The 72,089-nt window shown below is 44.6% G+C and overlaps 3 protein-coding genes, 1 non-coding gene and 2 pseudogenes across 6 annotated transcripts in view; 2 read left to right on the top strand and 4 right to left on the bottom strand.

Moving 5' to 3' along the window:
• LOC133901969 (NEDD8-conjugating enzyme Ubc12-like) overlaps positions 1–7,215 on the bottom strand; it is a 7,489-nt gene extending 274 nt beyond the window's left edge. The window contains exons 1-6 of one of the 3 annotated variants that reach the window (XM_062343526.1): positions 7,033–7,215; positions 5,505–5,617; positions 3,481–3,589; positions 3,091–3,169; positions 1,066–1,182; positions 1–237 (exon numbers count right to left, since the gene is read on the bottom strand). The exon at positions 1–237 is cut by the window's left edge and continues 274 nt beyond it. In XM_062343526.1, the coding sequence (XP_062199510.1) occupies positions 100–237; positions 1,066–1,182; positions 3,091–3,169; positions 3,481–3,589; positions 5,505–5,613 (552 nt within the window). In that variant the 5' untranslated portion in view covers positions 5,614–5,617; positions 7,033–7,215 and the 3' untranslated portion in view covers positions 1–99. Of the gene's footprint in view, positions 238–1,065; positions 1,183–3,090; positions 3,170–3,480; positions 3,590–5,504; positions 5,618–6,045; positions 6,126–7,032 lie in introns of those variants that run through there. The other 2 variants (XM_062343527.1, XM_062343528.1) reach the window with 2 other exon arrangements.
• Positions 7,216–23,284: 16,069 nt separating this feature from the next.
• On the bottom strand, positions 23,285–24,720 carry LOC133901548 (WAT1-related protein At1g44800-like; annotated as a pseudogene).
• A 4,491-nt stretch (positions 24,721–29,211) lies between these two features.
• Positions 29,212–31,368, top strand: LOC133902436 (uncharacterized; annotated as a pseudogene).
• LOC133901547 (uncharacterized) lies at positions 31,261–32,120 on the top strand. Its single transcript, XM_062342890.1, has one exon. It carries the CDS (start codon positions 31,261–31,263, stop codon positions 31,855–31,857), a length of 597 nt encoding a protein of 198 aa, XP_062198874.1. The 3' UTR covers positions 31,858–32,120.
• Positions 32,121–47,270: 15,150 nt separating this feature from the next.
• On the bottom strand, positions 47,271–47,409 carry LOC133902593 (small nucleolar RNA Z247). The gene has a single exon (XR_009906921.1). It is a non-coding gene; the product is annotated as a small nucleolar RNA Z247 (small nucleolar RNA).
• A 3,526-nt stretch (positions 47,410–50,935) lies between these two features.
• LOC133901546 (SH3 domain-containing protein C23A1.17-like) lies at positions 50,936–54,095 on the bottom strand. Its single transcript, XM_062342889.1, has 5 exons — positions 53,790–54,095; positions 53,571–53,601; positions 51,624–52,074; positions 51,363–51,462; positions 50,936–51,283 (listed from the first exon to the last, which is right to left on the bottom strand). The coding sequence occupies exons 1-5, from the start codon at positions 54,093–54,095 to the stop codon at positions 51,101–51,103; spliced, it is 1,071 nt and encodes a 356-aa protein (XP_062198873.1). The 3' UTR covers positions 50,936–51,100.
• Between the last annotated feature and the right edge of the window lie 17,994 nt (positions 54,096–72,089).

Genomic DNA, 72,089 nt, shown 5'->3' with positions numbered 1-72,089 from the left:
ACACAAATCTATAAAGCTGGGCATGCTGGTGTTAAGATCCCGGGGCCCGGATTGCTCAAGGCAGCAGCATAAGAAATCAACGTTTGGCTGCCAGCACCATCAAGCACATCTTGGGAAATAGTGTTGACCTACATAGCCTCCAGCCATTGCTCTTTTAACATTAGCCTCAAACATCTTTGGATTGTCACGAAGGACAACCGCTGCTTCATGGTTCAAGGGATCCTCGTCATTTGGTTGCTACATATAAAGTAAACATTAAACAAAGCCCATTAACAAAAATTTCTAGCAAACAGAAACTCAGGAACAGAAGGCAGCAATCTACAAATAATACACTAAGAATCTTAAAAATTGAAAGACATTCAAACTGCATCAACTTTCTTGAAATGCTTTTCAAACAAAATCATGGTTTCTGTAAGATGTCGTTCTCAAAAACAGTGTTCAGAACAGAAACATTTCTTAGCAGGTCCATCAACTAGTGACAATTTATATTACATGGTCAAGTTAGATAAAATTCACCAACCACATTTAATGGGCAAGTCAGTAAATAGAAGTGAGGAAACGAATTACAATGACTATCGTGCCCAACATGTCATCCAGAATGCTCACTAAACACAAAAGTTTTAACTGTACGAGAATCCAAGTTGTCTCGTTTTGCTTAAATGTTCAGGAAAAATCAATGAACTGCTCATGTCAATAACTAGAAATCATGGAATGCACTCTAACGACTAAATGGCATAATATCCTTTAGATAGTTATAAACAAGTGTTCCTTTTAACTTCTCTTTCATGAGAATAAGTTAGGATTAAATTCAGTTTTACTAGTGCATATTTAAGGGAACCTATGAATTACTTAGGTCTTGCTCAGATTGGTATGTCCATTTTGAAGATAACATCCTTGCAACCATACCAGTGCTTACTTTTTGAAAACGAAAACTCACGGACCACAAAGTCCATGAAATATGTAACATGACAACAGTGCATGCACGTTTGTGTTTGCAAACGTTACTATTTCATTGCCCTCAAATATATCGTTTAAATCAATGGGATACCGAGATAGCTGAAATACCGTAAAAAGAAGATTCAGGCCATAAATAACAGTATTGATGTTGAGAACAGGCTTCCAATCTTCACGCAGAATGTTCAGACATACATTTCCTTCCAGATCAATATTTGGATGGTACACCTGAATGCATATTATAACAGCAAAGTGATTCATCGCTTAAGAGGAAAAGGAATTTCAGTGGATAAAGAGAAGAGAAAATTGATTGTATGCCATCAGAAAACACCTCAATTGACGATTTGCCATTGACAAAGTTCAATTTCACTGTGTACCACTGCCAATCCAAAAATCTTTCACTACATGTCATTACCGTGATGTTACTGTGAATTAACTTGTCAGACATTATGAAAATGGAAATCTTGCCCTCGGTCGAACAATACTCTGGTTCCCAAATCCACTCGAGAACACTCTTGGTCGAGTCGACTCGCTCCACCAGACAAGGCAGAACGCTCGTGAACCCTAGCCCCCAAATCTCACCATGGGTGCTAGCAGTAGGGGGCTCGCAGCGACGGCACCCGCAGCGAGGAGACAAAGACGGCGCCCACGGTGAGGGGGCCCGCGGCAATGGCACCAGCAGCAAGAGGGCCATGGGGACGACACTCGTGGAGACGGAGACGGCGCCTGCGGAGACGGAGACGGCGCCCACATTGACGGCAACGGTGCCCGCGGCCAAGTAATGCAGATCTGTATGTGGATACGTGTATATTTTGATTGTCTGTTCTTGCGTGTCAGCAACTGCATACAGTTAATTGACCCATATGTTAATTTTTTCCACTATAATCTTAGTTCCCCGAGCTACCATGGTTGGTATTGTGATCCTGGTGAAGTAGTCCATGAGTCTCTCGTGTTTATCTCCTTTCTTGTTCCAGTAATAGAAGTACATTCCTTTTTGTAACTTGGTCTACCATTCTAAACATTGAAATGTTTTGGTTAACTAGAGAACAGGTAACCCTCCAATAGATTAAGAGAATTGAACACACTAGACACTGAACATAGGCATCCAATCAATGGAAGCTGTTTTCACAAAAACAGAGGACACGGAACTTTATGTTCTACATTTGCAGTCACACAGTAGTCAACTGGGAAATTTAATAGAAGTATTTGCTTAGCATAACCAGGTAAAGTCCTATCTAAAGGATAATATATTATCTCAGCAGCAGTATAATGAAATTTCTTAGAATACCTTAATCAGCTGCTCTGCAGTTAGAACATCTGTTGCAGCACTTCCAGTAATCTCAATAGACATCGTGCCCTCCTCAGAATCATTTATCAAAATGCTCGACCGTATGGCACGACGAATGTATTCAATCCTTTCACCAGTTGGGCTTGTTCTCTCAGTTTTCAGCTTAAAAACATGGGCTTGTTCTCAAGCTTTATCATTTGCAATATCATGGAAAACCCAATATTTTACCCATTAAATGCTTGACATTGTGAAGAATTTATTTACGCCTTTTGCACCTTAAGCTTTCCTTTCATTTGCATTAGAAATGGCGCCAGGATTTTTGTGTATCAGAATTATCAGAAGAGTCAGTGAAAGGGTTGTACCAAACTGGCAAGGGATATGTACATGATTCTTTGGACATCCATGGCAGACCTGTGCTAGTTGTAGTGGCAGCCAAACATTTTCCTTCCGTAAGTGTTTTTTGCTATTAATCTTGATTTAGAAAACAAGGAATGATGCTTAATGTAGATAGTGGACGAATATAGAACATGCATGCTTGCTGTGCTGTTGGACGAATGTGAAACATTCACAATTTGATATGTAATGATATAAGTTCAATAGTGGTATAGAGTGAAATTCAATAACCCACAAAACAGGGGTACAACGGACTTTTCTTATGGCCAAACGGAGTATAAACAGACGTCAGGCAACAGCGCTGGTACGAAGTGAAGAATCTGGTATTTCAGTGGCATGGAGTGAAATCAAACTTTGTCGATGGCTAATAATGAAACTGGAACAATCTCGATGGCATACAGTTAATTGACCCTAAAGAGAAAGAACTCATAGATGTCAAGGATATTGTCTTATACCTGGGTCTTGCACTTGACCTTTGGAGGCTCATGAGGATAAGATGGGGACACTTGAAAGGTGAAAACGAAAGTGCCTCCCCTAGAAAAGATAGTGAAAATACAATCAAACGGGGAAAATCAGACATTTGACAAAAAAGTTGGTGGCAAAGATACTACTCAACAAACATACTGAGAAATTAATAAACATGAACTCGTTAATTTAGGTTGCGGTCAGCATAGCAATGACTTCTATGCTAAATCTTTGTCTTACTATTTTTAGATATACTAAATTGATAACCTCTTCTATAGAGCCATAACATAAATATTATTACATTTGGTAAAGATTCTCTCTTAACTTGATTATGCAGCACAATGCAACAATGTCAAACTTGCCTGAAGAGTGGTACTTACATGTAATATCCTTCATCAGGTCGGATGATGATCTCAAAATTCATCAGATCATCTTTGCCATTCGGAAAAGAAATTGATGTGGTCTTTGGTAGGTTGAGCTCACTAATATCTGCAAGGTTTCAGATAGAATTAGCCACATAAATAATTCATTACACACTCTGAATTATCTGATTAGCAGTATGGGATCATAAAGAAAACCACAAAAAAAATTAGCTACGTCAATAATAATTATAAGTTGGAATTTGGCACCACGAGCTTGTGGATGCATGCATCATATGCCTACATAGCTTAAATTAGGATCACAGCTTCTTCAATTAGAATTCAGAAATAATTAGATACTGAGTTGGTTTGGCACACACACAAAAAAAACTAAGTCGTCATGTTTCTACAGTTACAAAATAGATGAGTGCTGCTATATGTACAGCTCCTTTACAACCAGAATATCAAAGGGCTGAAATTACTTGGGTGGTGGCTCACTTATAAATCAAAGGGCATAAACATCTGGTTGAAAAGAAGTTGTACAAATAGCTTGTATGTGAAGCATTTCCCAAATAGATAGTGTCATATTCCCTAAGCTGAGCAGAATTTATCGCCTACCATACAGCAGAATTGATTGCTAACAGCTGGTAAAAATTCAATTTCAGGCATACTCAGATTTGGCAGCATCCACTTCATCAAACAAAGGTACAATGCCCATAACATATTAACATGAGTGAACCCCATTTCACAAAACGGTTATGAGAACTTTTTAGTACGGAGCTTGTTCACTAAATGACATTATCAGGAGGACGGGAGACCACAGTACAGTCGTCTGTACTGTAAGCAGTTTACAGACGATGCCCAGAATGCAACTCATCAGGGGGGAAAACAGCACCCTCATATGGAAAAATGCAACACCACCCATAACAGTGCAACCATATTTGCATAGATACAACTAGTTGAAATGCAAGAGTTCTCACATTTGGATGGGAATCAAATGTGACCCAAGTGACAATGCAGCCACTGGGAACCAAAAAAATAAATGCTACTTAGATACAGAATGCGAAAAACAGTGCAACCACTTGAAAATATGCAACACCTTCAAACATAGAAACACATCATTTTACAACATAAAGATGCGAAAAACCGAAGACTGCAACTGAAAACCAATGCATGACACTTGCACAAGAAAGCAGCATCTGAAAAATGAAAAAAGAAATGAAACAAACTAAGTCTCTGTCATCGCGAATGACTCCCTACGCACTACCACTGCTGTGGGCTCACTCACGCACAACCATCTTGTGGTGCAGCTGCTCCTTCTGCCTGGATTGCATCCAGACAGATCCGAAGGCGAGAGGAGCCATTGATCACCAATAGTTGCTCCGAAGTATGCGTGCTCTGTCGCACAGGAATCACCAGAACCGGGGGTGAGCTTGCAGCGGCTAAATGCAGTTAGATTTGTAGTGGCAAGTATAAGATGTGGAATTTTTGGTGGTAGCACGGTGTGATGGGGATGGAGGTGAGTTGGTGCTGGGAGGTGGACAGTCAGCGGTGTGGGTCTTGCCAGTTCGTCGACGCTCTCACTGGCAGACAGTCGAGAAATGAGTGGGAAAATGGGAGTCGAGAAAGCGTGAGATTGAGACTAGAGTAAGTAAGAGAGAAAAGAGCGTGGGAGGTGGGACAAACCAAAGAAGTTAATAGTAGGGGAAAGTATAGGGTATTTTTTAGCATCTAAGAGGCATGCTTACTATAGTCAGAAGTCAGCCCATTTTACACACAGATTAGAAAACATTTAAGTCAGGACAAGAGGAAAGGAAGTTATACATGTCTACCCCTACTAGTAACTCACTAAATGCTACTTCAATTTCTGTGGGGCCTTAAAAATTGGAAACAAGCAAGCAGCAAACAGGTCACTATATTATGAAACAGATAGAGAACTTTTTCGGTTGTTTGGAACACATAATCAAATGCTTTGTTCGGTAAATAAAAAAATAAATAAAAAAAAAGGTCAACAGAAGAAAGAAGTCGCCTATAATTCGACATACCTTTATGAAGACGGAGCTCACCAGCAGATTGCTTCTTGACATGGGCTTTTCCAGCAGCACTTGCTGCCTCTTCTTTCTTTTGGCCCTTTATTTTGAAAAGATTAATCATTTTTCTGTACAGACAAAACGAAAGAACTACAATCAGACATCAGAGATTGATACACAGATCCTCCAGATTTTTCAGTAAATGAGGTTGAAATAGGGTACAATATTTTTCAGTAAATGAGGTTAAAATAGGGTACAATATATACTTTACGCAGAAAAATACCCTGAGGACCTATTAATTCCACATCTACATCTATGTGATGTAGCTTATTTTGTGATGTATTGATTAAATGTTAGCTCCACACCCACCCTTGTAGATTAAACATGCATCTCGGAGCATGTAAACAATAATCTAAACAAGAAAAACCCAAAGATGACTTTTTAAACCACAGAAAGCATTGAGTAGCAAAACAAAGTTTATTGCAAAGGTTAACTTGATGAGCTTTTCATTAAGCAAGTTCAAAACATGAACATAATAATTTGCATAAGCGGTAACCTGTAATTATTCACAGGTTGGTGAATTTCAGTTAGCACCTAAAATTTAGCCAAAGTTATCAGGGTGGCCCGCAGGGAACCTGGATAACTAGTCGTGTATGAGCAATTATATTTGGTTTGGCAGTGAATGCACTAGGCAAATATCACAGGAGATCCAATGCACAACAAAGAAAAGGAGGCATGATATGAGCTGGAACAAAAGCCTCTATTAAGCAAAGATAGCAGTATAAGTGTTATGCAGCACACATACACAAGGGAACAAACAGTTGCATACCAAACAGACAAGCTGGCATGCTAACTAAATGCAAGGATGACAAAGTGTTAGCAAGACAAGTAGATGACTGATGGCTTCGTGCACTTTCCACACTCATCTAAGATTTCGCTGCCCAATTCATGTTCTGATTTGCAATCACATCTAAATGGCTGAAATGTAGATCTGCAGCATTTTATTTTCATATGGGGGATAGGTTAACCGTGCAATTTCTGAGACTAAGTACTGACTGTTTAGGGATCTCTTCAATGTGTACTAAATTAATTGCAGCGAAGCCATAACTTAGATCTAGCTTAACACAGTACTCAAAGAAAAATACATCTATATATATCTAGAACCTCAAATGCAAAATGATCTCAAAAAAAAAGAACCTCAAATGCAAAACTTATAGGTGATTGGAGCATAGAAATGCACTAAGCATCTACGGATCCATGGCAGGCATAATTTGGAGCATAGAATAGCAGCCGCGCCTAACAGCTAATGAATGAATCAATTCATTCACTCAACGATCGAAGAAGGCACACACCTCCTCCTAATATGCATTCAGCGGGAGCATGGGCCAGCCAGCCAAAAGAATTGGGAGACGAAACTAGGTAGATGCTACCAGATAAGATAAATTTGACCCGCAACAAAACGGATGCACGGATTGGTAAAAAATATCCGATCCGGTCCAATAGATCGGTCCAGGAAGAAGGATGGGTTAGGGTTCCTCCTCACCTAACCTGGCAGACAGGCACGCAGCAAAGGAAGGAAGTATCCGATCCCGGAGCCGGAGGGGTCGATCTCCGCTGGTGCGGAACACAGCCTCAGGTGGACGGACGAGGAGGACGAAAAGCCCCCTCCCCTCGATCTCTGAAGTGAAATTCTCAAGTGGAAGAGCCTGCTCAGCTGTGCCATGCCTACCTGGCCGAGTTCAATTTATCTACGGTAATCTATCGAAATTTACTGTTACCGAGGTTACCATTTAGATCTGGTTTTAGAAATCGGATCATTACCGAATTTAAATTAAAAAATTTAAATAAAAAAAACTCAGATAATTATAAGACCTTACGTGGAAAACATTTTTAAAAATAATATCGTTTGCATTATATTTTATAAGGAGAAAGTTTGAAAAAATAAAAAAAGTTGAAGCGTGCGGCTCAGTTATTAACTCATGTTAAGGAAAAACTTAACATGCAAACATATTTTTTTGACGTATCTTAAGAGAATCTTTAAAATTGATTTTACTTTATTTAGGGTTTTATTAATTTCTCTATGATTGTTACAAAGTTCACATGCATAAAATAAATACGTTAACAAACAGCATTTTAATTAACTTTTTTATATCTATCATTATTGTTTCTACATAAAATATAGTATAAATAAACTAATAAAAGCGGTTTCACTAATTTTGGAGGTGTGATGGTCAGTTATGAATTAATCTAGTCGCAACACATTTACATAATCATGCATGTTACAATAACTAATTCATGAGTTCATGTATTTTTAAAAGACATAGAATCATGTAAGAAGACTAACAAAATTAGTTTCATGATTTTTGAATTAGCAAAGAGTAAACTATGCATTTAACTTGGTTTAACAAATATATTTTCTCACAGAAAATTTTCAACTTTTTCGTGAGTATAAATATTTTTATCATGTAGATCTTGTTACAAGGAAACCAACAAAATTTGTTTCACTTGATTTGAAGCTCAGATGAATTAGTTATTGATTTTACAAAATTGAGCCAATTTTTAGGTTTTTTTAACTTCACTAAAAATAGATAAAACCTCGATAAATCGAGAAAACCGAGCGGTTACCGACGAAACTGAACGGTTACTGATAATGCGGAAAATTCGAGAAAACCGCTCGATAAATTGAGAAAATCGCTCAGTAACCAATCCGATTCGATCGGTTAACGAACGGGGAATCTAATATTTTTTATCCAAATTTCAAATTTTAGTAAATAAATTTTGTACGAGTTTCAGCTAAATTTCGAACAGTTATCATAATAACCGTGTATTTTCGGTTACCGCTGGAGACCGATTACCGTTTCTCCAACGGTAACTAAAACCTTGGTGACGGGTCGGTTTAGGAGGGCTGGTTTTAACCAATTGTTAGGGATTTGTTGCTCGTAATTGCTTTTTTCATTTCTATTTTTATTGTCTCTTTGCATGACTTATGCAGTGTCATCTGTTAGACGGAGAAGAATGTTGGGCCGGCCCTTGAAAGCTCTTTGGTGGGCTGATCCATTTTGCTTACTCCAATAAATATTAAGTTCATTGTTTTCTAAGGAAATTATCATTTTCCTAAAAAAGGAAAATATCACTTGTTGTATATATTGTATATAAGCTGTTGAAGATGGTATATATGAGCTTGGACGGTAATCTCACCACTTTATGAATTGGGGTGATTTTATTCAAGTTTGGCTACAACCAAACAATTGCCACATGTTTTTACTGAACCTGTGGCAAGTGTTACGCTAGGAATCCAAACAGTTACCATAATCAATTTGTCACAACTCATCTAAGATTAGGTAATCAATCAAACAACTCTATTTTGCCACAAAGTTAGTCATGTCATTACTTCCATAGACGTCTAACCTTAGGTGTGGCAATATACGGCGTCCAACCAAACATGCCCTAAGTATCTGTTATATAAATATATATTAGGAAATAAGCTATCAGCGGAAGCAACAGATGGATCTACCGAGATGATGCACATGATCACAGACAACACCAGAGGCACGATGTTTGATAACGAGATTCAGCCGAAGCTTACAACCCCGGGGCATGACTACGGGCGCTCCTCCCCAACTAGCAACACCGACCGCTTCTCGGGGTTCCCGCAGACTTGCTGCCTCCTACGAACTTGTCGTTATGCTGTCATTATGGTTGCAAACAGCGGCTCTGCTCTCATATTTATGAGAAGGCCTAAAGACAGCAATTCTACTAGGATTTTACTAGAGTTCTACTAGGATTCCACCATATACCGCTAATACAACTCTAAGTCCTATACGTAATCAACTCTGTACAATTATTCGACACATATCTAACAAACTCCACATTTGCGAATAATCTGCCACCTTGAAGTTGTCATGCACGAACCTCCATGTACATCAGACTTGAGTTGTCACCTTTGCCACTCAACGAGAGCTGCCTGATGAGTTTTACTTAGACTCACCACCTTCCAGAGACTCTGTTACCCCTACAACTTCAGTCTCCATGACTCCACCTGCAACTGAGCATCTTTCTCTTCTATCAACACAACCTCTTTAAACGAAATCAGATTCCTCTTTAGCTTTGACACATATCTGACCCCCGAAGCACACAACTCCATTATAGATTTTGATAGTACCTTACTTCAACAGCATGGTAGCCCGTGTTGTCATATAAGTAGATATAACTAAAATCACCAGACTTCATGAAGAAAACCGTTCCACGTAGGGTGTAACACCCTGAATTTTAGCATATAAAGATATAGCAAAATTCGCTCCAAATTAAAACTTTTTCTAATTATTAAACTAGTATAAAATCAAGGAAGTATATATTTGATGTATATATACTTGTAGTATATATTCAAATATATTATTTTGAGTTAAGTATTCCAGAAAGCATCAAGTTAATTTCTAAATTAATCATTGCATTGAATTGATCATATGCATTTTGGTTTATTGGTTCTTATGGTTCTTTGCGTAGCAATTCGAATTGAATGCTTCTCAGTTCGAATCTATTCTAGTTCTTCTCGGTAATTTCCTAATCCAAATCAATTCGTAAAGATCGATCTTCCAATCCAGCTAAAATCTATAATTCAATTATTCCATTGAATTATCCCTAAGTAGCTTTGGTCAACTCGAATTTGAATGTCTCTAAAGTTCGAATCCCAATCTTGATTCAATTCTTTCGAAATCCATTGAATTCAATTCTCCTGAATTCAAACATTTCTCAAATCCCGAAGCTTCAAGTATGAATCTTTCTCCTAATTCAAATACCCTTATTTGAATTAATGCCAAACTCATATTCAAATACTCCTAATTGAGTTTAATCCTATATATCTCAAATCCATTTTCAATTCGAACTCATTTTTGCAAATACAAATACAATTCAAATACATCTATTTGAATTATCACACATTTCATTTACAAATTCAAATACATCTTTTGCAATTCAAATACACAAATATCTCTCTTTCTCTCTCTATCCTCTCTAATCTCTCTGCATCTCTCTCCTCAGATCTTTTCACTTCACCCTCTCTCTGTGTGATCACCGACCAAATCAGCAGCCCATGCTCTGCACCGGCCATCTCTCCCTGATCTCCACCGAGCAAGCCAAAACCGAATTCCCCTCCTCCTCTCCTTGCTTCACCTGCAAGCCTCCTCTTCCTCACACACAAGCATACATACATACCTGCAGGAGCTCAAACACACACATGCATACAAGCACAGCAGCAGCACTGCGTCGCCGCATCCACACGTCCTCCCGCTGTCGCACCGAGCTGCCCTGCGCCGCCTTCGTGTCGCCGTACCGCGCCCATCGTCGCTCGCACCGTCGCCGTGGCGCCGTCCCGCGTCGCCGCTCGGTCGCACCCCTCTGCATCGTCCCGCGCCGTTTCCCATCGCCGACAGCCCACGGTGAGCCTCCCCCTCTGCTCCTTCTTCCGCGCTGCCGCCCGACCCGCACCACGTCGAGCCATCGTGCGCGTGTCCCCATGCTATCGCCGGCCGAGCCGCGCGTGCCGCGCCATCTCTCTGCTGCGCCGCACCGCTGGTCGCCGCGTCACGCCGTCCACGCGCCGCGCCCAGCCGCGCCGCGCTGCGCACAGCCGCCGCCCGTGTGCGCCGTGCCGCCTCCTGCCTCGCCAACCCGCGCCTCCCGCCGCGCCGCGCATCCCGCGCCGCCCTGCGCCGCAGCTGGTCCTCGCGCCGCTCCAGCCTCACATCTCCGGCCTTCTCCCTCTGTTGCGCCCGGCCGAGAAGCCCGACAGCCCTGTTCACTGCTCCGCCCCTCCTCCGACGGCCAGCTCCGCCGCCGCTCCCTCCGGCTCCCTCTCTCCCCGGCGCCTCTCCTCCCCGAGCTCCGGCCTCCTCCTCTCTCGCCGTCGCCGGCCCCTTTCTTCCGCCACCGCGCTCTCTCTCCTTTCTCCGGTCTCTCTCTCTTCTCTGAGTCTCACACCCGCACAGGAGAAGCCCGGCCGGCCTTATCCATTGCTCAGGCCGGCGTATCCACCGGCCACGGTCCACGGTGGACCATACACCGAGCTCCCCTTCGGTCTACCGGCCTACACACCGAGCCCACCGACAGCCCACAGCGCCCGGTCCACGGTGCACCCACCTCACAACCTCCCTCCGTTCCACAGTCCCGCGGACCGAGTTCGCGGAATAGTCTCCCTTTTTAATTTTCTGAAATTATCCTTTTCAGTAAATCTTCCGGTAGCCATATCTCCTCCGTTTTAACTCCGATTTCGGCGATTCTTTCGCCGATATTCCTCTAAAATCATAATCTTGATCCCTGCCAAATCTTGTAAATTTTGGAGTTCGTTTATTTTCTCATCCGGTATTTAATTCGTGTCGTCGTGTTTAATCTAGATTTAGATCTCGTCTTTTAATAAATAAAGTCGAGTTAGATAATCTCATAATTATGTTTAGGTTGTAATCATAATATTGTCGCATGTGATAACCTAGCTTAAGTAGGTTAATTCCTTTTCTTAATAAGAATAACTAAATGTTGTTTCAATTAAGTGTTTAAGAACAAAATGATATTTCATGTGATAATTCATGTGATAGTTTATAGATTTAATCTTAGTTCAATTAAGGTAATAAATTAATTCGTGTAGCTGTTAAATAAATAAATATCAATCATTAGAATATGATAGAATATTTTATCATTAATAGTTAATTAATTGAATAACCTTTTGATAATTAATTAATTAGATTCAAAGGATAGATTACCCTAATTAATTAATTGCTTGTATGCTTCTATGATAGCATTAGAGTATAACTTAATTAGTGTGGCAATTAAACAATACTAGGTAATTAAGGTTAGTTGCTAAACGATCATGTTTTAGTGCTATAAATTAGAGTGTTTAATCTTCACACTTAAGCACTTATAATTGTCTAGAGTTATACTTATGTATATATGCATACATATTCACATACATATAAACGTAAGTATTACACATACGTTATGTCAATACACGTGCACTCACCTACTTATAGAATCTCTAGCTGTCGTCCTTCGACAGTTAATCTAATAAGAGTTCACCTAGTTAATCGTGATTTGTTCAGGTTTTCTCTTGAGTTGATAAAACAACCAGGTTAATAGCTTAGCCTAGCTTCGCTAGATTATCCTGTTATTCTCTGTGTATTAGTTTCGTATTGATTAGAGTTGTCGTTTGTCTTTTCGCTAGGTTTAGCTTTCTCGTTTTCCCTCAGTTGTTCTTCTTCCGCTTTGATATTTCTTGGTTTTGTTCTGGTGTTCAATTGCTTAGTCGTTGTGCGCTTTTTGTCGTTAATCTGCGTAGACTCGAAGTCAAGGTTCTAAGCAAGAACGCGAGGAAGGAACTGAAGGCAAGATCCAACGATGAAGAAGAACCCTGGGAAACTCAAGAGACAAGACCAATCGTGAATTGACCCTTCAAGAAGGCAAGTCCTATTTTCTTGATCATATTGAACCTATGTTTTCGAATAATATACATGATCAACTAAAATCGGACTTATTATCGCATGCGCTATATATTGCATTTTCTTTCAAACTATTTGTAGTAGTTAACCCTATCAACACTGCCATGCCATACATGTCATCATCCAGAATACATATCACCCTAGGAATACCTGTTGTTAAATATATTAACGATGGACGATGTCTTGATATCTAGCATGCTTAGGATTGAATACATCTCCTCGGAGATGTCGCTTTTAAAATACGTCTCCTCGGAGATATTCCTTTTAAAACACTTCTCTTCGGAGACAAGATTTACTATTATCAACAATAACTCATATACCATGATTCCTTAATGGTTGTGAATTCCGTGATGGTCGAGAAATCCTTGATGTCACGTGGGACATGGAAGGTGATGTGTAAAAATGGGTGAAAACTGTTTTGGCGGGGGCAGGTAGAGTAGTCCTCCGGGGAGGATGCTCTTGGGGGCTTGAGTTACATGGTGGTATTCATTGCCCAGGAAGATGCCTAGCCCGGCCGCTTAAGGACCAAGTCTTGCGCCGTCATGCTTAGCCACCCCGTGCAACCATGCGTCCTGTATGGGCAGGACTTGATTTTCCTTCACTGGACTGAGTTGGGCATCATACCAAGAGGCTGAGAGCAACGAGCAGTCAAGTGACTATCCTGTCGGCTGTTTGGAGGTTTTAGGTACCGGCTTAGGCTTAAAAAGGGATGATGGCCTTTACAGCTTTGGTCCTTGACGTGCGTCATGGAAAAGCCCGGCAGGGAAGGTGTTGGAAAGGTCTCGGTATGAATCGCTCCTCCCCTTGCAACGGATGGAGGCTGAGCATATCGCATGGGTAAAGCTGTACAACCTCTGCAGAGTGTAAACCTATTCGAATAGCCGTGTCCGCGGTCATGGACATGTGAAGGCATGGTCACGCTTGACTAGACTCAGGGTGCGTGTCTTGATGCGTGAGTGTGTGGACTAGATGTCCGTGTGATGTGGTTCCTGGCGCACTCCGTCAGAAGCTGTGGTACTAGAGGTACACCAGATGTGATAAAAGGGACTGCGGAGTGAGGTATAGCCCCTCCCAGGACTGAAAACCCCCAGATACAACTTGTTACCCTGGTTTTGGTTTTAAAACTATTTCGACAGCTTTGCTATCAGGTCACCTTCTAATATGTTGGGGACTTGAGGTGATACTCAGTACCAACAGAAGATGCCTGAACCGTTTTACTTCTAAACCGTTTTGAAAGCTTTGTTATCAAGTTACCTTCTAATGCGTTGGGCACTTGAGGTGATACTCAGTACCAACAGAAGATGCCTGCCTTTGTTTTCAAAAGCTTTGTTACATTTATTTCAAAAAGGTTAACGGTGGAGAATATAACTGGATATCTGCATAAAACCTGTTTTACGCTTAAAACTATGCCGTAAAGCCTTATCCTTGAAATATTCATTATGCATCTATCAACCCTTTGAAGTAGTATAGGACTTGTTGAGTACCTTCCGTACTCAGTCTTGTTGCTTTCAGATTGTTGAGTTGGAGATCAACCTCAACCCAGATGAATTCGAAGAGAAGAAGTCTAAGGTCGCGTCCGCACCCGAGTTGCCTGTGGCATTGGGTTGCATCGTCGTTTCGCTCCGCTGCGCTGTAGGCTCTTCTGCCTGGCTGGTCTGCTGTGGATTCTTGTCCACCGGACCATCTTTTCGCTTTTCAGGTATTTATTTTACTTATTTGTATTCGAAGTATGTATTTGATATCATTCTGTTGAATTCTGTGCGTATCAGCTACTTGATCCAGGGACTGATACAGGAGGCACAGGGGAACCCGAGTTCGGGGTCCTGACATAGGGCATCACATGAAAAAACCAACTGAATCCGACATCTACGCTCCCAATTTACTGTTTCTTGATACTGAGAACTTCACTGTTGCTTTCTGAGTCACACATAGAAATTGCCACACTACTCTTTCACCTAACTGTTTAGGTTACGATTCTCTGATGTCTTACACCGTAGCCTCCTACAGGCCCAGACCAACCAGATTACTCCAGTTGCAAGTAAAGATCTCCACAATCTCTACTTCCTTCCAATTCAGCCATTGAAGCTTCTCATGCCCATCGATCCACACTTCAGAAACCCGTACGCGTACAACTCGAATCGATCCACGCCCTTGATGATTTGGAAACATGCAAGCCCTCTCCAATGCCATCATGCATCCTAAGCTCGCACCACGTGTTGCCACGCCACAAAGAACAACCACCACTAGCCCTCACACTCCTATGTCGTTGTCACCAGTCTCATCATCTCTGCCATCGCGGTATGACTGGCCTATCGCTGCCAGCTTGTCCACTCTGCACCACTATATGTTCACCCTCCAAGTGAACTGTCCACCAGCCTTCACTGGACCCTCTGCCATGTGCCCGCAAACTATCCGGCTACCACTGTCAAACTCTCATCAGTCGCCATGCGCATCACGACCGAACACCATTGACAACCCATGCTCATCACTGAGCACCGCAACACCGGCATGAGGTCTGACCAACCGGTTGAATGCCTCTCCTCCTTCACCTATTGCAATATTTATCAGCATCTGTGACATCCTGACGTACTCTGGCACCTGCGCACCTCGTGTCTGCGACCTCCTGTCTCACTCCAACACCCGCACATCCCGTGTACATCAACATGACACACCCTGCCACCTGTACGTCAATCCATCCGATACCTGATAGAAACTTCGGTCTCACATCACCAAATACCAGACTATTCATCTTCACCACGAATTATCTGCCCGGATCCGTCACTGAACATGTCTGTCATCATCAAATTTCCCTGCGCAGACACACTGGTCTCTACCCGTCGTCTGATTCACGCTTGTGCACGTGCTTGGCTCTTCCAGTCCCAGCGCGCCACGTGTCTCCTGGCCGACATGCTCCCGCACCAATCATGCACCCACGCACAACTTCTTTTTCTTCAGTCTTGCCACGCGTCCTCGGCCCAGCCGCGCTGCACACCCTCAGAGCCGCTCCACACGTGCCCCTCGGTCGGCAGCCAACAGGCCAGCCGTGCCCTTGGGCCGAATCGGCTCCACAGCGCCAAGCCACCCGGCCAACCAGCCACTCGTCCATGAGCAAGACCTTGTCAGCGGCCATAGCCCGTGTCCTTTCCGTCAGCACCGTATGCATGCAACTTGCATCCTGCTTCCATGAGCCATCACATGCAACCTAGGCCCCACAACATGGTGAAAGTCATGCGTATCATGTCTTCATGCAGGAAACTAGCACCTAGACTCCACATCAATGCTCTTGCATGCTAGCGTGCCGAACCGACCTGTGGTTGCACCGAGCCAGCGCCGTGTCCCGCTCGAATTCCTATTCGCTCACGACTCCGTCTCCTATCTTTCTTGGTCTCCACACGCACGGACAACCACCAGTACCGCTTGCGTACCCGTCTACCTCTGTCTTGCCTGGCCTCCACGCGTCCCTGATCCGCACGGCCTGCTAACATGCGAGCCACCGACCTGAAGCCTCTAGCCATCCATCGCTCCCCACGCGGCGCAAATCCGCGTGCCTGGAGCTCGGCTTCCTCAGCCGATCGGGTCTGCTGTTGCATCGCATGCAAGTCGACAAAGGCCTGCGTCACTGCACGCCAAAACCTGCACCCATGTGCATCCGAGCCAACCGATCTTCGCGCCGTCCTTGACGGCGTTATCCAGCTAGTAACCATAGCTGTTGCCGATGCTCCCGTACACGTTTGTGCATACCGCATGTCCGCGATGCCTCCGAGCCGCCTACGCATGCATCGACCCGTCGTAGCCGTTACGCGCACCGCCTATACGCAACGGCCGTCGTCGTGCTCCACCTTGCGACGTATCCGCCCGCACCGCCCGTGCGTTACACGATGCCTTGTAGAGCATAATCCTCACGCCTCTGTGTGATCTTCCATGCAACGTCTCTAGATCCAATCCAACCATAGCTTTGGTACCACTTGTTAGGAAATAAGCCATCAACAGAAGCAACAGATGAATCTACCGAGATGATGCACATGATCACAGACGACACCAGAGGCACGATGTTTGTTAACGAGGTTCAGCCGAAGCCTACATCCCCGAGGCATGACTACGGGCGCTCCTCCACAACTAGCAACACCGGCCACTTCCCAGGGTTCCGCAGACTTGCTGCCCCCTGCGAACCTGTCGCTATGCCGTCATCATGGTTACAAACATCGGCCCTCCTCTCATATTTATGAGGAGACCTGAAGACAGCAATCCTACTAGAATTCGACTAGAGTTCTACTAGGATTTCGTCATATACCGCTAATACAACTCTAAATCCTATATGTAACCAACTTCGTACAATTATTTGATACATATCCAACAATATACATACTCAGATTCCTCGGTGTCCATTGGATCAATTGTTGTTTCATCCTGAGGTAAGCTAGAGCCTATATCCTGAAACATATGGAGATATGGTGTTAGTAATATTTGGATGCAAATTATATTACAATATATTAGTGATATGTGGCTGCTTAAAATTACCTCTTTTGGTACGTAGTTTTTTAGAGTTGATTGTAATAAGCGGCTTACGATTCTTTTGAACTGGTGAGTGAGACTTATACGTGGCTCAATCATTTGTAGTGAAGGAACGCTGGATTGTTTGCCAAGAGCTACACAGATCAATACCAAACCAAGAAAGATGCTAGCTGAACTACACAGGGGTCGACATGGAAGTACATGAATTATATACCGGAGTTGCAACATAACCATATGTTCTCTGAACAAACCATAGACTACATCATTGTATTTCTGGCCTAGTCATTTACATAAACAGCATGGTACTGTTGAACATGCAAGTCCATACAGAGGTCACATATAGATGATGCATGCTCAGCATGTTGATGCTACAATCTGCAAGTTAAATATCCACATAGAAGCTAAAGTCTCTGCAAGTTAAAGCAGATCAGGTAGGATGAAGTGATGAGTTTGTATACATATTTATTTTTTAAATTACCCGATCATCAAGCATCTTCGAGAAATCCTTGAGAACTCGGCGACGATATTTCTCATCTTTTGATTGTCTGAAAACATTGGCATAAAGACAACGGCCGAGCTTTGTAACTAAGGATGTTACTCTGAAATTTTTTACACCAAGGAGGAGACCAAAGCACGATGGGTCAAAACCACTAGAAAGCCTGGGCATGAATGTGATTATAAGACGATCAATGGTTCAATTATGTCAATTTTCCCTCAACTGTTAACACAACATCGAGTTATTGAGTAGGAAGTGATTAACAATGCAATTGAGACTACTTGAGCTGTGTAGAATTTTTTTTCAATTGATGGTTTTATTTCTGGTGTGTCTAAAAAAAGATGCTTTATCTATAAGCTCGTAAAATAGTGATTAAAGCTCTTGTGCACAAAATAATGAAATAATGAATTTTTGGTTGTAATCAGTGTAAATGCTGCTGGTACTGCAATGAGGGTACTAACTCAAAATTTTCAAAGAAAGTGAAAAGCCCATTTAATTTGTAAGGGCTCCATAGCATTGCGTATGCACCCAAATTATGTTTTCCAAATATGAACCTTACCAGTTGGAATAATTTTGAGCTCCAATTCCAGTTCTCCAAGCATTTATTTACCTGCAACTGCAAGGATTAACTTTCAGCTCGCGAAGGAGTCAGTTGTTCTCGTCCTCCACCTTGTGCAGCACCTTGATTATCTTCATGGACTTGGTTACCAATACCATGTCGCCAAAATTCGGTGTGATCCTATTGCATCGGCAAGAAGTAGCGAATATGAATTACAGGCACAACAAACAAAACGATCTAATCAGTGGAAAATAAATTGTCTACCTCTGTGAAGCCATGTAACAAACACATGGTCAGCAGGTAAAAAACTGGACATATGTGCAAGCTAATTTAACAAATATATGATGCGCTGTACTCAGATTGTTGTACAAACCAATAAGAGTGGAGGAAGAAATCTGACCTGGGAGAGGAGTAGGCCTGCTCGTGATGTGGGAAGAACATGTGATCAATCGCAATGGAGAGCCCGGTGCTGCCTGTTTAAGCAAGACTATGGCCTCGCTGGGCAACCACACGGCATCATCCATCATGTTATGATGGTGGGTCGTTAAGTTCCAGGGATGCAAGCAAAGGAGGCGTCGACTTGCCAGGGGAGACAGAGGGTGCGCCATGCGTGGCGAGTCGGGAGGAGACGGAGGCATGCTAGGTACAGTGGAGCCACGGAGCACAGGAGACAAGACGCATGGGTCAGCACCGACTGGCACAGCCGAGGAATCCTTCAAGTGTGAGCTGTCGGTGGGATCACATGGGAGGCGGCTGCCAGGCCCACACAATACTGGTGGCAATAGCCGGCGGAACCATGAAGCACAGGAGCCGTGGCTCGGTGGCTACGGGAGAGGCGTCGACGACAGAGTGGAAGGTGGGGCAGCAGTAAGGGGGAATCCGCAGGTGACATGCTGGACACCGCGGTGCGAGCGGCCTCGACTTGCCGCTGCGCTCTCCCCTCCATCCCATCGCACCCTCCCACTCACCACCGCACCATCTAGAGACTCATCCTCCCCACCCGATGCCTTCCACTAGTGAGCTGATGCCTGATCTCCACTAAAGTGGAGTGCCAAAGGGCGATTCTAGCCTGTGCCTGCAACACTCTAGCAGTGGGCCATAGGCCGTCATCACCACCGATGGGGGTAGGTGGAGGCGGTCGCTGCCAATGGGTGATGCGGAGAGCGGCAACGCTAGTGGGGAAGGCAGACAAGGAGAAGGGCGACCGACGTCAGTGCAAACAGATGAAACAGAGGGGTGCAACGCCCACCATCGGATGAGCTTCTCAGAGAGCTGGGAGCGGGTGTAGGGTTGGGGCACAGACTCAGAGAAGCGATCGTAGAAGACATTGAGGTCACGCAGGAAGACAAGGCCCTATGCACTGCAGTCGAGGAGGTCCTACAAGAAGCGGAGCTCATCTGACTCGGACCAGATGTGCTGGAACTTGAAGGGCGGTTGATGCTGCTAGTCAAATCCGCTGGCGATAACGTAGAGGGGGTCAGAGGAGGTAGGGGAGGAGGATGGGGCGAGGAGGACAGACGCAGGGAGCGCTGCTTGATGGGGAGCTTGCATGTGGCAGAGGAGGGTGTGGTCGGGTCGGCTAGTGCGATCGGGGTCACAGTCGGGTTAGAGGAGAAAGCGAAGACCGTCCAATTGCAAACTGACAGTAGCAAACTGCTATAATGACGTGGACCAATGAAATGTGAGAGAACGGGACGCCATTTAGATATATAGAGATTTTTGATGCACATAATGTGTATACAGTGCTAGTTAGTGCCAGTGACAGTTTTAGCTTAGCTGGGTATAGCTACAACGACCCGACCCTCGCCCCGGCCATCATCCACGACTGCTTGGTCCGCACCTCCGTCACGATTGTGCCCACGCCGAAACACTCCCATCCCCATCCACACGCTGCACGGCTTCAACGCCCGTCAATGGCGAGCTCGAGTCGCCTACAACGATTTTTTTTTGCTGGGCGGGCCATCACGTGATAACTACTGCCGATAGACAGATTGCCTCTAAACATTCCCAACAGATAATCTGCGCCTGATGTAACCTAGCTAGCTTTCAATGGCAGAGTTCCAGCCACCACATTTCCCAACAGCCATTTTTTTTCATGCCTTGTTAATTTCCACTCTCGTTTAAATCGGGCAATCACAGTACATATATAAGCTGCCTACAAATGTTATGTTCTGTTCAACAACAGCTGACAACCTGTTTCTTACGTACTCGTCTGCTCATCCAGCGAGCCTGCATGCCCTGCAACTACAGTAGATGTAGCCTAAAATCCATCGATCACGCCAGCTAGCTAGGCGATCTCGACTCTGGCTTCGCCGCCGCCGCAGCGATCGAGCTTCAGCTCCTTGCCTTTGCCCCAAAGGAACGCGTACAGCCCCACAACGATTAATATTATTGTCCCCAGCACGCTGCACATGCAGATATATATACATTGCAAAATTCATCATAAACATTTACATCTACTCAGTTGTCGTATTTGCTGAAGGAGATGAGCAGGGATGATCCGATCCGTGGTGCTCAAAGCCTGCATCAGACCGTTTCTCAAGTTCTGGCTCAGCAACAATCATCTCCACCCACTACTATAAAAACTATTTCTCGAAACACTTAGGGTAATTTTCTACAGACAGTTTATTTGAAAAACCACCTGAACAATTGACGAGGACCTTCTGCGATTATAGACCGCCTGTGGAAATATATTTTTACAAGCGGCTTCTTATGTGAACCGCCTGTGATAATAGATTATTATCATAGACGGTTCACATAAGGGACCGTCTGTAAAAATGGTCATTTCTACCGGTAGTTCCTTACGTGAACCGCCTCTGAAAATGATCATCCATTAAAAACTTCATAACTTTCATATATGAAGTCGGATGAGGAAACAATATATATGAAAATTGTAGATCTCGATGGATCTACAACTTTGTAGTTGACATTTTTTTTATTTGAAGTCATTTAGATATCCAAATAATTATTTTAAGTTTCAAACGATTATTTAGGTATCTAAATGACTTCAAATAAAAAACTTTTCAACTATAAAGTTGTAGATCTCGTCGAGAGCTACAATTTTCATATAAACTTTATCCTCATCTGACTTCGTATGAAAAAATTATGAATTTTTAAGATAAGCTGTCACTCATTTCCACATGCGGTTCCTTATGTGAACCGTTTGTAGAAATGATCTATTATCGCAGGCGGTCCGTTTAAGGAATCGTCTGTAGAAATGAGTGATAGTTTACTTTAAAAAATTCATAATTTTTTCATACGAAGTCGGATGAGGATAAAGTTTATATAAAAATTGTAGTCCTCGACGAGATCTACAACTTTGTAGTTGAAAAGTTTTCATTTGAAGTCATTTACATGCCTAAATAATCATTTAAAGTTTCGGATTGCATATATCAAAAGAATTACATATGCTCATATGTTCAGTAGTCGTTCTCTGGTGTGATGGTGGGGAAGGTTCGTGCGACCCGACAGGTTTCGAGTTTGAGTGCCAAAAACCGCGTAGCGCATGTATTTCGCGCGAAAAAACGCGTGACTTGTGACTTCGCGACCACGTGGGGTTCCTGGTCGGTTCAAAAATATTTTTTTTTTTGCTTTTTTTCGGTTCAAAAAATATCGATTGTGGGACCAATTTTCGCAGGCGGTCCGTTTAAGGAACCGCCTGTGGAAACCTATTTTCACAGGCGGTTCCTTAAGTGAACCGTCTGTGATAATAGATTTCTACAGACGGTCACTTTTGCGCCTATGAAAATCATTCATTTCTGCAGGCCTTCGATCGCAGGTGGGTGTACTAAACGCCTGTGAAAATGAGTTACCACTCACCTCTAAAAATAATTTTTGTAGTAGTGACCTCCTCCTGGCAATCGCCTGATGCTCCTGAGTGGTGATGATCCTGAAGATCTCTTGGAAGTAGATGATCCTGACACCTCCGGCTGAAGTTGCTCTACACTGCTTGACATGTTTAACCCTGAACTTTTGTGACTAGGTGCTTGTAGTACTTGCTTATGCTGTTCTAGTCTGTTTGGTTATATCTAGTTGGATATTCTTCCTATCTGTTGATGGGTGGCTTCTCTCGATCCCTCTTAGAAACTTAAACTCTATGACTGTGCTATATTCTGTTAACTGGTTTAATGGAAATGAGGTTTCCCTGTGTTTGAAAAAAAAGTTGTCGTATTTATTGCAATACATATGTATAGAGTTCGACTACTACAACTACTCTAATAAACTGATCAAATGCTGATCCCTCGCTCACATCCCCAGATTTATAGACGTTGATGCCGAGCAGTGCAGAGTCTATGACCATGGTGATGATCAGCGACAGCGAGTTGAACATCGGAGGGTACGTCGGTCCGCTCCGGCTAATCACCCATGAGAGGAGCACGAAAGCGAGACCCGTGTTGAACACACCCTGATCATCATATGGAACGCACACCAAGGATTAGGGTGAATTCATCAAGTTCACAGCATGCATGCATTTGGCAATTGACATGAGCCTTGTGAGAATAGCTAATTACCGAGTAGACGACCGTGAGGAGCTGAAGGTCCCACTTGAGCCTCCATATTCTGCCATGTCATGGCTGAAGCAGACGCCCGCCACAATGGATTGCACGCATCCCACCAGGCTGGTCAGCATCGTCATCCAATACCTTGATGGGAACACCTTCACAACCCTTGCCTGATTTTTTCCCCATCAATTCGCAGTAGCAAGTGAGAATCCAAGACTGAACGTTGAGCTAGTCACAATATTTCAAACTTCCAAGCAAGACTGGATTGGCAGTACCTGCACGATGAAATACAGGGCGTAGCTCAGGCAGCTACCGTACAACAGCAGTGTGCCCGCGACCATGCCGTGGTGAGCGCCGGTGGGGCTCGCCGATGCCTGCGTGTGGGAGTATCTGAGCAGGTTGGTAGGCCACAGGTGCAGCAGCCAGCCTTTCAACAGGCTCACCACCATCATCCCGCCCATGCACAGCAGAACGCCAAGGAGCTTCATCTTGCCAGTCCACTTTCCCAGCGCCAGCTTCTCGGTCCTGAAGCACATCACGCAGATGCAGATATGTCAACGGTTGCATGTGCCAATCACATCATGTACTTGTGGTTTCATGCTGAGATCATACCGGAGCACTATGGCAAGGATGAAGGTGGCAATGGGAATCAGGTTCGTGAAGATGGCAGAGCGCGGCGCTTGTAGCCCGCAGCCCGTAGAAGTACAACCCCACTGCCAGGGCGTCTCTACACCGCGTGAGGCAATTTTACTATCAAAACAGATACAAGGTATGCATTAATGAAGTACCGCCAAATTTTAGTTCAGACTATGACAGATAAGCTACTGTCGCCTCAAATTTGGGTGCCTTTCTGCTTTGCGGTGCAAAAATGCCTAGCTACTCCTGGTTATTCTTATTTTTATCTCCAAGTCACGTTCACTAAAAAAAAGTATGACCACTAAAATCCAAGGCTGACAGGCTGGGTACCGCATCCCTAAGGTCACTTGCACTACTGTATTTGCTATAGTAGATAATATCTTTTGAGCAGGGTAAAAGTATTCTACCTAGGTCAGGGCTGTGCGATTCGGCCAGCCCTAGGTCCCTGCGGTGTAGTGATAGCTTGTATCACTATCTCTGTAAAGGTATACCTATATATTTACACCCTAAATGGACTATAAATACAAACCCTTGGCCACCAAACCAGGGGACCCAATCTTTTTTACTATCAACACATTTTTGGTTCTCCCTCCTCTCCACTTCTTATCCAAGCTTGAGTCTCCTCTCTAGAAGAAACTCGCACCACACTTTATTCGTAGAAGACATCTTCTCTTCCGCCAACAGCGCGCTGTCCGTGGGGACCTGAACATAGAAGTAAGTGTGGAGGTAGGACACCACCAAAGACCACCAAGGCGCTAGCCCAAGCAACTGTTTCCATCGCCGCACCCATGCAAACGTATGCATGGAAGCCGTGACCGGGCACACTGTGTGCACCCACCAGCTCCGTAGCTGGGCGGAACGGCGACCATCCGGCCATTGCCAACCCAACAGCTTGGGTGGCACGGAGGCCCAAGTTGGCGCGGAGGCGTTCCAACAGTGGCACAGCGAGGACCCCGTCGCACCCCAGGAGTTTACGGCCGAGGCCGCAGCCAGACAGGCTGCCTTCCAATGATTCTGGGCGCTTGAACCCAGGGGCACTCATGCATGGGCCCGACCCCTAGACGCCTCCTGTGATGACACCCAGGGCACCTTCATTGAGCTAGTGTCCTCTGAGAGCCTGGTCGCCCGGCAGCCCCAACGGGCTCCCCGCGTGGAAGCAGGCTCCGGGGAGACCACTGGCCCCATGGGGCACAGATCCCACCGACATCCTTGGCATCGACCACAAGCTCCGGAACCACCGGAAGGGTACTGGGTGCATCCTACATGGACCCAGACGTGGCCACAATACAGACAGCTGTCGAACCCTCATAGCTTTCCGGGAAGATTACCTCAAGAGGCAGACGGGACGCCCGACAAGGGAAAAAAGCCGGCGACAGGCGACTCAAGGGTCGCAAGCCAGCAGCGGGCTGCCAGGTGGGTGGTCGGGCCTTACCGAGCGCCCCTTGGCTCGCTATGCCGCCCACGGCTCCACCGCCAACGGTGCAATACCCAGCGATGAAGACTGGATCGCAAAAAGGCTCTAGCCATAAACAGAGTCCAGCAAGCCTCTAACGTAGGGGACACGCCTGAGCCTCCGGAGCGGTTGGAGCCCTCGACATGCCTCCCCCGTCGGGTTCGACACTAGTGAGCATTAATGAAGTACCACCAAATTTTAGTTCAGACTATGACAGATAAGCTACTGTCGCCTCAAATTTGGGTGCCTTTCTGCTTTGTAGTGCAAAAATGCCTAGCTACTTCTGGGTATTCTTATTTTTATCTCCATGTCACATTCACTAAAAAAAAAAGTATGACTACTAAAATCCAAGGCTGGGTGTGAGTGCTCACCCGAATGCAGCATTTGCAAAGATCCATCCCACATTCAGTTCCTAGTTTTCTTGACTCAACCTCATCTACTCCAAAAAAGAATTTGGCGTCTTAGTTAATTAATACTGGTCCATCAACGGGCTCTTTCTTTAACCACATTTCGAAAGGACGCAAAAGCATTGCCGATGTTTTCATAGAAGAGTAGAATTGGTCCGGTTTATAAGGAAAATTAGGTCCGAAAATCTCACAACTGCGCGGTTTTAAAGAAAACCGACAGACAACCCTGAGATGATAGTACGATATCAACTCCACAGGAGACGCTCACACCGAAAGCACAAACCCGACAATAGACAGGGCCAACCCAACTCAACTCGGACGCTAACCAAACCAAACAACTGTCGCCCTTACAACTCGGTTAATGGAGCCCTGCTCCCACACTGCACCTCTCTGTCACATAAGTCGACAGCACATCATTCCGAAGAGGCACGCATTGGATCAAAAGTCTGTCGTGAAGTGCCAAACTGAATGAAGAGTTGCCGAGAAGCGAGGATGTAGGGGTGAACCCATAAAAGAAGCCGCCGAAAATGACCCCAAATAACTCAAAGACACCCACAACACACAACGCAATCAACATACAGCCGTGCCCAACCTAACTCAACTCGCGCACCAAACCAGCATCCTGAGCAACAAGCCGACGGAGCTCTGCTTCCACGCCAGCAGCAACTTGATTGGCGGAGCCCTGCTCCCACACCGAACCAAACCCCATATAGTTAGCGGGCGCATCGCTTCGGAGGAGTGCGCATCAGGAAACAACTGGTATTGGAAACGCCAAATGAACTGGAGACGCTGTCGCGCCGAGCGGAGGTGTAGGGGCCAACCTACAAAAGAAACCGAAGGCACCGATGACGCAGTACACCCTGAACAGAAGAACCAACATCGCCAAAGAGTGCATGAGGACTTCTGGAGACGACGCCTTTAGGAAGGTAGTGACATCAACGCCGCCATCGTCCGATCGGAAACCAGGGCAAGATTTTCACCCAGAGATGCCTCCAGGACGAGAGAGACGTTACAATATCGCCTCCAGGGAGGAAATGGTGCCCGTGGGTGTCATCGATATTGGCACCAGCAGTCCTTAACCACATTTAAATCACGTCTTGGTTAACTTTATTGACTCATGATTCCTTCTTTATTGAGCTCAAATTATTTACGTGGTGACTAGCTTGTGAATTAAATGCCTCAAAACTCTCTGGTTGTAGTAGAGTTGTACAATCAGATTACATGCAAAGTGTTTTTGTTTTTTGGTTGATGCCTCGTACTGCCATGGTCATCCAAGCCAACCGAATCTAAGTCAACTCATTGCAGTATTTCCTTCTCAAATTTAGTATTGCTCCCTCCCATCCAAATATAATGTGTGTTTCATGATTCGTGCAGCTCAAAAGTTTCTAGTTTTGAACATCAATATGTAAAGAACGACTAGAGTGATAACAACCTAGCTAGTTCCTGATTTCTTATTGTTCCCCACCGTAGTTGCCAGCTGGGGGAGGATTCCCCCTTTCGCCACTCTAAACTTTATCACTAAAAAGCAACTGCATGCGTGTATATAAATTGTGACCACCAAAATTTAAGCCCTAGTCGTACTCCCACGAAGGCATCACCTACCTTCCAAGCAAAGAATATGAGGACCGGTGTGTGCACAATTTGTGTCCTGGGAGCTGCAAGCATATATATATTTTGGTCCCGGGAGAGCTGGGACTGGGCCAGGGGAGCTGCAAGCAAAGAATATATGGGGACTGGGGGAGCTGCAAGCGAAGAATATACGGGGACTGGGGGAGCTGCAAGCATATATGCAAGAGGGCCAGTTTGTGTCCTGGGAGCTGCAGCCCGCAAGCTTGGCAGCGTCGACGTACAGTAGTAGGTGCACCATAAATTCCTCCCAGGCAAAGCTGCTGCGCATACCCGACCGCTGACTCCATCTCGCTCCACGCGACGGCGGGCGGCGCCAGCTGACACCCACGTCCGGCGAACGCACGACCGGACCGGCCGGGCAGAGGAGGCAGCATCGATGTAAGTTTTTTTGTTGCGATAAGGAAAATCTGTTATACAGTACTGACTGCAAAAGATAAGGCAAATTGCAACATCTTTTCGCTGCGTTTTTCACACATTGGTATGGTAGCAGCAATAACTTTTCAAGTATCGCTTCATTTGGCATCATGCACTGATATAGTCCCGAAACTCTTAATTGATCTAGCTTATGATGGATGGTTATGTGGTATGGCTTCATTGGTAGCAGCAATGACTTTTTGAAGCTCGAACCTTGATCTTGTTACTCAACCAATCAATCTTGTTTAACTATAATTAAAGCGCAAAAAAAAATAAAGATATAGCCTCAAGCTGAGATAGCAAAGAGATCGATCTCTACTTCATGAACAAGACAGCACTTGGATTTTGTTTGGTCGTGTCACTTAACTCTGCATCTGGCATTGTTTGAATCCTGCTCCGCCGCCGCCCATCTCCTTACCTCGCCGGACCACCAGCCTTCTCCACCTCCTCTTCCTCCGGCCTTCACCGTCACAGGTGTCTCCCCAGGCAAGCGGTGGTCCTCTCCTGGCTCAACGCACCGGCTCTGTACCAGCGGCTTAAGAGCACGACGCCGGTCAAGTTCCAAGGCATGGAGTTAAGCTCTGCCGCGGCCGCCGGAAGACGCGGCGGAGGACAGGGCAGCGGTGCTCACGATGCCGGATGGTTCAGTGGGTAAAATGAACTTTAGACAAAGGCGACAATTCAGTGGGTAAAATGGACTTCTTATTTTTAAAAATTTATAGTCTCTTTGTTTGTAGGGTTAACTAAGATTTTTTTCCTAGGATACATAGTCTTTAAATAGAGTGGATACAGGTCAGCATCCAACATAATTTTTTGAGTAAATTTAAAAAATATAACTATTTACACTTAACTAAAAAAATATAATTTATAGGATCAATTTCACAAAACTACAATTTATGGGACGAGTAGGGATATGCCTAAAAAGCAAAATGAGGACATATCGAGGCATATCGGTATAAATTTCAAACTATTTCACGTAGAAGTGAAGCAAATAAGGATAAATTTAAAAAACAATCAGTAAATGTTTGTAACAAATTAGGATAATTTCTAGAGAAACTTAGACTTTTTTTTAAGCAAGTCAGTATACTCATACATGCAAAAAAAGAAAGCCCCATGATTACATGGACACACAAATCAAATTAGTACACACTTTTAAACCGAATGAGGAAATGTTAAAATCACTTGCCTGCACCACTTATTACGTGGGAAAGGGTCTTCAGTGTTGGTTCGGAACCGATGTCATCGACACTGATTTTTCAACAATTATTAATGTTGGAATAGAGGAATAGGAAAAACAACAGGAAAGCTATAGGGGAAGTAGTACTTAGTGATGTATTAATTCAATTCATATATGACTATATGTGGTATTTTATCACCGGCGACTCCCTTACCTGCATGTGGGACCCCTGTCAAAAATCTTGAAGGACTGACTGAAGGAAGCAAATTGCCGAAGAAGATGCGTCCATTTTCACCGGCAATAAGCTTGGTTCTGAAGTAGTAATAGGCAATTTACTTAAGCTATTTAAGCACAAACTTTTTTCAGTTTTAAGCCACTTACAAGTGGGCCCACCCAACACAGAACACCACAAGTCATTTCGGTGCCCTCCCTCTTATACCTTCCCGGCTTCCCTGCTCTCCTCCACTCATTGCTTTGCTTTATTGATTCTTCACATGGTTGTTATCTGAAGTTGGAGACCGTGCCCAGTCGTCCTCTTCTGTTCTGTCCCTCTCTCCTCTCGCTCTCCTTCGTTCCCACCAAGGCTAGCAAATCAAATCCCGATCATGGTTCTGCCAACGGGGTTAGCGTTTGTCCGATTCCGATTGGGGGTGGAGGGAGCTTCGGGGGCAACAGACCAAGAGCTCAGCGCACTCCGTGGAGGAAGAGAAACCAAGAGCTGGGAGTGGATTTTTGTTTTCCTTTGAAATCACAGACAGGCTTGCAACAGTGCTCCACAGGAAGGGAATTGACGAATCCTTTGATCCTTCCAAAACTTTCCTCTGCTTTTGTTTCCTGCACTTTTCCTATGGAAATAGGCACTTGACCTGTTATTTCTCAGGTACCAGCTGGCAATCAGCTAAAGGCAGCTGATCCATTGTTATTGTTTGCGATGATAATCGGTGGAGGTCAGGAGGCGAAACAGCTGCTGAGGTAACGACCGTAAGCTTATCTTTGAAGTACGTATACAAATAGGAGTAACTGATTTGTGGAACGTACCTTCACTCCCCGGCCGCTTCCCGCGCGCAGCGTGTCCTACGCACAGCAGCTGTGGGACGAATGGGAGCTCCAATGCTTGGTCCTCGCCAGCTTCGCCTTGCAGGCCTTCTTCCTCTTCGCCGCGGGCACCCGGCGGCGCAACACGTCTGCCGTGCTCCGCATCCTGCTCTGGCTCGCGTACCTGTCGGCCGACTACGTCGCCGTCTTCGTCCTCGGCCACCTCACCCTCCATATAGACGACCCACGCCACCAGCTGGTGCTCCTGTGGGCGCTGATCCTGCTGCTCCACCTGGGCGGCCAGGAGACCATCACGGCCTTCTCCATGCAGGACAACGAGCTGTGGAAGCGCCACCTCCTGGGCCTCGTCACCCAGGTGACGATGGCCGTCTACGTGGTGGCCAAGTCATGGCGCAGTAACAACGGACTCCTCCTCGCGCCCGTCGCGCTGATGTTCGTCTCGGGCACTGTCAAGTACGCCGAGAGGACATGGGCGCTCAAGACGGCCACCCCGGAGACGATTAAAGGCAGCCGCATGAGTGATCTATACGAAACGATGTTGAGGTACCAAGAACTTGCCAGATCGTCGTCGGCAGTCGAGAGGTACAACCAGGACATTGTTGGCCGTAGGAAATGGTGGCTCGAAGAGGAGTACGCGGAACTCGTGCAAGCAGCTGGCGACAGCTTCCTCAACTGCATCAATACGCTGATGGACATCCCCGTGGCGCCATGGCTGTTACCTCAGATATGGAATATGATCGAAGAGATGGTCGGTCTCCGTGGTGGGTTGTTCCCGGCCACCCAGGGCTTAGAAGATGGGCGAGATCCAGCTCTCACTCATGTACGACCACCTCTACACCAAGGTCGGCCTGCAGTACGCCCAGCGCAGGCCGGTCTTCAGCCTCGGCCTTCCGCTCCTCACGCTGGTCACCACTTCGTCGACACTGGCGCTGTTTGCGACGGCGAGGAAGGACGGCGTGTACAACCCCGTGGACGTCACCGTCTCCTACATCCTGCTGGCCGGCGCCGTGGCGATGGAGTTGCTCTCTGTGCTGACGTTCACGCTGTCCTTCCGGTCGTACTGCTTCCTGCGGGAGAAGCTCGGAGCAAGCAGCAGATTCACGCGGGCGGTCTTCTGCTTGGTCAAGTCCGTGCGACCCTACCACAAGCCGCTGTGGTCGAACAAGTGGGCGCAGTACAACCTGCTAGCCGGATGCATCAAGGAGAAGCAGGCCGGCGTGGTCACGAGGCTGATGCGTTACGTTGGCCTGGCGGGGGACACCGAGCTCCGCCCCATCTCCGACGAGACGAAGGAGCTCATCTGCAACGAGCTGGACGACACGAGAAGGCTGGAGCAGTTCAGCCACGTGCGAGGGCAGGGGATCCTGTCGCTGTGGGGGCACGCGGAGCACTCGGACCTGTACAAGAGCTAGCATCGTCAAGGTGGACTTCCCCACCAGCGTCGTCATGTGGCACCTCATCACCGACATGTGCTTCCTTCTCGCCAAGGGCAAGGACGGCGGCCGGCACATGCTTCTGGCCAGGGAGGTCTCCAACTACCTCATGGACCTCGTCATGGAGCGGCGCGTGATGATCAGCAGCGAAGGGCACGTGGCGCACCGCAAGGCCCGCGACGAGGTCAAGAAGATCCTCGCGCAGCACAAGGAGAGGATCAACGAGAACGACACTGAGGCCGTCAAGAAGATGCTGGAATCCGGCGTGCACAAGATCGCAGACCCCGCCAAGGGGGGCGCCGTGCCGGAGGGAGTGGACGTGGTGTTCGCGCGCAACTCGTACGAGACCATGAGGCCGGTGCTGCCCCGCGCGTGGAGGCTTGCCCAGGTGCTGCTCCACGGCCCGGACCGCGGAACAGGCGGCGGTGGCGATCTTCCATGGGAGATGATCGCGTCGGTCTGGATGGAGATGCTCTTCCACCTCGCCCCACGATGCGAGGCAGGTTTCCACGCAAATAATCTTTCCACTGGCGGGGAGTTCATCACCCATGTCAGGTTCCTGCTCCTGAACCGAGGGATCGGCTGGAACTTTGTCCTTGGCCGTGCTTGACCTGTCTCTGTTTCAGTCGCTTCATTTCTGTCCGCTGTTAAGATCCAAGTGCATGCTACTGTCCGCTGGATTAAGATCCAAGTGCGTGCTAGGGCTTTTCTTTATCCTGTGTTATGTTTCTGAACAAAAATCTTTCTACTTCTTTTGTGCAACAAAGATTGGCCCGCAAACAGATGTTGGCTGGGTCTATGTGTATTACTCCCTCTGTTCTATTTTGTTTCAAGGTATCCTAGATGGAATCACCACTACTTTTATTAACATACTATCAAATTGTATGCTTTTATAATCTCTGATTTTGTGTGATAACTTCTTAAATATGTAGTTTTATCAGAGTTCTGCTAATCTATCTGTAGTTTTACAAAGTTTCCTCTTAATGAATGATTCACCTGATGTTCTTCTATTTTGAGAGAGCATTTGCATATCACGTCATTGTTTCTTAGGAAAATAACAGAAATTAAAACTTATACGTGCCTCACTTTTGTTCTTTTATTTAATTGTCAAATGAACCGAACGAACTCGTATAGGATGATACTAGTCTTCATTGATTTAGTAACATAGCTGAACTTTTAGTTTGTAAAACTATTGTAGGGGACTATAAAGATGTACATTTAATTTGTACGGACGTGTATGTATGCAATATAGCTTGGTAGGAGGATTTCATATTCATACCTGTGTATGCTAATAGCTTATGTATGCATGTACGTGCATACGTACAGTTGGACGAACTAGTATATGCTTGTGTATGTACGGCAGGGTACTGTCCTACCTTGATACATTAATCACCTAGGAAACATTTCAAAACTCGTGATCTCCGTTTATAAACTTTCTTGTCTCATGCGAAATCCTTGTGAGTTTATTGCGTGCAAATATAGCATCTACGGATTAACTCTTTTTACAGGATGATAATGAAAATATAAGCATGATGATATGCAGACATGGACCCATCCTGCGTGGGGGCTATGTTGACAAGCTCATGCATGTGTTCCACAAGCGACGAAGATCTTGTAGACAACGGCACTGTTGTACACTGTCAAATGCTTTCCTTTAGGGACTCTTTTATATATTGAATGGTGCTAGTGAATGAGATGGACGGAGAAGCAACACAGGAGGGTCTGATAAAGTATATAAGAAGCCAGCTTGTGGAATAAGCCGGTGAAAAGCATCTTCTGCTTCTTGGTACAAACTCAATTTCTATATACTGATAAGTTATTGCACAACCATGCCGTTGGCAGCATTGTAGATTTTTTCAGTGGAGAAACTAACTGTTACAGAAGCTGTGCCAAATGTGACCTATATAGCCTGATTTTCTTGCGAAAATTTGCATGAGAACTTCATCAACATGCGTTCAAGATTGAGTAGTGAGAGAAGGAAGAAGGCAGCTTGGGGTCGCATGTTCACATGTTAAGCTTTTTCTTAAACGTGATGAGTCAAATCATCCTGTTCATACGGTCCATTTCAGCATTTTTTTTTCAAACTTACTCTCCATGAAATATGATGTAAATGACATTATTTTTTTAAAAAAAATTAACAGAAGGTCTTAAAATTGTCTCTGTTATTTTTATAATTTTTTTGTGATTTTTTTATTTTTTGAATTCAAATTTAAATTCAAAAACCAGTTGAATTTAGAATGCGGTGCGGACCGAATTGACCGAATATCGCGAATACCGAACGGTTTTCAACGAATTTTCAAACCTGGGCGGTAGAGCAGTGGAGGTGCATGGTGACAAAGAGCCAAGGCGGCGGTTCAAACAAGGATGACGCGGGCAGCGGAATCTGCTCGATCGGCAAGTCATCATGGAGGATGCATGTGGCGGGACCTCGTTGCCCTTCACCCGACCATTGCTACCCTCAATGGGTGGCAGAGAGGCCGTCACCGACGAGCAGCCATGGATCAAAAATGGAACTCAAACTCTCTTCTTGGGCACCTGACTTGCTAGCGCCTGGAAACTGGACCAATCCCACCCCCACCGGGGCAGATGCTGCAATTTTTAACATGTGCTATGGCCTACTGGGTTACCTTAGGTTCGTCCAGCGGTACCCAATGCTCGGGCCCAAGCTGCCCAGGCATTGCATCCACCCCTAGTAGCACAAGCTGATTCCTCTATAGCTCTCTTCTTTTCTTGTGATAAATTGATTTAAGAGTATGTTTAGAATTGGGTTTTTAAATGCAAAAAGATTGCAGAACCTGAATAGGTGAGAACCATACAAATGCAACTGACCTGTGGACTCCCTTCCATCTGAACAGTGAACAATGAACAGCCATGCAAATGCAAGAACAAGCGGCTACTTACTAGTGGACCTGGTCAACACAATTTCATGCCACTTTCTTCTCCGTTCCTTATGATTTTTTGTGTGTTACCCTTGCTGCGTGGATTAGCTAGCCAAATCCGATGGTGTTTAGCCACCTGTCCATTTGGTACGGAAATGCCACTTTTACCCCTCACTTTGGCTCTCAGGGCCTGTTTAGGACCCATGATCGACCGTAATTTGAATTCTACAATGAACTAACCAAGAAATGCCATGCCATTTTCATCTGCATGTGAGAAAAAAGTGCTCAAAGAAATTCATTGCAAATTTTGAATTATGATCAAATAAGGGCCCATGATCAATTTTGAATTAGAACTGTGACGACGGTGGCCGTATGCTCGTGGTGCAGCAGACGGTGCGAGAGGTTAGAGGCTCAGTGGCGTATCCAACTCTCACCCGGACGAACTACGGCGATTGGTCGCTGATAATGAAGGTGATGCTCCAAGCTCGCTGGTTTTTGGGAGGTCATCGATATTGGCAGCGTTGAGGAACAAGAAGACCGGATGGCGTTAGAGGCCATTCTCCGGGCGGTTCTGCCGGAGATGATTTCTACACTGGCAACCAAGCCCAGCGTCAAGGAGGCTTGGGACAGCCTCAAGGCCATGCGCATCAGCACCAATCGCATGCGGAAAGCGAAAGCCCAACAGCTCCGCAAGGAGTATGAGGCGATCCAATTCCATGACGGTGAGGCAGTGGAGGATTTTGCGCTGCACCTGAGTGGTCTGGTCAACCAAATGGCGACTGTCGGTGAGGTCATCGATGAGACGGCTGTTGTCGAGAAGTACCTACGTGTGGTACCTCCCAGGTTTGCGCAGATCGCCCTGTCCATTGAGACTTTGCTTGACCTATCCACACTATCCATCGAGGATGTGATCGGTCGATTGAAGGCAGTCGAGAACCGTCGCATGACAAATGTGAGCGGGTAACTCATGTTCACCGAGGTGGAATGGATAGCGCGGCAAAAGGATCGACAACCTAGAGAGGGCTCCTCCTACTCTAGCAAAGGTGGTGGCCACGGACACCGCGGCAGCAAGCCAAGCCAGAAGAAGGGCGACTCCGACGACCGCGATGGCAAGCAAGAGTCTGGGCACGATGTCAGAAATGAAAAGTGTTGAAACTGCGGCAAACTTGGCCATTAGGCCAAGGACTGCCGGCAACCAAAGCGCAACGAGCAAGCACACCTCACGCAGGGTGAAGACGACGAGTCGATCCTGCTGATGGCACAGGCATGCGCCATCACTGACTCGATGGAACTGACGTACCCTGGATGCGTTGAGCTCGATGAGATGTGTTTTGTAAAAAAAGAATGAGCTTGTGAGCTCATGGCCCGCTTAGTGTGTGTGTGTGTGTGTGTGTGTGTGTGTGTGTGTGTGTGTGTGTGTGTGTGTGTGTGTGTGTGTGTGTGTGTGTGTGTGTGTGTGTGTGTGTGTGTGTATATATATATATATATATGAGGGTAAATCAACCTGTTACTCCTAGTGGCATACATGGATTACAACTTATGTCATTACATATAATTGGACTTACCCTTTGTATAGGCATATTCCTGAGCTACAGAACCATTCCCCCAACAAAGAGTACACCTAACTTTCGGCTGTAGTAGAAAGGGACAGAGAATCTAATGTTGTACACACCAATCAACCAACTTATCGATCAATCAATTGTTATTTCATTAGCACCTCTATTTAATATACAAAATTGACTGATTAATAACTGATAAAGAAAGGAAAAGGTACATAGATTCAGGTAGCTAGTATACACAAACACATATGTGTATGTGTGTACTATATAGATATATATACAAGTTACATATTTCTTGACCAGGCATCACAAAAAGTATGCATGCAAATCTTGGGTAAGATAGATTGAAAGTAGATGATATGTATTTCTTCATGATGATTGTTCAAAATAATCCTTCCTTGCCTCAGAAGAGACCCTCTCCAACTCCAAGAACATTCTAAAACACAATTAGATCACTACAAAACTTGCAAATCATATTGAATAAACAAGAAAATAGCTGGGGAAGCTAGTCATGAGTCGATAATGCAATGAAAAAAGAAACTGAAAAGAACTTCTTACTGCTAGATATTAATTTGAGCTTCAATTCTTGACTTGTTCGTTTGGTGCTCCAATTGATGCTCCGTTGATATCATACGACTCCAAGAAATTTATGGAAAAACATGAACAAATCAATATGTTGCGAGAAATTTGCGATTACCTTCCGATGCACTACCTGATGTGCATTCACGAGCAGATGAAACTGCACAGTATGATCTGAAAGTTAGCTTTGATCACTAATGCTGCCCTGAACTGCATAGCCAATTAATCAGATCATGCTGGCAGCTTCAGCCCCTAGAGAATGCACCACAACAATTGGAGTGAGAGAGAGAGGGAGGGGGGAGAGAGAATGTGAGGAGAGAGAGATGGTGAAGGCCGCTGAGAGGGTACCATATATATCCGTGACTTCAAATCATGTGATTGGTGGTTATATATGTTGAAGGATACATTGCTTAGTTAGCTCTAGCTAGATTGATGTAACAACTAACTAATGTCGTGGTCCCAATGGCAATACATGGTGTCAGTGTCAAACACCCTAACTACCACCTTTCTGTTAGGGTTTGTAAAATGTTTTTGCTGTACATAGTCTACAGTCGAGGATTCATGAACCGGCAAGCGTTTATATAGTATCCTGCGTTTCGACCTCTCTTTCGAACTCAACACACGTATTCAAACAAGAAGATTTTATACAGGTCCGGGCCTCCCTGAGGATAACAATGCTACGTCCTGTTGTGATTTGGTATTGATATGTGTATGAGAGTACAATAGGGGTGTACAGATCTAACATAAATATGGCAAGGATGTGAAAGCTAGACTAGGATTTGACGAGTTCCCCTAGATCGAGAACCGGTCGTCGAGTTGTGGATGTGGTAGGGGCTTCCTTTCGCGAAATCTCTTGGGTCTTGAGATGCAAAATCTGATGTCGGGTCCCCTTTGCCGGATGCCTTGCCTCTGCATCTATAGTCCTGATGTAGTCGTAGCCGAGCTAGACTCAATCTTCCCGATGCCTTGTATTACAAGTTGAATCCTGATAAATTGGTTGTCATATCCAGTCATATCTAGCCTAACTACTGTAAATCTAGGGATATCCTACCCAAAATATCGCAAACCAACCAGTTGAGGACTCCCTCCGTATACTCCCCTTGAATCGGGTTCTGATATACGTAGAGTCCACCGATGATACATGTATCGAGTCAAATCTCACTTCCGGGAAGTCTAAGTACAACAAATACTCTATACTGGTCCTAGGATTATTTCTTCATCAGCAGCCCCCAACTCTAATCAGATGAGAGCACCGGAAATGTTCCTCGTGGTCGGGAATTTCGAGCACTGTCTGGTCGGGAATTCTGAGCAGGTTGAAACCGTGGTCGAGAGTCACCCTGGTTGAGATGAGTTTTGATTGGTTTGGTCGGAACTACAACCAGTGAACTACCTTTTCGTCTAGCGGTCTGTGCAATTGGCCCTCCCCTTGGCTGAATAGCTCGAAATCTGAGAAGAGTTGAAGTCTTACCTTGTACTGGAATCTGAACGATTTTTTGAATTTGAATGCGGTCAACCACTATAGCGGCGGAATATCCCGAGTGGATCCATATCCGCATGCCCTTTCTTTATAAAAAGACATGCCCACCTAACCGATAGATCCCCACTTCACATTCCTCCTAGTTCCTCATCTTCTCCGCCTAAGCACCCAACTTTTCCCCAAACCTCGCCTCAGAAGAATCCGACAAATCCTCCACCACCGAAGCCTCTGACAGATGCAATGGGGAAGAAATCCAGAGCTGCTCCGCCGGTGAAGACAGGATCTGAGGTGACGCCTGAATGGGAGGAGTCGTCCATTACCAAGGAGTGTCTCGATTCTCTCAGGAACTCCGAGGTGATTCCCTCTCTCACCATCTCTTATTGTCCCAGTGGTAAGGTTCCAAAACCCCACCTGAACGAGATTGTTGTGTTTTTGCATTTCTTCTTCTCCGGTCTTGTCCCTCTGTACTTCGAGTTCTTCTTGACCATCCTCTCCTTTTATGACACACATCTTCTGTATGTTAACCCCAACTCCATAATCATGCTAAGCATCTTTGCACATATTTGCGAAGCGTATGTTGGGGTTAAAGCCCTTCCTTGATCTCTTCCGCCACTTCTACATTATCTATCCCCCAGAATCATGAATCCTTGGAAATTGTGGGTTTCGTCTTCGTGATGGAATGTCACAGGAGTACATTGAAGTTGGGACAAAGACTTCCTAGACCGGCTGGAGGAGCGAGTGGTTCTACGCCACAATTGAAGACGCTCCGGCTAGTCTTCAGATCCCAGCCATGCCAACGACCAGAGGATCACAGTGGACAGAGTCCCCTGAACCATTAGAAGGACTCAACCAATACATTGGTCGTATTAAGGGCCTGAAGGAGCATGGCCTAAGGGCGTACGACATCGTTCGGGACTTCCTGAAACGTCGAATCAGTCCTCTAAGGTAGAGGCCACACTTGCCTTTTAGCACTTTGAGAAGAAGGATGCTCTCAGAAATAGCCCAAAAGGTATGATCAGTTAAACTAGGTTATTCTTGAGTTCGGAGTTTCATCCATTTGACTCTTCCTTCTTGCAGGTTTATCTAAAAGATTCTTGAAAGAACGGGTTGAGTTTTTTATCTGAGGGAGCCACTAGCTCGTGATGACATTCCAATTTCCCTCTGTGAGCTCCCTCCAGATGTAAGGATGGCAAACATTAGTGTGAGTCCTTAAGCTCTTGCTCTGCTCACTTGCCAATCTCTGGTCCTTTTATGAATGCATGTGCTTTTCAGCCTTTTCCTCCCACTGACGTCATGGGGATTCTCAATGTTGGATATGCATCAAATAATTGTACGAAGTTAGTTACATATAAGGTTTTGAATTGTATTAGTGGTATATGGTGGGATTCTAGTAGGACTCTAGTGAAATCCTAGTAGGACTCCTGTATTCAGACCTCCTTATAAATATGAGAGTAGGACCGCCGTTTGTAACCATGACGGTATAGCGATAGGTTCGTAGGGGGTAGTAAGTATGCGGGAACCCCAAGAAGCGGCCGGTGTTGCTAATTGGGGATGAGCGCACGTAGTCATGCCCTGAGATGTAGGCTTCGGCTGAACCTCGTTAACAAATATCGTGCATCTGGTGTCGGGTAATAGCCCTACATCCTGTGTATTTTTCTCCATCCTGCATTTTTCAAAAGATACCCTCTTTATATTCCAGGAGGAGAAGTCTTACAAGTGGGCCTAACAAAAAGATCTATGCCTGCCTAAAGAAACGATATAAACAATCATTACAAGTATACATTCACTGTGCCTGCCCTGGGTCCTTGCGGCGCCCGTCCTATCTATCGGTCGCACCCCCGTTTATCGTGCCTGAAGCACCCGGCTTGCCCTGTCCTGTCGTAGGCATCCTATACGCGCCTGCTGCGCCCCCTGTCACGTCTACGCGCTCGTCCCGCAACAATCAATATTTGTGGGATGGGATAAGGTAACTCTATACCGACCATACCGCCTCAGCCGGAGTGGACTGCCTGGGGAAGGAAAACAGCGTGAGTAGTGGAATTAAATAAGGTTTGACTAGTCTAGAAGAGTACCCGCCTTGCGACCAGTAAGGACTGGTCGCGGGGAATCCTGCGAAGGCTCTGACCGTGGTCGCGCTGGCGTCGACTAGTCGCGCGAGGGTCATGAGTCAAAGAACAAAAGTGGTATTACTCAAAGCTAACCGTTACGAGCCATCCCAATAGAGACCTCTATATTCTTTACAGCGACAGTTCACATAAACCTTTAATTAAACCGAATGGATAAAAACAAGAATGACAATGCATGGATAAACCATAAGTTGCAAAAGAAACCGGAAAAGACTAGGCCAGCACGAATCAGTGGGATCGTCTGGATTGAGACATGGGGCAGCCGGATGGCCGGGCGGGCGTATATGATTCTGATTGGGTCGGAAGGGCAGCGATCAGCCAAGTGTTGAATAGTTATTTAAGACGCTGCTCAGCTGCTGTCTAATAGGATATATATATATAGCTCCTATGTTCTCTGATCATTCTACCCACGTAGCCCCCTATAAGCAATTTGCTCAAACAAATATGGGAATTGTTCATTTTGTAGAAAAAAGATATTTTAAGTAAATATATGTGACATGGACCTATTTCATTCACTTGATTGTGAACTACATCGTGGCTCAAAATGTTTTGAAATCTGTTTTTGAAAGATAAATGCTGGTTAAGCACTGCGTAAGAAAATTAAAGGTTCAGTGTAGCAGAAATGGGCTTTGTTATCCAATCAAACGGAAATCTCCAAGTCGTGTCCATCACAGCCACGTCAGCGTGGCGCTCTCGGCGCTATGTGGCATGCACGCTGGATTATTTCTTATAAAAAAACTGCAAATAAATCGCACGCTGCAGCTAAGAGTAAAAATCATAGCGATGAGATGCAGCGGCTGAGCATATGCACTTACGGTCCTGTTTGAAAGATTCATAGTTAACAATAGTAGAGAACTTGTCAAGTGTAATCATATTGCTGGATTAGTGCAGGTTACTAACTAGTGATAGCCGGTCAAGGATCAGGAACATGTGTAGTAGTGTGCATGCATGTAACTAGGAGATTATTAAAAAATGCATATATGTAACTACGAGAGAGATAGCGCTCGATCGCTGGAACGGTACGTTAGATTTGCTTGGTCAAGTCATTTAGCTAAGAGCAGCCAGCCGTTTCTCAATGTTCATACTTCTGACCAACTTGCCGATCAATCCTAACGAAGTCATTTCGGAGGAATCCAATGAACAACAACGATTACTTAGGATCAGCTTGCGAATTTGCAGCACCGTAGTAGAATCATTACCAACGGTACGCTGTGTGCCTAAGTGCGAAAAGACGGTGCAAGCTTTGTTATGCCGCAAAATCTTTAGAAAATCCAAAAAAATAAGAAAATCTTTCATATTCTCTCTTATCACTTGCACAAAGTAGAGGTATTATATTATTATATAAATAAATACATATAATGTATAATAAAATACGTGAACAGAGAATTGTCGATTCCATGATTATAAGTTCATAACCCTAGCATCTATTCCTATTTTTTGCGGAACAGATCTACTAATTCTTTTATTCCAGTTAGTAAGAGGATGTTTCCACTCCATTTTCATTATGAAGATGTATTACGTCAGGATGTGTTGCTCAAACTGAATCACACCAATGTTATGGAAGTTCCTGGATTGTTTGAAATCAGATTAGTACTAGTTAGACAACTAAATGCACTTCAAGGTGCTGCCGAGGAACTGGGGGACCTTCTCGAGCACAGGATAGGTAATTGAGAGATAGAGTTAGCCTATTCGTTATGGGGAATCAATGCTCTGGCTTTAGTACTTATTTTTTCTTTTGACGACAGTAGAAAGAAATGGCTCTGCTGGCTTAGACTCGGGGCTCTGCACTCTATCAGCTATCAGTTAGTTGGCGCTAAGTGCAACTGGTCCGTGCAGAAAGGAAAAAGAATTTCACGTTTTTCCTCTCAGGAAGGAGAGATTAGGGAAGTCCTATTGATTACTGCTTTCTCCATCCCTATATTTTGCCACATACGTGGGTTCGATCGGGCCAAAAAGTGGTTGATCTACCTCATTCGCCAAGCGAATGATCTTCGCTTCGTGGGAACAACAAAAACCACCATATATAATAGATAAGCTATTGTGTGAGTTGGCTGCAAGCAATTTAAATGACACCCAATTGTTAAATGACATGTAGAAAGTTGAAACTACAAATAACAGACGATATCCATACAATAGAGAAAATATTATCTATAAGAGTGGTTGTCTGATGTTTTAAACCATATATTAATTAATAGACGATATATTTCTCTATCTTGTTTCTCTTTCCTCCACATCAGATAAAATTCTATGTTGTTTCTTTTCTAGACAGCTGACGTCACCTCATTATACACGCCCTAATACCAAGGAGTAGCATTGTGAAACTCATAGTAGTAAAAAGATTATTAGAGTTGGCATTACAGCTTTGCTACCGTGCCATAAACACTTAAAAATAGCTGTTGCAAATTAAGCTGATCCAGCGCTAGCAGAGGTACCCAACGACATGCAAATTAACAGTACCTAGCATACATGTATAGTGCTGTATATACATACATACATACACATATATGTCCTGCGCCGCACTTCATTCATCCGTATATATGCAATAATCAACATTTACCATACACTGACTGATCACTATGCCGACGGTGCATGCATGAATAACAAGTCAAGAGATAAGTAATTCAGAATAAAAAATAAGACCGAATTAAACACAGATTAATATAATTAAGCTGGAACTACGTACATAAATTAACCTCATGGATGCATTTAGCACTGCTGAAATAAAGTTACTGGAAATTAAGATAAAGCGGGCCTGTTCTGTTGACCCATCCATGCATCCATGGCTCGCGAACAAATTACGGCAGCAGACCGCGGATGTCCATGGGCGCCGTGTTACCGTGTCCCTTTAGCCAGATGGGTGACATGAGGGCCGCCCACGCCGCGGTGAAGACGACGCGGCTTCCCCACCACAAGAGCGTGCGCCCGAGGCTGCGCAGCTCTTCGTCTTCGTCTTCACTGTCAGCGGTGGTGTCGTCGTTGTAGGTGGAAGACACTCCTGCTGCCGGCGGAGGAGGAGGAGGAGGAGGACGACGCCCCAGACCTTCTTGCACGTACAGCTTAAACATCTTGAGCTTCTTGGGGTCACGGGTCACCAGCTGGCCGTTTCTTCCTGGAAGCCAAGTCCTTGTAGCGCTCTTTGAGCTTGCGCAACTTCTCTACGAACTAGGCACGCCCGGCATACGGGTTGTCGAACTCGCCCTCGCGCTTGAGCTGGTCGAAGAGGTTTGACGATCGAGTCCAGCAGCTCGCCATGTAGGTCACCGTGCATGAGCAGGGCGCGGAGGATGCGCCGCTCGTCCGTCGTCGACCATTTGCGAGTGAACGGCAACGGCGACGACGTCATGTTCAGCCTCCGTTTGGTGGCCTTGGCCTTGTTGCTGCTCCTGCTGCTGATCATGAGTGTCCGCAGCGTCTCCTTTTCTGCGGCGTCTTGAAAACTGATTAAGCATGTTACCTCCTGTAGGAGGCCGAGCGCGTTAGGCTATATTGATACGAGAATATCAGGTGCAGATAGATCTCCAAATTTGAACAATTCATCTTGATCTCCAAGTTTGAACAATTCATCTTGATATCCAAGGCAGCTATATATAGAATCTAATCCTGGAGATAAAGGTACGATCATATCTTGGGGAGATCCTAACAAATACACACACGATACATATCTATCTATAACGAGAATTTTCTCTAACAGCCTCCTTTAATCACAACATTATTAAGTTGAGGTTATGCCAAAATTCTTTTAAATCACAAGCCGATAGAGGTTTGGTAAAACCATCTGGAATCTGATCTTTGGAGCCAATGAATTGGATGTCCAGTAACTTGTTTGCCACCCTTTCTCTAACAAAATGAAAATCAATCTTGATATATTTTATTCTAGCATGAAATACAGGGTTGACAGAAAGATATGTGACACCCATATTATTACAGCATAGACACAGAGTTTGCTTTTGAGGAACCCCAAGTTCAGCTAGCAAAGACTGTACTCATATGATTTCCTCTGTAGCATTTGTTAATGCTTTATATTTTGCTTCTGTACTGGATCTAGAGACAGTAGCTTGCTTCCTAGCACTCCAAGAAATTAGATTTGATCCAAGAAAAATTGCAAAGCCACCTGTTGATCTCTTGTCATTAACACAAACTGCCTAATCTGCATCAGAAAAGGCACTTACAAGAATAGAGACTGATCACTTGAAAGTTAGTCCAATACCCATAGTATTTTAACATATATCAAGATTCTTTTTGTTGTTGGCCAGTGTACTGTTGTTGGCGCATGAAGAAACAGACATACCTTGTTTATTGAAAAGGCAATATCAGGTCTGGTGATAGTTAAATACTGAACAGCTCCCACAATACTTCTATACCTTGTGCTATCTTCTGAGCTGAGAGATTGTCCTTCATATGCTGATAATTTCTCAGACAGTGACAAGGGCGTAGGTGTTGGTTTGTAATTTTGCATTCCAACACATTTAAAGAGATCATAAGCATATTTTTCTTGTGATAGTAGCAGTCCATTTGGAATTTTTTGACCTCAATTCCTAGAAAGAAATGCAAGTCTCCAAGATCATTGAGAGCAAAATTAGTACTCAAATCTTGCAATAATATTGAGATTGCTTCATGTAATGAACTGGTAACAATAATATCATCCACATAAATTAGAACAATTATGATAATACCTGACTTGTTGTAGATGAATAGTGATGTGTTTGATCTTGATGGTTCAGAGCCAAGATCCTGTAATTTAGTGCTCAGGCGAGAATACCAAGCTCTTGGAGCTTGTTTTAATCCGTAGATTGCTTTTTCTAACTTTCATACATACTGTGGAGCTTCTTTGTTATCATATCCTGGTGGCTACTTCATGTAGACCTCCTCTTCCAGAACCCCATGCAAAAACACGTTCTGTACATCTAATTATCTCAAGCTCCAACCTTTAGAGACTACACTAGCTAAAACAAGCTGAACAGTAGCAATTTTATAAACTGGATTGAAAGTATCCTCATAATCTATACCGTACCTCTACTTGAACCCTTTTGCAACCAATCTGGCTTTGAAAGAATCAGTATCTATTGTTCCATCTGCCTTCTTCTTGATCTTATACACCCATTTGCAATATATTATATTGTTACCTTGTTTTGGTGGGACCAAATACTAGGTTTTGTTTTTCATTAATGCATGGTATTCAGCATCCATTGCATGCTGCCATCTGTCATTTTTCAAAGCCTCTTGTTGATGTTCAAGTTCACCTGTAGAACTAAAGTACCCATATCTTATAGTGACATCAGTGAAGATACGAGGTTTAATAATACCATCTTGCAATCTTGTGTGTGGTCATTGTTGAACAGCAGTAGGTGGAGTAGGTGATCCTGGAGCCACCACAGAGGACACCACAAAACTTGGTGTCGATGTACCTGAGATGAAGGCAGGAGACATCGAACTAGGGCTGAAGCTGGACGAGACGGGCGATGCCACACCTACATCGATTGTATTCGACACGTCCCCAGAGGCCAAGGTGTTCTATCCCTCCTAGACAAAATCTGCCTAGGATCCACTACCGAGATCATTAACAGAATCAGTGTCATGCTCATCGCCATTTTGCACCAATGCATCACCGATTTGATCACCGTTTTGTACTCCATTTTCAGCACGATTTTCCTGCATGCTTGTACCAGAGACATGATAGCCATGGTTATGGTTAGTCATTTGATCAGTGCATAGTTCTCCCCTATGATCAAAACCAAGACTATGGCGCATAGTTTGCGGAAGAAGGAGAATTTCTTGGCGAACATGAGTCCTAGCGTTTTGGTGAAGATTGGAAAAAGGAAATACCACCTCATCAAAGACTACATCCCGAGATATATATACTCCACCAGAGGAAGTATCTAGGCACTTAAAACCTTTGTGAAGAGAACTATAATTGAAAAAAACACATCGCTTCGAGCGGAAGTATAATTTTCAAGTGTTGTAGGGTTGCATGTTAGGCCAGCATGCGCAGCCAAATATACAAAGACATGTGTAGTCTAGTTTATGGTGGAGAAGGTGCTCAACTAGAGTTTGATAATTGATGACTTTAGATGGCAAAAGATTGATGAGATATGTTGCAGTTAGAAATGCTTCATCCCAAAACTTCAGAGGCATGGATGCATTTGCCAAGAGAGCAAGGCCAACTTTAACTATATGTCTATGTTTCCTTTTGGCAGCACCATTTTGCTTATGTGCATGGAGGCATGAAGCTTGATACACAATTCCTATCCTTTGAAAGAAAGAATTTAACTTTTCATACTCACCACCCCAATCAGTTTGCATGGTGAGAATCTTTTTGTTAAATTTCTGTTCAACAAGATTCTAGAAATTGTGGAAAACTTGAAACACATCAGATTTCTTCTTGAGTAAATAGATCCATGTAAATTTGCTATAATCATCAATAAAACTTACATAGTATTTGTGTCTACTAACAAAGTCAGGAGCTGGTCCCCATACATCGGAAAAGACAAGCTCAAGAGGACTTGTAGACACACTGGTGGATCTAGGATAGGGAAGTTGATGACTTTTTGCCTTTTGACATGAATCACAAATAAACTCTTCTCTGAATTGACTTGAGCAGGGAAGCTCATTATTTCTAAGGACTCGATCAACAATTGAAAAGGAGGGATGACCTAGACGACTGTGCCACTGTATAGAGGATGGCTTAGTGGTACCGAAGACTTGCATATTGTGATCTAGACTTGATGATGAATGAATAGGATAAAGACCTCCTTCACACTTCGCTCTAAGAATTGTTTTCTTCGTGGCTTGGTCCTTGATGAAGAAAAAGTTTTGATGAAATTCAAGAAAAGCATCATTGTTAGTGGCTAAACGATGAATGGAAACAAGATTCTTGTGTGCACTTGGAACATGCAGAACATTGTTAAGATGCAAATCACGAGTAGGGGTATGAACTAATGCATGACCAACATGACTAATTTTCATACCTGAACCACTAACAGTGTGCACTTGATCATGGCCGTGATACTTGTCACAGATAGTTAGCTTCTCAAGCTCTCCTGTGATATGGTCGGTGGCACCAGTATCAGTGTACCAGTTTGTATTAACACAATATGATGTAACAGCAGCACCCACAACTCTTTCTTCTGGTTGGAAGTTAGCATCAAACCTGTTCCAACAGTTGGCTGTTGAGTGACCGAGCTTGTGACATATTTGACATTTGGGTCTTCTAGTTCTGGACCCTTGGCTTCCCTGTTTGGGAGCACCACCATTGGTGTGCCCTCCTCAGCTATTGCCACGGCCACCGCCGCGACTGGCACGGCCTCCACGTCCTTGCAAATTATATCCACCATCACGCCCACGTGAGGCAGCATTAGTGGAGGACTGAAACTGATTTCCAGTGCCTTGTAGCATCTCCATACGAGTGTCAAAGCTCAACATTTGTGCATACAGATCACTTAATGAAATTGGATCTGACCTTGCAACAATGGATTGAACCAAGGGGTTATACTCCATGTCGAGACCTGATAGGATATAGGAAACCATCTCCTCGTCATCCAGGATCTTTCCTATGGCAGCAAGTTCATCTCCATAGGCCTTCATCTTGGAGAAGTATTGCGCTGTCGTCATGGTGCCCTTCTGAGTGGTGGTGAGAGCCAGCCTGAGGTTGGTCACCCTCACACGGGACTGAGAGGCGAACATCACCTAGATTGCGGACCAAACTTTGGTTGCCGTGTTCATGGTCACGACTTGTGTCAGCACTTCTTTTGACAAGGAATTTAACAGGTATGGCAACACCTGCTGTTCAGCAATCCATGCCGCATAAGATGGATTGGGTACATCCTTAGTCTTCTTCTCGATGTTGGTGATGGTGATGGTCTTTGGCGGCGTAGCAACAAAGCCACCTAGCTAGCCCATCAACTGAGCTCCACGAAGGGCAGGAAGAACCTGCGCCTTCCAGAGAAGAAAGTTGTCTCTCGTGAGTTTCTCGGTGACAGGAGGACCTATGGGGACGCCATGGATGAAGAAGAGCTCGCCATGGATTAGATGTGTTTGGAAGAGGTGGCTCTCATTACTATGAAAACTGATTAAGCGTGTTACCTCCGGTACAGATAGATCTCCAAGTTTGAACGATTCATCTTGATCTTTAAAGCAGCTATACATAGAATCTAATCATAGAGAGATAAAGGTGTGATCATGTCTTGGAGATCCTAACAAATACACACATGATGCATATCGATCTATTATGAGAATTTCCTCTAACACTGCGACTTTCTGCTTCCATGGGCGTCTGCGGCATCATCGGGCCGTCCTTGCGCTTCTTGGCCGGCGGCTGCGGCAGCAGCTCCTCTGTACCGGCTGGGCGCTTCTTCCTGTTCTAGTTGCCCTCCTGCTGCTCTTGACGCTTCTTGCGATCCCTCAGTGTCGGGGCCATCTTCTCCGACTCCTGCACTCCACGCACAGACACACACACAAAGGGTCATCTCGTCCTGTTATATAATAAACACATACAGGCATATATACCGTGCCAATCTAATGCAATGGAAATTATATATCTTAATATACGATTGAATCAGTGATCGATGCTCACGGACCGATCAAGTAAACTAGGAAATTTGATATTGGAATTAATCAAGGAGAGGTAGCGTTCAGATCATGTACTTACAGCTAGCGCGACTCGTGGATGCCAATCTGCAGGAATTGAAGACGGACGCCGGCGGAGCTGGGTGAAGTAGTTTCGTCACGCGCGCACTGTGGAGAAGAAGTTGCCGATCGATCGAGAACGTCGTCGAGGCTTGAGCTCTCTTCTCTGGGAAGAAGAAGAAGAGTAGGTACGTTGTGACTGCTAGCTGTATATATATGCAGCAGCCATGCAGCAGCGCACGATGAACATATCGACCCGTTGCGTAGTTGCGTTGGAGTAGGAACGGCTAATATAACCCCACCCACTTCGTTCGTTGGTGCCCTCAATCATGCATGCCATGACATGCACGCACTTACGTTGCACAACGACCAAGCAAAAGAATCGGCACGTACGGTTCAACGTGCAGATGAGAGAGAAGGACGTACTGTACGTACCACATATATGTGTGCCCAGCCCGCCCGTCAAACAATTAAGCATCCACTTACACATGAGACGCCAGTCCACGAACAGGCAAAATTTGAAATTCGTTCATGGGAACAATATACAATATACATGAGCATATTAGCGTATATTATAGGGAGATTCTATTTTTCAAACGCCCGCCTGAAGACAAAGAGCTTTTCAGTCTGACACGTGTTATCCGTCGGATCTTCAACCTGCAGCCATCTCTTGCCTCCAGCAGCCTCCTGTCGTCTTCAACGGCGTCCTCAGCCCCGGATCAATGGCCGCGCTAACCCGGTGCGACGTGTTACCCCACCCTATACTGGCTCATCAGGTGGTCCTCCGTCTCAAGTTCACACCCATCGCCTGCTCTGGAGATTTCATACGGCTAAGAAGAATATAATAGGTGTGTATATTATATATATTGTTTAGTTCCCAGCATCCAGCTAGCACGGCAGCACCCGCGACATGCATGCATATGCGACGGCCAAGAGGACTTGCTCCATCGTCGTCGACTACATGGAGCACACTATTGCTGCATAGACACATGCATGCCTGATCTGGCGCAGAACGTACGTACGGTTCCTCGCCACGCACGCCTTAATTTGCATGCATTGAGTTGAGCACCGTTCTTCCCGGCCCGTTCATGTGTGGCTTGGAACAAGGAGGGCCAAGTGCTGGGCAAAGCAAGTGCATGCATGCTTGCATCTTCCCCCGGGAAAAAAATTAGAAAAGTGGTTGCATCTTCGACGCTGCTATCAAGTCATGCATGCACCTTAATTCTTCGCGCCCACCGGATGGAGTTGGATGCATGTAACGCCGCCGCCGCCGGCCGAGACCCCGACGCTGGACGCCGCGATGCTCACAGCTCGCTGCACCACCAGCATGCATGCTCGGCGCCAGGATTCACATTTTCGGATTTATCAGCCACCCTCGATAAAATATTCTACAAGCCAAAACAAATTTCCTTTCTATTTATGCTACGCCCTACTCTTCGACAAAAGCATATTTTAGTTAAAAATTCAGAAAAAAAAAACAACGGCACCTCCTTTAATTTGTATATTGAGATATAACTGAATCAACAATACAGACAAGACAAAAATATAATACATGAACATAAAATAAGCAGCGACAATGCTCCACACAACTATTTACAACGCATACAAAAATAAAACTCCTTTACACCAAGAGCTTATCTCAAGTAGATATGTCAAATTCTTAGCTAAATTATTAGTGACCTAGATTACAAACAGTGAGGAACATGCAGGCTTCTAGTCCCAAGCCCATTATGCTCGTCAAAACAATCTAAGAATAACAATAAAAAAAATTAACGAAGTGAGATAAACTTAGAAAATAACAACTATAAACATATACATATCCTACATATAGTTTAAATAAAAAATAACTTGATAGCAAAAGTTTACTCACGAAGATGAGCCAAGACATAAGAAAATAAAAAATACTTTTCCACGTAGTACAATATCTGCTAATACAATCTCCCGTAATGTTATGAAACAAAGACAATTCATAATAGTATTAAAAAACATAATCAAACAAGGGTGTACAACCTCTCGACATGGCGATTGCCAAATGAATACTCGAGATGCCCATATAGCATAGTACAAAATCTCTATGATTTTATATTCTTTAGACGGTATGGGAATGTATGAATGCCATGATGTAACTCCATTTGAGAGTTTAATGTTGGACGATATCAACCTCCCATGCAACTATATGTACCGGTATGAGTCACGGTATGATGACGATGACCGGTCCATATGATATGCATATGTATGCATACGACAATGAAATTTAATAGCCATTCCCATAACGTCGTAATCATCACCAATTTTAGTTTTATGCAAAAGCATGAATAATGCTTACGAGATGGTATGATTCACTACCGGATTTCGTGACTTTGCCGTGTGCCCAGGGCACACGGCGAAGGCTTAAAAACACTCGGCAAATTGTTTGCCGAATGTAACACTCGACAAACAGCAGTCGGCGTACAACGTGCCGGCAAACAATTGTTTGCCGACTGTTTTCTATCGCGCACTCGGCAAACTATTTTGCCGAGAGTGAAATCCGACACTCGGCAAAAAAAAGCGCCAGTTTGCCGAGTGTCGAGGGAATACACTCGGCAAAAAGTGGAGGGTTTGCCGAGTGCCCTTAAAATACACTCGGCAAACGATTAAAAAAAGAGGAAAAAAAAAGCCACCACAGGAGCAATCTTATCACTGATAGCTCAGCATTAGCACTTTTGTCGAAAAGCAATCTTCTTGCAAGTTTCTTCCTGGAAGATAGCTCAGCAAAGAGGTCTTTATCACTGATGTATGCAAGCAATCTTACCACCTGAAAAATAGCCAATAGCAAATGTAAAAGTTCACATTCATAATTTAATAAAAGCAGCAAAAGAAAAGACAAGATGTACCTTCTCAAGGGCATCTTCAATGGCTTCATCACTGAGCTTTTCACTGCAGCCTTTCTTCAGAATGTTATCACAGAAGGTAGCGAGCAATTCAGCACTTGAACTGCCAGACAAATTAACTACAGTACATGTACATATCCCACTTTCCATCTCTCTGCAAATTAACTCTTCCTTAATTTGGCACATCAAAATTTTACACCACGGTACGCACGCAAATGGACAAATGAAGCCGATGTTTGCAAGGATGCAGTTAAGGGAAACCACCTGAGAGGTCTGCAGCTGGCGTGCTGCTGCCTGCTGGTCGCCCGAGTGTCTTCCGCCGACGTGCTGGCCGAGGCGCCGAGCTGCTGGCGTGCTGAGAGGCTGTGGCTTGCCGATGGCTGGCGTCTTCCGCTGACGCGACCAGGCACAGCTCCGGCCCTCCGCTCGACCAAGCACGGCACGCGCCGCAGCCGTAGCCCGCACGGCTGCGCCCGCCGCTGCCCGCCCGAGCTTGGCACGTGAGGGGCGGCGGCCGACTGTGTAGGGGCCGTGAGCCGCTGCGGCCGACTGCGTAGGGGACGTGAGGGGCGGCGGCCAGGCGGAAAAGGCGTCGGCACCGGCGCATGTGAGTGGAGCGGGACGGGAGATGGGGAATTGGGGATTGGAAGAGCTAGGGTTGGAGGTGGGTGCTGGGGTTTGGGTTGTGGGCCGAGCCACTCGTAGAAGGCACAGTCTGCGCGGGCGTAAATTCAAAAAAATCCGAAATTTTTGGTCGGTAAGGAAAATATTTCACTATTTGCCGAATGTCAAATAGAGGACACTCGGCAAACAAGTTTTTTGCCGAGTGTCCGTTAGACGACACTCGGCAAAGGACGGACGCGCCGCCAGAGTCCGTGAGGAGGGACACGTGGCGCGGTGTTTGCCGAGTGCCTGACTTTGCCGAGTGTATTTTCTCGAGTTTGCCGAGTGCTATTTTTTGCCGAGTGCTTTTCTCTTGGTTTGCCGAGTGTCTACTTGTTTGTCGAGTGTTTTTTTTTTGCACTCGGCGTATAGGGTGGTTTGCCGAGTGCACGATAAAATACACTCGGCAATGTTTTAGACACTCGGCAAACATGGGGGTTCCGGTAGTGATTGCAACATGATGCATCTATGCATACAACGGCGTACACCAATAAATAAATGCACCAAGTATTCTGAAATAAATCATAAATACAATCGGTCGGCATACTTCACCTCACGACAGCAATCTCCATAATAGAATCGATAAAGATTAGCACAAGCATAAGCGCATCATCATGAATAAATTATCAACCACCGAATAGTACCAAAAGTAGTACAAATGCAAAGTAAACTATTTCTCTTAATAATATATATTGCATTTTAATTAATTTTAAAGGATGTAAGAAATGAATTTAAACATAGCATTAGCCATATCCCACGTTACTTGCCTTTACCGATGAATCTCGATGACCACGCCTAAGCACGGTTGGGGGCACTACTTCCTTTAACCACTTCAATCCTGAACCGCACACAACACCACTAACAGATATGATAGATATATTAATAAAAAATGTAAGAGAAAATGCACTCTCTACCATATAGAATCTGCAAGCCACTTCAATCCCATGAACCGACCGTGGTACTTTTATCAATAATACCAATGCTGAGTGCAGAAAAAGATTATGCGACATCACCATAGCACCAAGTAATGAGATGGCAAGGCCTTTAGCTCCATTTCCTTTAAGTTCAGGAACAAAAGGCCCCTCACAACTTCTAAAGAATTTAGTTTAGAATACCCAAGTTCAACTAAGAAACAAGTTGCTACTAAGAATACCAGAAAAACAATCAGAAATTCCAGCTTACGGACCCATATTGTTGCAGTAATAAGAGCATTAGAGTGCTGAGACCAGTTATTAGGACACTACACCATACTCGGGATATTCAACCCTGATGCATCAATCGGTCAGCTTGATTTATAGGAACCTCAGGATTGGATCAATTAGCTGTTCAGATTTACTTCGATGAAGATAGAGAATCCAGCCCAAAGAACATATGTTTTTGACAAATTTGAACCCTCCCCATCCAAGAGTTCAGACAACCCACATAAAGCATTACCCTATCTACAGCAGCAAGCCAATCGTATTAAGTGATGGCATCGCACCGGTGACAGGATTCCTACTGTTGTGGTGATATTTGTTCTGGTCTGTTACTCGATCACGGACTCATTGCCATGGTACACGAATCCATCAAGTTCAAAATGCTGATACCGCAAACAACCAAAAAAGAACACCTGAGATAACCCAATCTGCGTAATCGGGGATGGTCTGATCTTTACTGGGATCATTACGTTCTAGGGCGCAAAACTAAAATCTGAGACAGAGTTTAGGTTTCCCGCAGCGACGAACGCACGGCATCTTTGAGCAGTGAGCATAATAGAGTAGAACTCACCAATGGCAGCGGCTGCCGGCGGGCGACGGCAGATGGTCGCCTAAGCAGGGTGCGCAGTGACTTGCGGCTGGATGGTGGCAACGAGCTCGGAGGGTAGCGGTGGATGGCGGAGGCAGCTGGGCGCGCGGCGGCGGCGACCTCTGGCGACGGACAGCGGCAAGCGGTGGTGGGAGCTGGGCACGACCGGTGGAGGCGGCGGTGGCTGCGGCCGGGTAGGGCCGGGCGGCGGTGGTGGCGGCTGCGCACGGCCGCTGGTGGGGGCGGCGCCCCGACGGCTAGTCGGCAGAGGCGGCGGCTGGGCCTCATTTGGATGGACGAGGGAGGCAGCGGCCTCGAGCATGGTCGAGTATTAAAATTTATGAGTTTAAAATGTCCAAAAAGTTCCATTTATATTGGACATATGCGGCAAACCCCTCTCTCTGCGCCTACCTAGTACAGATCACACAGACCAACCCACGTATATTTGATCGTGCTTGTGGAGATGAGATCTAGTTCAACACTGGAGGGGAGGCGACCAATAGAAAGTGCGGACTGTTTCATGGCACTGGGCATCCCTCCTCCGCTACCTATTTTTATAGGGATAGAATCCTTTAACAGTCTGCACGATCACTAACATGTGAGTTTGAGCTCGTATATTAGTGAACATGCAGTAGCCTTATAGTATATCAGAGGATCCCATCCCTCATGGGTAGTCAAAGCAGGGTTTCTTTTGTCAACTTTTGGTTAAAATGTTTGAATAAATTTGAAATTTTCATTTTTTTTCTTTCTAAATAGTTAAAGAAAAGGTACTCTTCATTTCATATGTACAACACAACCTGTAGCCTAGTGTTTTCGCTCTCCTCGTGCGAGACCGTCGCTTGTTCTATTCCCCGGACATCAATTTTTATTTTTACATCCTTTGCACATGTAGGCCCTACTTGTCAGTACCTTAAAATGATGGGAAAAAAAGCAACCGTGAGGAGACCGGCGTAGTCTTCCTTCTCTGATCTTTACACTGCCGTTGTCTACCTCCCCGCTTTAGGACCACCAATGACGAGGACACGGTGCCAGCGACCGTGAGGAGGAGCAGCAGCGACTGATCCCGACCTTTCTAGACGGCAAGGGAGAAAAGTATTTGTTAAAAAGAAAAGTATTTAGTTGATTATATTTGTCTGGATGGATTAGGCTGAATTTCTATTTGATTGATCGAATCTGTGGCTGTATGAGTACATATACAAGTTGAAATTGTAGTTGGTTGCTCGTATGAAAGTGATTTTGTGGCACTGACACTTGAGCCCGCTTACTTGAGTGGATGCACGAGCTTGCATCCGTCGAGTCAGGCTACAGAGGGAATCTCAAATCAAGTTTCCTTGCTAAGTCAGGCTACAGGTGTGTATTTGTATCTATCAGACTAGATTAGAACAGTGTATGTGGATAACTAAATACGTTTCTTTTTAAGATTATACGTATCCGTCGGACCAAATTGCTCTGACCATATGTGAATCGTTAGCGCAAGAGAGGGGAGTGGAAACTCATGAGCTCAATTTCTTTGACATTACATCGTGGAAACTGATTTTTTAATAGAAACGCACTCCATTAGACCACTGGCTCAGTTAAAATGTTGGCCACATAAGCAAGTACAAAGTCTAGAAAAATGATCCAACCAGAATTTAGGATCCATCCCGCTAAGACTAGCACCATAATTTTCTAAACAATCTGCTAATGTATTACACTCGTGAGGCAGTGGATTACCCTAGCATCATTGAAATTTAACAACAGCAAACCCTTTAAGTCTGTCACGTCCCAAATCCATCAGCATGTCAATAAACATAATCATGTATCATAAGTATCGTATTTAATTATTAAGTATTGATGAGTATTTATTAATCCTAATGGTGGTTTATTATTTTGTTAAGTACTTTGAAAATACCTGACGTTGGAGCTTTTGTTTAGGTTAAGTTTCACTTAGGTGTTGCGGGTGAATTCATTTAAAATGGATCCATCTCGTTTTGTAATCGTGGCACAAAAATTCCTAAAGAGCAAGCAACCAAAGTGCAAACAAGCCAACAGCTCTCTACCCCCCCCCCTCTCTCTCAAGCTCTTCACATCTCTCCAAAATCTCACCTCAAGAACAAGAAGCAAGGTATGCATGTCACACCACGGTGTTCCCCACCTCTCTAACTTCCCATCCATCCAATTCATTCTCACATGCATGAACATTTGAAGGAATACAAATCATTTTCGTCACACCTTATTTTTCTGCAATTTCAGCAGGCCTTCTTCATCTTTTCCAAGATTTTCCCTTCGTTTCTTCCCCAACCGACGTTTCCCAACCTCCAACAATACTTTGGGTGAGTCTCATAAATTCTCTTGCTGTGAATGCATGTTGGGTTTGGTTGGATTTCGAGTTTCAGAGCTGCAATCGAAGAATGGTGAAGCACCGGTGTTCTTGAGATAAAAGAGCTAGAAGGGATGTTTAGATGAGGTAAGGATAGTGAATCAAGTGTGTGGAGTGAGCAAGATAGGTTTAGAATCCATTCTTTAGTGCCTATACATACGTATGTGGGTTGGGTTGAGACATGCAAGTTGAATCGGCCGACGAATCATCGAAAAACTCGCGTTCTGCTATAACCCGGAGGTTCCGGGTTAATCCAAGCAATTTTTAACAGAGAACCCATACTCGGAGCCTCACCCAAAAGTTTCGATACCCGAACCCAGAACTTCCGGATGTCACCCGGATTTACTGTTCATGTGGCACACTCGGCGGTAGCGCTCGCGAGCAGCAGCGTAGGCGAAACAACGGCACGGTGGTAGCTGCGCTCAGGAATGGCACGTGCGAGCGACAGCTGGTGCCGTAGCGAGTTCAGCTCGACGATAGGTGGGTCGGCGTGCATGAGCAGCGTGACCAAGCAGGACGGTGCGGGTGACAATGAGGAGAAGGGCAACAATGACTTTTTACTCACCTTATGAATATTTTATTCATTGCGGTGTCTTGTAGATCAAGCCACATTTTCGTAGTATCTGGCAGGCGAAATCAACGAGCGTGGTGTGTTGGAGACCAAACAACACTCTTTTGGTGCCCTGTAGACAATTTTCTCTTTCTCTTTTTTTAACTTTGCTGATAGCTTGTATATTTTGTAGTTAATTCATAAATACTCCAAAAATCATGAAACTAGTTGCGTTAGCTTCTCATGAGTACTAACTACATGTAAAAAATGTTGGAACTCAATAAAATACTTTTTAACAATTAATTAATTAAATTTGTTTTAGCTTAATTAAATCACAATTAATTAATACCATGTCCTAAAATTATGAAACCACTTGGAAAATTCATGTTATGATAAGTGCTATCTAGAAAAAATATACTTTGGTATTGAAGTGTTGTTTAAATTGTGAAGCTCATTTAATCTTGATAGCTAGCTTAATTACTATCCTTTTTTAACAGATCTTAAATAAATCTTTTATACCATGAGCTTTCGCACTTCAATTCATATGATTCTTGTTGCCTCATATTCTTTACTTAGTATCTCATATCCCATTCAATTTTCATACAATTTGGAGCATATATCATAGCATTCCGTCACGTTAATTGTGATGCACTGTTCTTTCTTTTAACGATCGACGAACCGGAGAGCGACGGGAGTATTTTTGAGGTGGAACCTAATTGTGATATTGTGTGTGAAGAATTTGAGCAAGGAAAGCATCTAAGCATGTTGCACCTATTACTTTGGATCATATGTTGTCTTTAATTTGATAAAGTATGTTATATATATGTCACACATGATTGTTAGTCGAGGTCGGATTTTTGGGAGTAGAGCCTAATTGTTGCATTACTCTTCCTTGGTATTGTTATCCTTTGATCCAGTGTAACCCCGAGGAATAGCACCTAATGGTCTAATTTGTTATGCTTAGCAAGGTTTAGGTCATCGATAGAAGTTGAGCGATGGTTCGACCATCGTTTGCGAGCTTAGGGCTTACTTTTATGTATAAAGATAATGATGACGGAGGGATGTGTAAGTTAGTAAGGATGAGGCGAGATTCGGACGGGCAATAGGGATGGATCGAGAAGGGAGTCTCGGATGCTATAAACCCGCTTGAATAGTTTATGGACTGACCGTTGTTGTAGTTGATTTTGGCGTTTTCTGTACTTACCACATGTCGATATAATGGTAAGATAAGCTGAATACCTTTTGTAGCTTTGACCTTTTGGCTTGTTGACCTATGGTATCGTGGGCATAATAGGCTTGTAGAGGTAACATCGTAAAGGTGTTGCGGGAATAATAGGCTTGTAGAGGTATCTAGTTTGCTTGGAAAGTAGTTCTAGCTACCTCCACTCCTTTAGGCGTAACTAGGGTGCTCCAGAAGTAGCCCTAGTGGACCTCCGTACCTATAGGTACATGTTCAAACGGTCCAGGCTCAATTGGAAAAGGTTGACATAGGGGTACCCCCTTGTGTGCACTTTAGTAGGTTACACAAGCCGAATGGTCATCGTGTCATGTGGGTAAAGATATACCTCCTGCAGGGTGTAAGATCAATTTGAATTGCTGCGCTCTCGGTTATGAGCATGCTTCTTTCCATTTGCATCAATCGTAGAGTTTCGATGTTAAAAAATGGATGGTGTTGTTGATGGAGAGTTGATATGGTACAAGTTACAGTTATGTTATGTTGATGATCTTAAGATAGAAGGGTGTCTTAGGTAGATGTAGATGCTTACACTTGAGTCGAAATCGCATTGCTTATGAAGTCACTTAACCTTGTGGACGAGGTCTTGATAATTTATCCAATTGCATTCTCTTCAGAGTCGGGTTATTATAAGTACTAACTATGAATTAAGCTTTGCGAGTACCTACTCATGTGCTTTGTTTTCTTTTCAGGTGAGGAAGAATTAGTATTTGACTATTTTACGTCCGCCAATGTTGGCGATGGGTAGGAGTAATGCCATCTACTCATGAGATGTCTTTTAGGGTGGTGCCTTAGGGCAAATGGTGCTACCTATCTTTTGTTGTTATGTAATTTATTCCGCTGCGTAGCTACTTAAAAAAATGTCAGTTTATGTATTTTGTTGTAAAGTTTAAAATTGCTTAAAGACTTGTAACTTAATTTAATTACTCGCTCTTTATTATGTCTTATGATGATTTGCTTGTTGTAAAGGCATGTGTTTCGATCCTGTAAATAAACACATGACGGGGTTACCGATGTGGTATTCCGGTTAATTATTATGGGCGTGATTGTGGAAAATGACCATCCTAATGATTAACTAGAATACTATCTGTACTGTTCCTCTCAAATTCCTTCACCAAGACATCAAATGGAGAGTAATCAAAGGCAAAACATGATACAACATTCACCAGGTTGGACGCATCAGACTCAAGAACTATGTTTTTCATGCCCCATTCATTGGCCTATTGAATAACTATCAGGGCCGCTTTTTGGCTTTGCCTACATAGCGCAACTCACATTCTGTTTATATCTTGGGCCTGCAGCCTGAAGTATACAATGCTCATCGCGCATGGAAAAGCCCCAACCACTGTATTTGCCACTTTCCTGAACAGTATTAATCTTGATAAATTGGCTGGCCGGAGCTTTCCATAGTGTTGCCAGACGTCCAACAGTGTACTTTGTCTTTTTTTTTTCAGCAGCTTGAAATCTGAGAGAAAGAAAGTGTCACACCCAATTTTACAAGGTCAAATCGGATGTAAACTACATGTATGCTAGAATTAGTTTCATCATACATGTAGTGACGTCATTGGTGATTATAGTACTATATAATATAAAAAACAACTTTATTGAAATAAATACGATAGTTTTAAACAGCAGTGGAAGAACACGAGAAAGCTCTAACAAAAACTTCAAGGCACACCACAAGCAATCGACTGGGGGCATGTGACCTAGGATGCTCCGTCTTTCTTGTAATCTTCAGCTTCATTGATCTCCGTGTAGTCTTCTCCAACTAAGCAGCATTTATTATTGAAAATAGCAAGGGTACGTGCATATTGTACTCAGCAAGTGTGGGAAAGTATGATATGGGGGTCTAATGCAAGAAAGGCTTGACTCGGATTTACTGCATATATATCATCCTAACCTAGGTCTCAAAATAAATACAACGTCCTATTTATTATGTGTGATGACTAACTCTATAAGAACAACTCATCGGATTCCATCCAACTACCAAAATCACCATGTATCCCGCTACCTGGCTACTAATTCATCGGGTTACCACCACCCGACTACTAGAGTCAACCATCCAAGATCCCCCACTAATCATGAAGAAGTTCAAGCCCGCTCTTGATCGTGAGCAGGGCTGATATATCAATTTTACTCTCTGCAGAGGTTGCATAATTTACTCGTGAGTCATGATTCCTGTATGCCCATGCCAGCCAAGCACTTACACACTTCCTTTGGTGTGTGGCTGGGTCTCACTACAATGCCTTCTCAAAGTGTCTCCCAGCTTGCATTTGCCCATTTAGGTTTCACCGCCATACATAAGTGGAGGAATACTTCACCTCGAGACCCCCTCTTGTGCCTGTAGGTAAAAGGGAAGTCCACACAGGCTCCTTCCATGGAAGTTCACATAGACACCTCCCACACCCTACACCACCATATGACCCATACAATATTAGGAGAACATCTAATTACTTGGCCAGGCAATACATAGATAAGCCTCGTGGTTGCGCTATTGTGCCGGGTTACATATCCATGAACTGGTCTTTAGCCATCGACTTGGGCAAGACTACAACTAACCACAGAGGTAAACTAGCCATCATGAATACCAAAATAACTAAACCGACTGGAACACATCCATAGGTCAACCAGAGATAACCATAACATGACAACCATATTCGATCCACTTGCCCAAGCCCCTAAGTCTCCATGTTGCTATGATAAAGTTACCCGAGCAGTTCATATTGCATAGATCGTTAGACAGATTAACATTTAAACCACCCAACTTGATAGCTGTGAGGAAACCATCCAAATAGTATTCTAATTAATCATCAGAAGGATCATTATTCATAATCCAACCTCGGCAATTAACCAGAATCCTGTTCCGGTAGTCCCGGCACGTGTTTTTTGCCCAAGGATCGGAACACATGCCTCCAATATAGTGCATCACAACACAGCTTAATAAAGATCAAGTAATAAACATTTATATTACAAAAATTAAGCATGCAACTGATTCCAATAATTTATAACAAAAACGAGCTAGGAGGAGACAGAACCCCTCAACTCCTAACTATCCAAAGATCTACGCAGCAGAAAGAATAAACTAGACAACAAAAGAGAGTGGAGCCACATGCCATTAGGCTCCACTCCAAAAGCTCGAGCTTCAGAGTAGAATACACTACTCCTGCCTGCCACCCTGATCAGCAGGCACAAAGTAGCCGAACGCCGCCCCTTCCTCAGCAGCCGGAGTACCTGCATCAACTTAAGGGTAGCACCCTGAGTACATACTCGCAAGACTTACACAATATAGGTATGTAATATCCCGACTCCAAGGATTATGCATTGAGCTGTTAGCAAGAATATAAACATGCGGTTAAGTTAATTAAAGCGGTAAGCAACCTAGACATATGTGTGAGCAACTACCTTAACCAACATATATGAAATTACCCTGCAACTACCAACTGATCATATGAAATTGTAACCACAATAGTATCAATGTATAACAAGTGCCATCTCGACCACCTCCCACATATCCGAACCACAAACCACATATCCGAACCATCATACATAAGCGAGAACTCTACGACCGATACAAATGAAACCATAGCATGCTCATGACTGAGAGCGCGGTAGTTCGAACTATTTTTACACCCTGCAGAGGGATACTCTTGGACCCACACGACTCGGGGACCATACAGCTTATGCCACCCGCTTAAGTGCACACACGGGGGTACATGTGTCAACCTTTCCCAACCAACCCCAACTGTGTGTGGCATGCATCGCTCGACACAGCGGTACTAGAACTACTCCCGGAGCAAACTAGTACCATTTACAAGCCCGCCCGCTCACACCGTTGATGTTCAGGCCCCACAAAGCCACAATTGCGAAGGTATTCGGCTCGCCTTACCATTAGATCGGCATGTGGTGAGTAAGGTAAGTGTTAAAGCCAACTGTACTGGCGGACGGCCTTAAACGATGCAAGCGGCCTACGGTGTCTGGGTTCCCTTCCCGAACTGCCCCCAGACTTTCCTTGAGGGCAGATGACACCCCTAACACCGCCCACATCTCATCTCATACTCACTACTCAACCGACCATAACAACCTCGACCATGTATTTGTGTGACAAAAGTAAATCCTATGCTCGCGAACAATGGAAAACGCCGTCGTTCGACTTCTACCGAAAGACCTAAGCATGGCTAAGCATATAAGTCGAACTTGTAACTAGACATAACATCATCTCAAAGCTACAAGGAACATGGATGAACAAGTCATCAAGGTAGAAGAATGCAATTGACATAGGTTCTACCCATTTGTTCCTGACATCGACTCCCTATACATGCAAACCTATACATAAGCATAATTTATCAATATTTAGTCTTCATTCAATTCAACTGACATGGTGCAATATGTTAGATGCTTGCCTTACTGTTCAGGTGGCTGCCCAAAGTTTCCCTCACTATCCTGGATCACCGGCTCAACGTTCTCTAAAAAGAATAATACGTGCAATGCCATGAGTATGAATAAAGTGCAACAATGCATGCCACAATGCTTAACAACATGCTAGAAGTATAAGATATGCGAATCAATCCAATACTAAACGATCTAAACGAAGACCGGAAAATAACAGCCATCCGGAGTATCCGGACTGGTTCAGAATATCTGGGCTTGGACCCTCCGGGTGACCCTCCGGAAGAGGTGCTCAGTTATTGCTTTATATTTGACCGGCCCGGAGTATCCGGGTGAATCCGGAGTATCCGGGAAAGGCTCTCAGTTAGCATTATTTTAACTTGACTCGAAACATCTGGGTTGGTCCGGACTATCTAGGATGTGCCAGACACTCCGAGTGAGGTTCTGAACGAAGCTCTCGGCTACACGATCACATAACTACCCAAAGTCTTCCGGTTTGTTCAGATAATCTGAGCGATACAAACTTGGTTTCTTCACGATTTTTCCATTCGGGCGTTTTGACTCATTTTATAAATATGTGCTACACAAATGTGTATATGCCCTATCCAAGGTATCCTAAACCAAACTCGCACCGTAAACCCTAAACAATTTTGAACACAATTCATCGGACAAATTCTGCTGAACCCGGAGTATCCGGGTGAGTCCGGAGTATCCGAGTCAGCCTAGAAAAGCTGTTCTCGAGTGGATTTTTGGTTGATTCGAGTTGTGATCTTTTCCAAGCCTAAAGAGAACATGTTAGGGATAGTTTAAGGGTACTAGAACTTGTTAATCAACTACCAACATGACTATAGAGCTCAAATTCGACCAAAACTCCATTTTTGCTCCTACTCGATTCTTCTGCGAAAACGAAAATGGATTGGATAGATGAGTAGCTTATGAGCTAGAGAATGCAATGGTACCACATGCATACCTTGAATCCTCCACTTGAGCTCGGATTTTGGAGGAAAAGAGAGAGTGTTTGAGTGGGAGAGGGAGAGAGGGAGGGGGCTGCTGTTGCAGCAGCTTGGGGAAACGTGGGGAGTGAGGAGAGGAGAGAGAGAGAGGGCAGGCGGGCTGCCCCTTTTGAGTGGAGGAGGTGTGGGGCCGGGTGGGTCTCACATGTTAGAGAGAAAGAGGCATTTCCAATGCCGTTTTCATTATTTTCTCCAATTTTCTCTCTTATCCAATGATTATTAATGAAGTGCATTAGCGCTCCAGATTACCATTACGTAAAATTTAAGCATAATGCTTAAGAAGCATAATTTTGCTTAAATGCGTGATTAAGAAATTGGGATGTGACAATAGCACAACTAAGTAATTATACCCATGACACCCAAACTACAACATAGGCGGCAAGGATAATCATAGAAGAATCTAGTAAACCCTAGTCATGGGATTTATATTGACAAGCATGCAATAGAAATAATAGACACTTTCCTACAATGGGGTCAATATAATCAAAGACACTTGCCTTCAGCAGTGCGTTGCTCAAACTCCTCAAAGGTCTGGTCCTGTGAGTTCTCCTATTGCCCACCTCCTATGGTAGTGTTGAATACCTGGTGGGGCACACCTTAATGTAGTTGGTGCTTCAATTTAGCCTCAGGATAGACATGAACTCGGATAGAATCCCCGGTGCACACGCTGGACACGCCCAGGCGTGAGGCCACGGGCACGATGACATAGATGATGGTGATGCCACTGTTCCTCTGGGCTATCCGCTTCGTGGTGTTGTGTAAGAAGACCAGGGGCACTCGGTGGAAAGGGGCGCGGTGTTTGGAGGGACGGTGCACCGGGAACGTTAATGCCATCTAGCAGCGGTGCGACTAAAAAGACATGGACCAAGGAATGGCATGTTACAGCAGGTTAGATGCAAGGGGATCCCTCTATAGTTGTGGAACATGATGAGGCAAAAAATATACCGGTGGTCGGGACCAAGGGAACTCACCAATAGTGACGGGATGTAAGATCCAAATTGGCGGTAGTGCATCTGATCGCTCTCTTTGGTTATCGTGATGAGGTCTTGAAGGTCTACATGGTGACATGGGTGGAGCAGCCTGATCTCCTCTGAAGCATCAGGAATATCGATGAGATCATCAGTTTGCGCACTAGGCACGGCCAGAAATGGAGCAACATGCACGGCGACGACCAGATCTGCATCTACGGTGTAGCTTTGGCTGAGATGCTTTGGGACATTGTGGAGGACAACCAGGAGTATGTTATTGTGAAAGGGCTCAGTGTTTGGTACTCTGGACCACCGGGAACATGGCTGTCTACTAGGGGTCTCGTGGCAAAGGGGATGACAGGTGGGCCTAGCGCGTCAGTGAGAGAAAGAGAGGGAGCAGGCTAGGCCTCGGCTTTGGCCCAAGAATTGAGTGCGCACGGTAGCTGTGCCAATCCGACGTGAAAAAAAGAGGGTGTTACATAAAGCTAGGTAGTGTCTAATGTCATCATTGTTTCGTCTGTCTTCCCCTGAGTTGATTTTGTTTCTTTCTATCCACCACACCCAAAGCAAATTATATACTTTCAGCTGCTCATCAATGTAACACCCTACTTTCCAGAATTTTACAAACTTTTAAAAAATTTCCAACATTAGTGAGTAGCTTCACCAGTAGAGTAGTTTAAAACCTCTTTTCATAAATAACCAAACAACATAGATTATTATTTCTTGTGCATTGCATGCTAGATTTCGCTAGGATCCAAGTAAATACGTTATAGTTTTTTCTTTCTTTTTGGTGTTCTGAGTGAAAAATGTTTTGAAAAGGTTTTTACAAAACTCATTGGTGAATAAGTTAAGGATCTTAATAGTTAGAATTCAAAATCCTTGAATACATCATCTATTCAATCCTTGATCATATATAGTCCTTCTGTAGTTCAATTCAAATCTTATCCAAATTTTTGTTTAAATTCAATCTTTTCTTTTCTTCAAATCATATCCAATCTAAATTCAAATTCCTTATCTACTCCCATTCTTGTTTAACGTCATATTTCCTTCCTCTCAAAATTCACTCCAAGCTAAATTCAAATTCAAACCCTATTCTTTTCTGCAAAAGTTTCTATTCTAAAACCCTAGATAGGCCTAAAGTGCCCTTGTACCCAATCTTGCTGAAGCCCAAGCTCTTGGTTGGCATATAAGTCTTCTAGAAGGCCCAACAAAAGGATCTATGAAATCTGTAAATATTCACGGAGTCCTAAACAGTCTCATCTTCCCACACAATTTCGGAGTTCAAGATGGCATCAAATGCAAATCTTTACAATACAAAAGTTGTAGGTCTCTTCGAGAGCTTTGATTTGAACCTATGTAAGTCCCCTTTTGGATAATAGAGCTAGGGGTTATGGCCTCCAAAATCAGTGTTGCCCATATAAGTTCAAGTTCAAACAGTTTATCTTGTGCCACATTTTTGGAAATCAAGCTGGTGTTTTTAGAAGCTCCAATGAATACCCAAGTTGTAGATTTTTCAATTACTACAAGATAGAGTTCAGAAACGTCCAATTTGGAGTTCAGAATGTAGAGATATTGTCCTTGTAATATAGGGCTGCGAGAAAGACTATCGTAATTGACTCAGAATCCAACTCGAACTCTATGTCGTGCCATACACAGACTCTGGTAGCTCTTATCTCTTCCTCACAACTTCCTCCCTATATATAGAAGCCTCCAGATGCCTCTAGCCCTCTTGAAACCCTAGCCACACCTCCCCTTTGCAAATGTCGTGCCGCTGCAGCTATCGTTCTCGCCGCCAGCAGTGTGTTCGCAAATTGGCATCGCCGTTCCCGATGATCCAGATCTCCGATCATCAAGCCCTTTTACTACAACATTCCCCTAGTTTTCCTCCACATATCCCACCGATCATACCGCCCAATGGAGCATCGACACCTCCAGCATCTACGTTTTTGTGCCGCTGCCACACGTCTGGGCACGTCCAGCACGCGCACAGGATGTACTGTCCGCGTTCCCGTCCATCTAGAAGCTATTTTCATGCACCGACCATGTCACCGTGTGTTTCGCAAAGTCTTCTATATGTCCACTAGAGGAATCACTTAGATATGCAATGACCCAATGAGAACACGGGCCTGAATTCCAATATTGTCTTTGCCGTTGTTGTGCACTATCTCGACGACCTCCTCCCCTACCGTTAGAACAAGGTAAAGACCAGCCAGTGCTCCTCCTTATCCTCCCTTACCCCTATTTTACCATTACACTTAGTTCCTAGCCAAGCCCTAGTCCCCATGGAAACCTCGCTACCCTGCCACGACCGTCGCCATCACGGACAGCCATGCAGCCACCGATTGGCATCGGCTTTCCCGGTCGAATATTGCACTGATTGCGATGCCCTTTCACCAAAGTGTACCCCTAGTAGCCCTCCCCACAAAACAGGTTGACCAGTAGAGCCTCGAGGCGGCCGGGATTGTTGTCGCAATGCCGCTGTTTGGTGTCTAGTCATGTTCTGCACATGCACCAGGTTTGCATTCGCATTCCCTGTCGATCCACAAGATGTATGGATGCGCCAACTACGTCACAACATGTTCCATGGAGTCTTATATGTGAACCTAGGAGCCTTTCACTAGCTGTTCAGCGACATGACTGGAACATGGTCACCAACCGTAGCTTGCCGTAGCCGTCACTCATTTCACCTCCACCGATCGATCTTCCTCTCAGTGGATGATATGTCCAATCCCATGCCATAGAATTGTGTTCCTGGGAAATATGAATGTTTATGTTCAGGTTTCTCAAATTTCATAGCTAATATCTGGGAACACGAGCGTCTTCGCTGCTCCGTTTGTTCGCAGTCACCACCAAACCTAGCAGCGTTCATCGTTGTTTTGCCACTACCTTGAAAGATCCCTTCCAAAACCAACCATACCTCTCTGTTAACCTTTCTACATTATATGCTATGTTTCCCTTGTTTTGCTTAAACGCCACTGAAGCCCAGCATCGATGTTAGTGGCCATGCGCCCGATCGCCATCTTTGACGAAACCCAAGCCTCTGCCGTCGTTATACAGAGTCGCCAGTAGTATCCTTAACCCAGCAACGCAACCTTCGGCTATTTGATCCATCATGGGTGGTCAAGACTAGACCTGAGCATACCTCTTCTTTAACCCAAGGCGGCGCTTGCATGGCATGCCAAGTCAGCGCCACATCATCTCCTTAGCCTAGTCAGCAAAGTCTAATTAGTCTTATACTTCTTGAACCTTGCATAATGACGTTATCAAGCCTGACACAATGATTGCACAATAAAACTTTTTTCTACAGGAAGATAATTCTGGTAGATCAGTTTTTCCTTTTCAGCCTAATCCATCTTCCGAAAGCCATTCTCCTTCATACTAACTCTGATGTAGACAATTATTGCGTCTAAATTTTTCTAAAATCGTAACATATCCAATCATAGTGTTTTTAAAGCGTTTTGATGATGTTTGGTATGTTGTTCTTAGTACTTCCTTTGTGTTATTTGTCGGTAGTTCCCGCAATTAGTAGATAGCGTTCACGAACAGTTTGAGGGACTTCAAGATCAAGATTTTGACAACATTGAGTAGCACATTGGAAGGAGGCAAGTGTCCTTGAACATTCTGATCCCAATTTTTATAATGCGTTCTTTATTTCAAATATGCATGATGTTTATTCTGAATCACATTTACTTATAGTATCATGTTCCATATATCCCTTGTCTCCCTAGTTGTGAGTAGTGGTTATGTTGGGTAGCTTATGCTTAGCCTTGCACAAGGGTATGGTTGGGTTGTTGGTTAAACATGACTAATGGTCGATGCAACTATAAGATAAGAATACTAGTAATTGTTGTAGCAACATGGAACATAGGGATGTTGAGTAGAATGTTAGATGAGGATGGTGCGGGAATGCACATGTGCATGAAAGCACTATGGTTGGTGGTAGTGTCTGCTCAGTATCTTAAGGACCAGTTCGTGGAACAGGTAGTCCCGATTAATAGTTCAACCATGAGGCTTATATGGGTACAACCTAACCAATTAATTAGCAGATCCTCAATGTATTATAAGCCAATGGTGGTGTAGGAAGGAAAGAGTAATTCTTTCTGGAGCTACAAGGCGCGAGAGGGAGCTTCTGGGTGGTGCAATGCCACTTTGATGGTGGTGAAACCTCAGTGGGCTTATTCTTGTTGGGAGGATGTTTTGTAACGGCTTTGTAGTGAAACCTAGCCGCACACCTCGAAAGTATGTAAGTGTTGTGATGGCATAGGCATACGGGAATCACGACTCGTGGGTAAAGTTGGACGACCTCTGCAGAGTATAAAACTGATATATCAGCTGTGCTCACAGTTAAGAGTGGTGTGGTCCCTTTACATGATTAGTTGGTTTTGGTTTTGGTTTGGTTGATGGTTTGTTACCTGTGATGGGTAGTAGTTGGATGGTTGTTACCTGTGATGGATAGCAGTTGGATGGTTCGTTACCTGTGATGGGTAGCAGTTGGATGGTGAAAGGATCGAATAGCCCAAGAGGGGGGGGGGTGAATTGGGATATTAATTTTTTTAATTAACTACTGCTTGACCAAATAAAACTTATAAGAAACGCAAGTAAGGAATTTTAACTAGCACAAGATAGCTAACCACGCAAGAATTAACTAAGAAAGACAATTCCTAAGAAGAACTTGCAATAATAACAAAGCTCAAAATAAGATGCAAGAAAGTAAAGAGTCAGAGAAGACAACACCGATTTTTTCCCGAGGTTTCGAGAAGTTGGCACTTCCCCCTAGTCCTCGTTGGAGCATCCACCAAGGATGTCGCTCCCCCTTGAGTCACCAAGGCTCAAGTGCTCCCTCTTGATTACCCTTTCTCCATCTCCGGATTGGCGGGTATCAAACCAAGTACATCCTCTTTTTCGGGGCTCCCACAATTGCTCCAAGAGCTCACCGAGAAATCCTCCGATCACCAAGACCGTCTAGGTGTTGCCAACCACCAAGAGTAACAAGCCTCAAGCTTCACTTGACAAAGACCAAGCCTAGACAACAGCTAGATGCACACTTGTTACTCTCCAAGCACTCAAAGAAGTCCTTAATCCTCAACTAAGAACTTAAAATGGACACAAGTGCTCCCTCTCTTGCCTCTAAATGACACACCAAGTGTATGAGCTGCTACAGGGTTGCAAGAGCAACTGTAGAAACCAACTGAGTGGGTATTTATAGCCTAGAGATCAAAAATTAGCCGTTGGCTAACCACTCTCATTTTACTGTAATCACCGGATAATCCGCTGGCTGTATCCTTAAGATCACCGGATAGTCCGGTGGGTTCAAACCCAGAGCCAGCTGTCACTAGCCGTTGCACGGCAACATTTGTCCGGTGATAAACTCCGGTGAACAACAGTCAACACCGGATAATCCGGTGCGTACAACTCACCCGACCCTTCGAATTTCAGAACCTTCTGCAAGAAATACTCCGGTGATATTTTTGCTACCACCGGATAATCCGGTGAGTTCAATTTGTCTGAGTTTCTTCACAACATTTCTCCGGTGGTCTGCCAGCTAAGTCACTGGATAATCCTGTGAACGTAATTTTCCACTGTGGCCCGAAGCAATGCTCTCTGCAAGAAATAGTCCGGTGTTCATATTATGCATTCACCGGATAATCCGGTGGGTACAAAATTGTTTTTCTCCGAAAATTTTCTCTGCTGGAAAAGCTCCGGTGGTCACCGGACTTTCAGCACCGGATATTCCGGTGTAACACTTCTGAAATTTTTCATATAATTCGGATGCCTCAATTAGTGTTTATCCGGTGAGTATTAGACATCCATCAGAGGATAATCCGGTGAATAAATGTTTTGTGAACTTGTCCAATTCAACTCTCTTTGAGCTCTAATTCCTTGATAGCTTCACCATGGACTTGTATGCTCTACCTAGTGCTAGAATTTAACAAGTGTGCATCATCTACGTCTAGACTCACTAAGTCAAGCTACTACTTTTAGCCCCCCTTTATAGTACGGTCAAAAGACAAAAAGAAAAAAGGAGACCTATACTACTCTAAGTATCCTTCATCTCCTTTGTGATACTTAGAACTAGAAGATCCTTAGTCTTAAAGCATATGTCCTTTGATTGTCCATATAAGCACTTTTAGGGACCAAGATTAACCAAATGTCATTGTATACTGAATTTTTGATTCCCTTCAAAACAAATTGTTAGTCACAGTAATATGGTTGTCATTAATCACCGAAACACTTACCACTTACCTAGGGGCCTAGATGCTACAATCTCCCCCTTTTTGGTGATTGATGACAACACAAATAACAATAGAGATATGAATTTGAAGAGTAACCTATCATACTAGGCAAAAGAATGTATAAAGCAATAAAAGCGAGATAAAGCCTAGCGCTACAAAACTATCATGCTAGAATAGGTAGGAATTATGCGAGCATGAAAATAAACACAATGTGATGACAGGCGAAACACATCCATATACAGAGCCAGATAGCCTGTCATAACATCAAAATCAATCCATAAGATCCAACATTTCAAAACTAGCTACCCAAAAATCTAACCTCCCCCTGAATCAAAATCTCACTAGACTCACCAGATACTTTCTCTACCAACTCCCCCTATTACTAGACTCTCCCCCTTTGGCATCTAAGCACCAAAAAGAGAAAAAACTAGGACATGACTAAGCAGCCGGAGCTGGAGAAGATGGAGGACCCAATGGTGTCGAAGAAGGTGCCACGACGAACTGAGAACCGTCGGCCTCGGAGTCAGAGCTGGACGAACTGTGACCCGCAGCTGCTGTCGCCTCAACGATCTGATCCTGCACGGACTGAAGAGCAGCATCTGGAGCGTCAAGTGCTGGCTCAGCGACTGAAGAAGGCACAACTGACAGCTGAGGGACATGAGGAGAGATGACTGGCTACTGCTGCTCGGGGACTGTCGGCTGTGGAGTGTCCTCGAAACTCAGAGGGCCAGTGGGTATAGGAGAAGTCAACGATGGTAACACTGGCCTCTGAGACATCCCAGCAGGCAGAGAGTACACTCCGGAGGCCAAGAGAGCTGACAGAGGGAAATCGGACCCTGGAGTACGCAAGAGTGCACTGACACTTCCTGGGAGATGACTCGGGGCAGGAGCTGAAGCAGGTGCTGGAGCTGGCAACTGAAGGCACTGTGCCTGGAAAAGAACAGAGAATAATCTGGCGTTGTTCTCACGGTCTGCCTGAAGTGCTGCAAACATGGCCTGCTGCTGCTGCTGTAGTGACTGCATTAGTGCAAACTGCTGCTCCTCTCGGCGACGAGCATCCTCTGCCTGAGCTGCCTGCTGCTGCTGCATCTGCCGAAGGATAAGAGTGATCTCCGAAGGCACTGCAGCAGAGGGCTCGGTGGTAGCTGTCTCAGTATCTGAGGAAGGAACTGATGTCTGAGGCGCACCCTGAGTAGAACCACCAGCCTCAGCATCATGACGTCTCGGGAGTGGTGGAATGAACTCGATATCCTCCGAGTCACTATCGTCGTCATCCAAGTCTATGAAGGCATGAGGTAGCTCTGCCTCGGCCTCTGCAAGGGCCTGGTCCTCAGCGGCAACTCTGTCTCGCTCCTCTGCTGGGATTTGCCGCTGAGCCTGCGCCATAGCACGCTGTCCGCGACGTCTGTCCGTCGGAGCGCTAGGAATATAGTCCGGGAATCGCTTCGGGGATTGCTGGTAGACGCCAAGATGCTCTGGATAATGAATCGAGCGAGCCAACAAATATGAGATGAAATGCGCGAATGGCTGCTGTCTGCC

This window comes from Phragmites australis, chromosome 20, assembly GCF_958298935.1.
Source record: "Phragmites australis chromosome 20, lpPhrAust1.1, whole genome shotgun sequence".
Lineage (NCBI taxonomy): Eukaryota > Viridiplantae > Streptophyta > Magnoliopsida > Poales > Poaceae > Phragmites > Phragmites australis.
The sequence above is the reverse complement of the archived record's forward strand: the minus strand, read 5'-3'. Positions and strand labels throughout refer to the sequence as shown.

What these genes read in the sequence shown, in the direction of transcription:
- LOC133901547 (XM_062342890.1), top strand. Translation starts at nt 31,261, where the DNA reads ATGTGGCACCTCATCACCGACATGTGCTTCCTTCTCGCCAAGGGCAAG.
- LOC133901546 (XM_062342889.1), bottom strand. Translation starts at nt 54,095, where the DNA reads ATGAGGCCCAGCCGCCGCCTCTGCCGACTAGCCGTCGGGGCGCCGCCC. An exon ending in GCCGGCAGCCGCTGCCATTG is followed by an intron (nt 53,602 to 53,789) that starts GTGAGTTCTACT and finishes TTGCGGTATCAG; the next exon opens with CATTTTGAACTTGATGGATT. An exon ending in TTGAAGATGCCCTTGAGAAG is followed by an intron (nt 51,284 to 51,362) that starts GTACATCTTGTC and finishes GCTATTTTTCAG; the next exon opens with GTGGTAAGATTGCTTGCATA.